The 69,704-nt window shown below is 55.7% G+C and overlaps 2 protein-coding genes across 2 annotated transcripts; one reads left to right on the forward strand and one right to left on the reverse strand.

The window, feature by feature from the left end:
- The first annotated feature begins 20,508 nt into the window (after positions 1-20,508).
- Positions 20,509-30,991, forward strand: ADAMTS4 (ADAM metallopeptidase with thrombospondin type 1 motif 4). The gene is made up of 9 exons (XM_084613264.1): positions 20,509-21,862; positions 25,521-25,844; positions 26,225-26,357; positions 26,715-26,885; positions 27,457-27,743; positions 28,046-28,232; positions 28,726-28,901; positions 29,019-29,194; positions 29,661-30,991. Exons 1-9 carry the CDS (start codon positions 21,242-21,244, stop codon positions 30,088-30,090), a joined length of 2,505 nt encoding a protein of 834 aa, XP_084469390.1. The 5' UTR covers positions 20,509-21,241; the 3' UTR covers positions 30,091-30,991.
- A 3,188-nt stretch (positions 30,992-34,179) lies between these two features.
- On the reverse strand, positions 34,180-45,902 carry LOC311512768 (palmitoyltransferase ZDHHC3-like). Its single transcript, XM_084614128.1, has 9 exons — positions 45,624-45,902; positions 43,955-44,043; positions 41,738-41,811; positions 40,236-40,348; positions 39,312-39,373; positions 38,253-38,373; positions 37,698-37,770; positions 37,193-37,322; positions 34,180-36,852 (listed from the first exon to the last, which is right to left on the reverse strand). The coding sequence occupies exons 1-9, from the start codon at positions 45,890-45,892 to the stop codon at positions 36,761-36,763; spliced, it is 1,023 nt and encodes a 340-aa protein (XP_084470254.1). The 5' UTR covers positions 45,893-45,902; the 3' UTR covers positions 34,180-36,760.
- Positions 45,903-69,704: the final 23,802 nt, after the last annotated feature.

Consider the following 69,704-nt stretch of genomic DNA (forward strand, 5'->3'; position numbering starts at 1 on the left):
TACAAACTGTGAGAGGCTAATTAGTTAAGATAAGCTATTATCAGCCGGAGAAAAAAACGTTTGTAGTGATAATCAAGATGGCCCACTTAGACAGTTGACAAGAAGGTGTGAGGATACTTAACATGGGGAAATAGATTAAATATGTGGAATGACCCAGCCACTCCCAGGCTCTATTCAAACCCAAGTTAACAGTATCTAGTTTGCATATTAATTCAAGATCAGCAGTTTCTCATTGGATTCTGTTTTTGAAGCTTTTCTGTTGCAAAATTACCACCCTTAGATCTTTTATGGAGTGGCCAGAAAGGTTGAAGTGTTCTCCTACCGGTTTTTGAATGTTATGATTCCTGATGTCAGATTTGTGTCCATTTATTCTTTTACATAGAGACAGTCCGGTTTGGCCAATGTACATGTTAGAGGGGCATTGCTGGCACATGATGGCATATATCACATTGGTAGACGGAGTGGATGGCTGTGATGGAGTAGCTGATGTGATTAGGTCCTATGATGGTGTCACTTGAATAAATATGTGGACAGAGTTGGCATCGGGCTTTGTTGAAAGGATAGGTTCCTGGGTTAGTGTTTTTGTTGTGTGGTGTGTGGTTGCTGGAGAGTATTTGCTTCAGGTTGGGGGCCTGTCTGTAAGCGAGGACTGGTCTGTCTCCCAAGATCTGTGAGAGTGAGGGATCGTCCTTCAGGATAGGTTGTAAATCTTTGATGATGCGCTGGAGAGGTTTTAGTTGGGGGCTGAAGATGACTGCTAGTGGCATTCTGTTATTTTCTTTGTTGGGCCTGTCCTGTAGTAGGTGACTTCTGGGTACTCTTCTGGCTCTGTCAATCTGTTTCTTCACTTCAGCAGGTGGGTATTGTAGTTTTAAGAATGCTTGATAGAGATCTTGTAGGTGTTTGTCTCTGTCTGAGGGATTGGAGCAAATGCGGTTGTGCTTGGCTGTAGACAATGGATCGTGTGGTGTGGTCTGGATGAAAGCTGGAGGCATGTAGGTAAGTATAGCGGTCAGTAGGTTTCTGGTATAGGGTGGTGTTTATGTGACCATCGCTTATTAGCACAGTAGTGTCCAAGAAATGGACCGCTTGTGTGGATTGGTCTAGGCTGACGTTGATGGTGGGATGGAAATTGTTGAAATCATGGTGGAATTCCTCAAGGGCTTCTTTTCCATGGGTCCAGATGATGAAGATGTCATCAATGTAGCGCAAGAAGAGTAGGGGCATTAGGGGACGAGAGCTGAGGAAGAGTTGTTCTAAGTCAGCCATAAAAATGTTGGCATACTGTGGGGCCATGCGGGTACCCATAGCAGTGCCGCTGACTTGACATTGTCCCCAAATGTGAACTAGTTGTGGGTGAGGACAAACAGAGGCAGGGTGATTAAGCTAACAAAAGGCTTTTAAGTTAAATTAAATTAAGGATCATTAGATGATCCTGAAAGCATTGCCAGGCACTCTAGTGAAAAGAGAGGAAACAAAGCGTAGGAATAAATGGCCCATTTTCAGCATGGAGAGAAGTAAATAGAGGTGTCCCCTAGGGTCTGTGCTGGTCTGGGATCAGGGCTGTTCAACATATTCATAAATGATCTGCAAAAAGGGGTAAACAGGGAGGTGGCAGATGATACAAAATTACTCAAGATAGTTAAGTCCAAAACAGACTGGGAAGCGTTACAAAGGGATCTCACAAAACTGGGTGACTAGGCAACAAAATGGCAGATGAAATTCAATGTTAAATGCAAAGAAATGCACATGGCAAAATATAATCCATTCCCAACTACACATACAAAATGATGGTGCCTAAATTAGCTGTTACCCATCAAGAAAGAGATCTTGGATGCATTTTCAGTACTCTGGAATAAATTTGTTAGTCTCTAAGGTGCCACAAGTACTCCTTTTCTTTTTGGAATCACTATGTTTCCAAAGTACTGCAAATGTGTAAGAATCCTTCTTACTGTGCTTGTATCATCCTGAACTCATTCTCCAGCTTAAGACTTAAAAACTATCTCCAGTCATCAACGGGACAGATGCAACTGAATAATGTACCTGTCCTTAACGTGCATCAAGACCGTATCAGAGAACTACACTTTCAGTAACGAGAATATTCAGTAACAAGAATATGAAAGTAGTGTGAAAATATGCTGAAATAGCTTCCCTGCAAAGAAACTGGCAGAGCACCCCCCTAAACACACACACCTCTTCAAAAGCACCCACCAGCAAAAACAAAAGTCAGTGCCTATGGTCTGCCTCCCCGCACACACACCCACACAAAACAAGCCTCAGCCAAAGCCCTCTCCACCCACCCAGTCCAAACCTCCAGGGTGGTTTACACCCTCCTTTTGGGATTAGGGGGTTTGGGGATTAACTCCTCTTTACAGTGATCCAAGTGACAGGTGAATTCACACCCACGAGGCTCAATGAGGAGTTAATCTCACCCCAAAACCAGGTTTCACCCAGCTTCATAACGGAGCCACTGGGAAAGCTGGAGAGTGGGACAGAGGGAAAGAAAACAAGCTGAGCCAGTCTGGGATGGGAGCCGCCCCCTGGCCAGATTGGTAGGGGCCACATTGAGTCGGACCCAGTTGAGAGCCCCCCGGCAGGGCTGGTAGGGGCTGAGCTGGTCTCAGCTGAGAGCCCCCCAGCAGGGCTAGTGGAGGTCACGCTGAGCCGGTCCCAGTTGAGAGCCCCCCAGCAGGGCTGGTAGGGGCTGAGCCGGTCCCAGCTGAGAGCTCCCTGGCAGGGCTGGTAGGGGCTGAGCCGGTCCCAGCTGAGAGCCCCCAGGCAGGGCTGGTAGGGGTTTGGTGAGCTATGCTGGGGGTTGCTCTCTGATGATCTCACATTGATGTAAAGACACTCAGAAGTAGAGAGAAAGCCAAAGAACCATGACATCAACCTATCAGACAGTGACGGGGACCTTTGAGAAACCCCAGAGCGACACCTTGCTGGGCAGCAGCCAGGGGGAAGGGCAGGGCTCACCTTCCACAGGTACTTCCTGGAGAAAAATGGGTCTTTATGGAGTGACAACATCACACAATGACTCACTCAGCAGGGCATGACACCATTCAGTGCCCCCACCAAGCCATGCAATGACATCACTCAGTGCTGCAGTGCCCCCAAGCCATGTAATGACATCACTCAGTGCTGCTGTGACCTCACCAAGCCATGAAATGACATCACTCAGTGCTGTTATGACCTCACCAAGCCATGCAATGACATCACTCAGTGCTGCTGTGACCTCACCAAGCCATGAAATGACATCACTCAGTGCTGTTATGACCTCACCAAGCCATGCAATGACATCACTCAGTGCTGCTGTGACCTCACCAAGCCATGAAATGACATCACTCAGTGCTGTTATGACCTCACCAAGCCATGCAATGACATCACTCAGTGCTGCAGTGCCCCCACCAAGCCTTGCAATGACATCACTCAGTGCTGCAATGCCCCCACCAAGCCATGCAATGACATCACTCAGTGCTGCAGTGCCCCCATCAAGCCATGCAATGACATCACTCAGTGCTGCAATGCCCCCACCAAGCCATGCAATGACATCACTCCGTGCTGCAATGCCCCCACCAAGCCATGTAATGACATCGGTCAGTGCTGCAGTGCCCCCACCAAGCCATGCAATGACATCACTCAGTGCTGCTGTGACCTCACCAAGCCATGTAATGAGATCACTCAGCAGCACAACGACATCACTCAAAGCTGCAGCGACATCACCCAGCCATGCTGTTGCACTGGCCACCCCCTTGGCTGACCCAGCAGGGTCTGAACCGGCCACCTTGAGAGCTAAAAGCAGACGTCTTTTCAGCTTGAGCTAAAGAGTCACCTGTGAATTGTACCAGTCATTCCTGTGCGATGTGGGCTCCGCAGGGGACACACGGCACATGCTGGCATCACCCTGCGGTGCAGTGACATCACCTGGTGAGGCAATGTGGTCACACAGCAGCACAGTGGCATGTGGCAATGCCGGACGCTGTGCAGAGGCATGGCCCTGCAATGGGATGTTACTCAAGGACACAGGCACATCCTGGACAGCCCGGACCAGGCGTGGGACACAGCATCTGCTAAATGAGGAACAAGCGCTGCTCAAGCAGGAAGCTGAGACCACTGTAGCAAATGGGGCTCAGGCCTCGGCTCCGCGATTTGGCCTTTCCAATGCAAACAACTCTCAGTCATTAAAGGGGGTGAAGGTGAGATCGGTGGGAACCGCAGGGAGCTTTGGGTTGAAAACAAGAGATGCCCCCAAACTGAGGGACACGTGCGACAAGGGGTGATGCAATGTCATGTACCAATGGCCCAGCAGGAGGCAGCTGTGCAGTGCCATCACGTGCATCCTAGCCCAGCCATCAGAGCTGGGCAAGATGCTGGAATCCCTGGGGCCAGGTCTCCAGCCTGGGTGGTGCAGCAGGTCAGCCGGCAGGGGCAGAATGGAAATCTGGGACTCTGACTACTAACTTATGTCTGTCCCACAGGCCAAACAGCCAGCAAGCAGGTGCATTGTGGGCTGCACTGGAAGGACCAACTACCCCAGTGCAGCTATGAAGCATGTGGGTCCCGCCCTCTCTCGTGCTGTGGTGGTTTGGACAGAACTGTGGGACAAGGGGCTGGGCTATTCGCTCGGAGCTGGGGCCATCGGAACAGTGCTGGGAATTCTTGTGGCTACTGGCAGCTCTTTGAGGCTGGATTCACCAGCACTCGCTAGTGCAGACAGGGCTTGACCCTACCAAGCCTTGGGAGACTTTCCCCAGGCACCTGGCTGGTGCTGGCCTGTGGCCATGCAAGCAAATCACAGCGTCCCTTTGTGCTCATGCTGAATGAGGAGCTGTATGGGAGAAGCAGAACAATGCGGTGTCCTTTAGGCCAAGTGTTAGCCAGTCTCCAGGCCCTTGCCAAGCCTTTTCTGGTAGACATTGATGCGACGAGTCAGGTATTGCTTGGGTGCAAAGTCCTGTTTATTTACAAAGAATGTACAAAGTCCTGCTTCCCTGAACACAGCAGGAACCAACTGCGGCAGGCAGTTTCCTGGCTCACTAGTTCAGACATGCCAACTCTGGCGAATTCATTAAGCAAAATGAAGTAAAATGAAGCCTGGCTCGGGAGCTCAGGGCACTGTTTACACCGGCACTTTACAGTGCTGCAACTCAGGGGGGTGTTTTTTCACACCCCCAAGCAAGAAAGTTGCAGCATTGTTAATTGCCAGTGTAGACAAGCCCTTAGAAATGGCTGTCAGTCATGGCAGGTGAGGGTCCAGATGTCAGCCCACCCCGGGCAGTAGGGTCTCCCCTGACAGGTAAGCTTCTCTACCCCTTCCCACCTCACCCCACTGCCCTGGCTCAGCCCTCCATCCCCCACCTCTTCCTGCCACCCTGGGGTGCACCTTGTTTTGGGAAGCCACTTCAATACACCCCCTTCTGCCGTGGCTCTACATTGCCTCCCTCGGCAGCTGCTTGGAGCTGTGCTGGCCAGGTCACTCAGCTTCCACCAGCACCTCCTTCTCATTTCCCCAGGGTTTTCCTTCCTGCGCTGCTGCTTCCAACCAGGAGCAAAGCAGAGTTCAGATCCCATCATCTCCCTTTGCATCCCCCAGCCCTGAGAGAGGGCTTTCTGCAGGAGAGCAGCAGGATATGAGGCAATACTAGGGCCACAAAAGGTATGGAGCATTCATTGACTTTTGGGGGGAAGTAAAGTTTTGTGCAATTCCATGTGTGATGTTCCCCATCAGTGAAGTATCAGAGGGGTAGACGTGTTAGTCTGTATCCACAAAAACAAAGAGGAGTACAGTGGCACCTTAAAGACTAACAGATTTATTTGGGTATAAGCTTTCGTGGGTAAAAAACCCACTTCTTCAGATGCATCAGTGAGTGAGTCTTTAATGTTCCTCGTGCGGTTGTTTCCCCACATCCCCCATTGGGATGGGACCATTTATGATGATGAAAACCACCCTAGAATACTCAAGGAGCTGACTGAGGAGATATCGGAGCCATTATCTTCGAAAAGTCATGGAAGACGGGAGAGATTCCAGAGGACTGGAAAAGGGCAAATATAGTGCCAATCTATAAAAAGGGGAATGAAGACAACCTGGGGAATTACAGACCAGTCAGCTTAACTTCTGTACCCGGCAAGATAATGGAGCAAATAATTAAGCAATTAATCTGCAAATACCTAGAAGATAATAAGGTGATAAGTAACAGCATGGATTTGTCAAGAACAAATTGTGTCAAACCAACCTAATAGCTTTCTTTGACAGGGTAACAAGCCTTGTGGATAGGGGGGAAGCGGTAGAGGTGGTATATCTTGATTTTAGTGAGGCTTTTGATTCTGTCTCACGTGACCTGCTCATAAACAAACTAGGGAAATACAACCTCGATAGAGCTACTCTAAGGTGGGCAATGGAGCAATAGGCCAGGTGCCCAGGAAGGTTGCCCTGGAGCTGCTGTTCCAGAAGAGCAACGCAGCTGCTGAGCGAGGACTGGCCGAGAAGGGAGAGGCCAGGCCTGGGAAGCTGCCCGAAGCAGGATGACCAGAGACCCCTGGCAGGGAGGCTGTGAATCCCTAGGACAAAGCAGGGGCTGAGGGACTGGGCTTTGTTTGGTGATTTGCTGATGTTTGGACAATAACCCTGCTGACAGGAGGCTGGGTGGGGGGCGTCACGCCAGGAGAACCTGCCACACCACGGGGCATTAGTGGGACTTTGCTGAGCCCTGTGAGGTGCTGAGCGCTCCCTGCAGTCCCTGGTCACCCAGTGCCCTAGCAACAACAGGGACCAGGGACCCTCTGACTCCACTCCCATGGGTGGTAAGACACAGAGCCCCCCGGCGAGAGGCCTGGATTCCGTGGGGCTGGGCCCCAGGAGCTGTCAGGATGGGGCGCTAGGCAGTGAGGTGAAGGGGTAGTGGCACTGGGCACAGACTCATAAGGCCTGTCCCCTGGTAGCTCCTCCCAGCCCTGGCAGCCAGAGACCAGCCTGACCAGGTGCCAGCCCCTGGCTCCTGAGCTGAGCGTCAGGAGTAGGGGGCCGGGTTGGGGTCCCAGGGCGAGAGTCCTGCAGCCCCCTGATAAGGAGAGGCCCAAACAGCCACACAGCTGCTGGCCCTGGGCAGAGGAGAAGCCTGAGACACAGGCTCAGGCAGGACCCTGAGGGGAGAGACAGCTGGGACACAATGAGGGCCCACCAGGGTCTGGTCTGGTGCAGCAGGGGGATATGGGGTGGGGGGCTCTGCTCTGGGGCAGCGGGGGGATATGGGTGGGCATATTGCTCTGGTTTGGTGCAGCAGGGAGATATGGGGTGGGGGGCACTGCTCTGGGACAGCGAGGAGATATGGGGTGAGGGGCCTTGCTCTGGTCTGTTGCAGCTGCGGGGGCACAGTGGTAGTCAGAGTCCCAGCGTCTTTGGCAAGCCAGCTGGCAGCGGGCTGGTATGTCCTGGCCCTGCCCAGGGGGTGGCACCATTGGCTCAGTGACCCCACGGTGTCAGGGGCACTGAGGCCCTTTGTTGTGGGTGCTCGTCACCCTCCTTTGTTCTCATTCTGTGACACGGGTTTGTTTGTCCTTTCCTGGCCCTGGGTGCAGAGACATCTCCTCCCGACACGGCCTCATTCCCCCTCCCCCCGCGCGCTGCTGAGAGCCTGCTCCTTGGGACTGCCAACCTGTGAGAGCCCCCAACCACTGCCCCCCTACGGTGCAACCAGGCCCACGGGCCAGACACAGCCAAGCCCTCTGCTGCCTCTCCTTGCTGCCGGGGTGGCCACGGCCCTGGTACTGCCTGGGCCTGTAGGGGCCCCCCTCCCCCAGCAATACTATCAATGCCATCTGAGCCCCCCACGCTGCGCGGGGGAGGGGGACAGCCAGAGGGACCCGTGCCCAGCATGGCTCTGACCCTGGAGAGTCTGGAGGGGAGGGCTGGGCTGTCCTGGAGACCCTGGGCGTGGGGTAATCACAGTTTGGGGTGCTGGACCTGGAGTCCTCAGCCATGCTCTGCACTGACAGCGGGGGGTGAGATGGAGGGGGTGAAGGAGCAAGAGGGCAAGAGAGCAGGAGGGGTGGGGCAGTGGGTGGAGGAGGTGGGGCAGCCAGGAGGGGTGGGGGGCAGAAGGGTGTGAAGTAGGAGAGCTGAGGAGTAGGGGCAGGGAGGGGTGGAGGAGAGTGAGGAGCAGGAGGGCTAGTGGTGGGGAGCAGGAGAGAGGGAGAGCAGGGAGCGGGGGGCAGGGAAGGGGTGGGGAGCAGAGTGGTGGGGAGTAGGAGGGGTGGGGGCAGGAAGGGTGGGAAGCAGGGAGCGGGGAGCAGGAGAGCTGGGGGAGGGAGGCAAGGAGGGGATGGGGGTGTTATCCATCAGTTTCCACCGGGCTTCCGCCCTGCTGACAACTCCCCGGGGTCAGAGGCGGCTCAGGCCCGGTTACGGGAGAGGATGAGGAAACCAACTCACCAGCAGGAAATTCCCAGCTTCCAGCACCACTCTGGGGCTTCCTCCCTCCAGTGCTCAGCTTGTCACTGGTCCGGTGGGGTGGGGCCGGGGCCAGGAAGGGGAGCTGCTCATGGCCCCTGGGGCAGGGCTGGGAGAGGATGCCCCCCAGCCTGGGACTGGCAGTGATTCGCCTGGGCTGTGACACAGTGAGTGATGGGAAGGGAGCAGGAGGAACGGAACCTGCTCATGCATCCTGAGGAGGGAGCACAGGACTGGGTGTCCCCTGCGGACCAGCCTTCAAGCCCAGCTCTGCTCACCGGTGCAATGAGTTGGGAGTGACTCTGCAAAGTCCCGCCTGGCCACTCGGTGACCTGGAGCCCAGCGCCCAGCCCGGTCCCAATTGCCCAATGCTGCTCTGCTCCAGAGAGACCTCCGCTATGTGCTAGGACCAGAGCTGTGCATGGCCCCTGTCTGGACCAGCAGGGTGGGGGGCTGCGAGTGGGCATTGAGGGACATCAGCTGTGCTGCATGGGGTCCCCAGCCTGGCTTGTAGGTCACATTTTAGGGCAATAATAATAATCCAGTTGCCTTGTAACAATTCCCTAGATCTGGTGTCCAGTGTCCTGCCCAGTCCAGCTGCGTAGCTAGTGACTAGGAGAGTGGGAGTCAGGCCAGCCAGGTTCTAGCCCTGGCTTCAGCAAGGTGTGTGGGCCAAAGGTTAGAGCCGGGCTGGTTCTAGTCCCAGTGTAGCCAGCGAGTTCCGCTGTGAGATTGCTTCACAAGTGGTATAATGGTATAGTGGTATAATGTGGTTGCCCATTTCGGTACAACCCTGGGAGACTGTCAGTGGCTGGTGCTGCCATGTACCCGCAGTGTGGATAATAGGGTCCCCAGCTATGATATGGCCCTTGTCATCGGTAATGCTTGAAGTGTTTCACAGTCGTTGGTGTCATTTCTCCTTACAGCACCCGTGAAACAGGGCAGGGCTCTGAGCTCCACAGCTTGGGTTTATGGGAGATAGGTCTCTTCAAATAAAAGGGAGAGCTTTGTTTGCTGGGATGACAAGTTTGGGTGACAGGTAACTGGGCTGGCAGAAAGTCACCAAGCTCTGTAAGGTGTTTGACACAGTTCCATGTAACATTATCATTAAAAAGTTAACACTGTACAAAATCAGCTTAGCCCCTGTTAAATGCACTGAAAACTGGCTAAGTGCTAGATCTTCTCAAACGGTAACTGTGAACGGGGGATCCTGGCCCTGTGGAGGGCGGTTTCCAGTTGGGTTCCACAGGGCTTCGTTCCAGCCCAATGCTACTCAGTAGCCTGAGCGCTGATCTGGAAGGAATTAAAAGCGTTGCTGGTAGCTTGTGCAGATGACCCAGATTGGTGGAGTGGTGAAGAACGCCGGGCACTAGACCTGGGGATCTGGAGCGCTTGGCAAGCTGGGTGAACACCAGAACAACGTGCTTATTAACTCAGCCAAAGGCAAGGTCATGCATCTGGGACTCAAGCACATGAGTCACGTTTACAAGATGGGGGACTGTACTCAGCTCAGGGCCCCATTGCTGTGCAGACCCCAACCGAGATCAGAGCCCCACCGTGCCGGGCACTGCGCAGGTGCCGACCCAGCTCTGGGGTGCCGGGTGATATCCAGACACAGAGTGAGAGACGTCCCTGCCCCAAAGAGCTCTCAGACTAATAGACCCAGGGCCGGAGGGGAAATGGAGGCAGAGAGGGGAAGGGACCTGCCCTCGGTCACTCAGCATCTCAGGGCAGAGCCAGGAATAGAGCCCAGATCTCCTGGCAAGGCAAGCGCTGAACTGAAATAGTCATCAATCAGCTGCAGACTAGAACATTAGTAGCAACAATGTTGCACCTGTTGGCTCTTCCCAGGCCCTTCTAGTCAGGACAGACGCACTGGGATGTGGTGTTAAACCCAGCCCCTGTTCTAACCCGTCAGCGCTGATCGTTAGTCCTGGCACTACGATTCTGGGCGGAGCACACAGCGTCAGGGTGGGGGCCTCGGTGGCTCCTCCACTTGCATTTAAACACCTCAGTAAACGGCTGGTTTCCAGGGGTGCTGGAACCTCAGTTTCCAGGGACCCAAGGGGAGCTGTGGGCACTCAGAGCCCTGGGAACCAGCTGGCTCTTCAGGGGCCCAAATCTGGGTCTGGGAGATGAACTTCCCTTTGTCCCAGGCGGGTCCCAGCCAGGACTCTGGAACAAGGAGCATTCCCCAGCAGTAGAAAGATAAGTCCCCTCCCCCGCAGCCTGCAGTGGTCTGTGTTTCCCTTGGGCGCCGTCCCATGCCAACAGCACCCAGGACCCCCAGCAGCATCAGTCTTCATTCTGCACTGTCCCCTCCCCTGGACGGAAGAAGGATTTACGGCCCCCGTGCCGGGATTTCCGTGGCCCGGTGCATGCTTGGCTGCCCTGGCTAATATATCACGGGCTGCAGCGCCGCTGAGGCCGGCTCTATTGTTCTTGGCCGGCACGAGGCATTGCTGGCGGTAATTAAATAAGCATGTGGTAGCTGGATGGAGCGAGGCCTGTGGACACGCAGCCGCCCTGTACCCAGCACCTCCCACAGCAAGGAGCCCTTCCCTCCAGCTGCCCCTGCAGGGAGGTGCCGCCCTGCAGGCCAGGCCAGGCCAGAAGCAGGCAGGCAGAGGAGCCAGCTGGCAAACTGAGATGGAGGTTGAAATGCCTGAAGCTGAATTCCGGTCCCAGCTAGATCGGGAGGGAGCCAGTTTGGGTTCACCTTCGGGGGGCCGATCACACACCCTGGAAGCAGATCGAATTAGTGCTGACCAGGGTGACATCAGCCCCACCTTCATCTCCTGACCATCTCCCCCTCACCTGTGCTGCCCTCGATCTTCCCTGGTAGCCATTTGGGAACCTGCCCAATGTGATGCCTCGTGCACTGAGCCCTGGGAGAGGGGAGAGCCCAACCGGTGCATAGAACCATAGAATACCAGGGTTGGAAGGGACCACAGGAGGTCATCTAGTCCAACCCCCTGCTCAAAGCAGGACCAATCCCAAACTATATCATCCCAGCCAGGGCTTTGTCAAGCCTGACCTTAAAAACCTCTAAGGATGGAGATTCCACCACCTCCCTAGGTAACACATTCCAGTGCTTCACCACCCTCCTCATCAAATTGTGTTTCCTAATATCCAACCTAGACCTCCCCCACTGCAACTTGAGACCATTACTCCTTGTTCTGTCATCTGCCACCACTGAGAACAGTCTAGAGCCATCCTCTTTGGAACCCCCTTTCAGGTAGTTGAAAGCAGCTACCAAATCCCCCCTCATTCTTCTCTTCCGCAGACTAAACAATCCCAGTTCCCTCAGCCTCTCCTCATAAATCATGTGCTCCAGGCCCCTAATAATTTTTGTTGCCCTCCGCTGGACGCTTTCCAATTTTTCCACATCCTTCTTGTAGTGTGGGGCCCAAAACTGGACACAGTACTCCAGATGAGACCTCACCAATGTCGAATAGAGGGGAACGATCACATCCCTCGATCTGCTGGCAATGCCCCTACTTATACACCCCAAAATGCCATTGGCCTTCTTGGCAACAAGGGCACACTGTTGACTCATATCCAGCTTCTCGTCCACTGTAATCCCTCGGTCCTTTTCTGCAGAACTGCTGCCGAGCCATTCGGTCCCTAGTCTGTAGCGGTGCATGGGATTCTTCTGTTCTAAGTGCAGGACTCTGCACTTGTCCTTGTTGAAGCTCATCAGATTTCTTTTGGCCCAATCCTCTAATTTGTCTAGAGTTAGGGTTAGGCTTGATCCCCAGCCAGGGGCCTGGTCACTGAAAGCACCTGACACCAGTGCCCCGGCCCAGCAGGCTCTGGGCGCCATCACAGCAGCATCCTCATGGCCCATGGTCTGTGGAGGGGTCTCTGCACCAGCCAGGCCCAATGCACCATGGGCTGAATGACCAGCAGCTGGGCCTGGAGCTGGCCTGCCCTGGACCCATGCAGCCTGCTCTGCTCTGCCTCGCTGGGACTCCAGCATGCCGACAGGGCCTGGAACTGGCCACACACGTTTCCCTCCCACCGTTCAGCCTATCGATGGCACCTCACCAGCCTGTCCTGAGGTCAGAGCAAGGACTCTGTTCAACCTGCCCTAGAGAGACAGGGGCCATCAGCAAAATGCAGTTCCCAGGGCAGGCCCAGGTTGCAAAGCCTCCAGATCCACTGCGGTAGGTGCCGGGCGGGGCAGGGGTGTCATGCCTGACTCTACAGTAAAGGGGGTGTGGTGCCAGGGATGCATGGCTAGATACGGGTTATGGGGATAGATAGATAGATAGATAGATAGATAGGCCCATCGGCAGGCCCAGCTCCTGCAAGGCAGCAGTGGGCTTAGGGCTGTGTCTAGTCTCTAGCGTGGCAGTGCTGGGCGGTCAGCACCGATGACACAGCCTGGCCCACAGGCAGCTCTTATGCTGAGTTCTCTGGAACTACTGGAAGGAAAAACGCTTCCTTCTACACATGGAGGGACGAGGTCAGCGGGTCTGTCCAGCTCACACCTCCTGCTGCCAAGAGAGGGGAAGCTGGACAGCTGTTAGTGCTTGGAGGCAGGATCCAGGGTCCTATTCTGGGCTCTGGGAGGGTAGTGTGATCTAATGGTTAGAGCAGGGGGGGCTGGGTGTCAGTACTCCTGGGTTCTAGTCCCATGGCCTTGCAGTGTGGTGAATAGGGGAACTGGCTGGAGTATTTGATGCGCTTGGTGTGTGACTGGACCGTCCCTCTGCACCACTACCAGTGTGGGAAGGACTGACCTGCTCCCTGGGACATGGGCGATCTAGCCAAGGATTTGATGACAGCTGGGTGGGGTATTTTTCCCATGAGTAAATGGAGCTGCTGGTCCTGACCCCCTCCCACAGGGCTGGACTCATTGGTGTGGGTCGGGGCTCAGGTGCTGGACTCGTCCGCTCCCACGACTGAGTCACGCTTTCCCGTCCTCCCTTCCATGGAGCAAGAGGCAACAATGTGGGGAGGGACGGAAGCGATGCCTGGCAGCAGGCCATCAGCAATCAGCCAGCCTAGCTGGGAGCGGAACCGGGCCTTCCTGCCACACCACCTGACTCCGGCCTCTAGGGTCCGTCTGCCCCGCTGTCAGACACCCACGCCAGCCCGTGCCAGCTGACTCGGGCTACAGGGCTGTTTAATTACAAGTGCAGACGTTTGGGACCCGCCCCCCCCTCGTGGGGTCCTAGAACCCAGCCCAAATGGCTACACCAGAATTAAACAGCCCCTGAGCCCGAGTCAGCTGGCATGGGCCGATGCAGGTGTCTGATTGCCATGTAGACATACTCAAAGGGGTCCCCCCGGCACCAGAGCAGAGCTATGATCCGTGCTGCCAGCCCTGCCATGGGGCCAGGGGACAGGCAGCTATTGTCACAAAACACCCCCCAACCCCTGGGACTAGAACCCCGAACTTCAGGGACCAACCTTCGGCCACTTGCAGAGAGGAGACCTGCTCAGGGCGAGAACTAGGAGAAGGGCCAGGATCCTCTCTGTGAGGAACCCCAAGGGGCATCACACACCCCCGACACACAAACCCTTCCCCACACACACACACACACACAAACCCTTCCCCGCACACACCTCCTACCCCCTGTGCACACACAAAAAATCCTTCCCTGCACACACACACACAACCCCCATGACTCCTACCCACCCATGCGCACACACACTTCCCTCCGCACACAGTCACCACACACAATTCCAACCCCCACACAGACACCCAAACCCTTCCTCACACACAACTCCTACGCCCCACGCACACACAAAAACCTTCCCTGCAAGCGCACACACACAAAACCCCCCCATGACTCATACCCCGCCCACACATACACTTCCCTCCACACACAAGCACCACTCACAGCTCCAGCTGTCACAGACACACAAACCCTTCCCCCCACACACACAACTCCATACAAACAGCGACACCACACACAGTTCACTCCCTGGGCAGCTGTGACGGCTTTGGAGCTGCCTGTAATGCTCTGCCATCGCTGGTTCCCTGGGCTCCTTGCTGCATGTTCCGTGAGTACCTGGGCGGGGGCTGACACATCTCCTGGCCAACACGTGGGGAAACTGGAGAGAAAGACGTTCATTTGATTCCCCACTCGCCCCTCCTGGATCTGCCAGACACATTTCCTCGGGGCTGGGGAGTCAGACACTTCAGAGGGGTCTGAAGACACAGACGCTCTCTCGACCAGTTGGACAGTTACCGGGGACACTGAGGCAGAGGTGCTGGGGAGCGGCTCAGCTGGTGGTAAGCCTGAGCCTTTAGGTGAGGTATATGCAGACGGACCGTTGTTTCAATCCTGTCTCTCATACTAGGACAGGTTCCCATGGTTCAGATCCTGCACTACTTTGAGGCAACAAGTCTGGGTGGGGTTACTCTGGGCAGAGTTCCTGACAGGGGCCGGACCCCATCAGGCCTGCTGGGTAACCATGGGGGAATGGAACACAGGGCCACGGCTGAGAGTAGGTGAATCAAGGATCCCACCCCTGCGAAGAGAAGGTGTGAGCTGATCCAGAGGGGGAGCTCTCAAGGTATGTCTGCGCTGCAGTTAGACACCTGCAACTGGCCCGTGCCAGGGGCTGTTTAATTGCAGTGTAGATGTTCTGGCTCAGTGTGAAGCGCAGGCTCTGGGACACTACAAATATCTGCAATGAAATAATCCCTTAGCCCAAGCCCCCTGAGCCCAAGTCAGCTGGCACCGGCCAGCCTTGGGTTTTCCATTGCACTGTAGACAAACCCACAGAGCACCATGCTTCGGACACCTGTAAGCCAGTGGCCTGAATGAGCTCTCTCATGCCATCTATTGATGAACTGGAGGAAAAGCTAATGTACTCAATGCTTTTTTTGCCTCTGTCTTCACGAACAAGGTCAGCTCCCAGGCTGCTGCACTGGGCAGCACAGCATGGGGAGGAGGTGACCAGCCCTCTGTGGAGAAAGAAGTGGTTCGGGACTATTTAGAAAAGCTGGACGTGCACAAGTCCATGGGGCCGGATGCGCTGCATCCGAGAGTGCCAAAGGAGTTGGCGGACGTGATTGCAGAGCCGTTGGCCATTATCTTTGAAACCTCATGGCGATCAGGGGAAGTCCCGGACGACTGGAAAAAGGCTAATGTAGTGCCCATCTTTCAAAAAGGGAAGATGGGGGATCCTGGGAACTACAGGCCAGTCAGCCTCACCTCAGTCCCTGGAAGAATCATGGAGCAGGTCCTCAAGGAATCAATTCTGAAGCACTTAGAGGAGAGGAAAGTGATCAGGAACAGTCAGCATGGATTCACCAAGGGCAAGTCATGCCAGACTAATCTAATTGCCTTCTATGACGAGATAACTGGCTCTGTGGATGAAGGGAAAGCAGTGGACGTGTTGTTCCTTGACTTTAGCAAAGCTTTTGACACTGTCTCCCACAGTATTCTTGCCAGCAAGTTAAAGAAGTATGGGCTGGATGAATGGACTATAAGGTGGATGGAAAGCTGGCTAGATTGTCAGGCTCAACGGGTAGTGATCAATGGCTCCATGTCTAGTTGGCAGCCAGTATCAAGTGGAGTGCCCCAAGGGTCGGTCCTGGGGTAGGTTTTGTTCAATATCTTCATAAATGATCTGGAGGATGGTGTGGATTGCACCCTCTGCAAGTTTGCAGATGACACTAAACTGGGAGGAGTGGTAGATACGCTGGAGGGGAGGGATAGGATACAGAGGGACCTAGACATATTAGAGGATTGGGCCAAAAGAAATCTGATGAGGTTCAACAAGGACAAGTGCAGAGTCCTGCACTTAGGACGGAAGAATCCAATGCACCGCTACAGACTAGGGACCGAATGGCTCGGCAGCAGTTCTGCAGAAAAGGACCTAAGGGTTACAGTGGACGAGAAGCTGGATATGAGTCAACAGTGTGCCCTTGTTGCCAAGAAGGCCAATGGCATTTTGGGGTGTATAAGTAGGGGCATTGCCAGCAGATCAAGGGACGTGATCGTTCCCCTCTATTCGACACTGGTGAGGCCCCATCTGGAGTACTGAGTCCAGTTTTGGGCCCCACACTACAAGAAGGATGTGGAAAAATTGGAAAGAGTCCAGTGGAGGGCAACAAAAATTATTAGGGGACTGGAACACATGAGTTATGAGGAGAGGCTGAGGGAACTGGGGATGTTTTAGTCTACAGAAGAGAAGAATGGGGGGGGATTTGATAGCTGCTTTCAACTACCTGAAAGGGGGGTTCCAAAGAGGATGGCTCTAGACTGTTCTCAGTGGTAGCAGATGACAGAACAAGGAGTAATGGTCTCAAGTTGCAGTGGGGGAGATTTAGGTTGGATATTAGGAAAAACTTTTTCACTAGGAGGGTGGTGAAACACTGGAATGTGTTACCTAGGGAGGTGGTGGAATCTCCTTCCTTCGAAGTTTTTAAGGTCAGGCTTGACAAAGTCCTGGCTGAGATGATTTAATTGGGGATCGGTCCTGCTTTGAGCAGGGGGTTGGACTAGATGACCTCCTGAGGTCCCTTCCAACCCTGATATCCTATGAAAAGGCTTCATGAACTGACCTTATTTGCATAGACACATCTCCTTTTTCATGGCAGGTGCTCAGTGATGGCTGTTTTGGGTTCAAATTCACTTAAGCGGTGGATACGGGGTAATGAAATGTTGTTTTCCCTATCATACAACTAAAGGGTAGCAGAATGGTTCTTACTATGCCCTGACTGAGGGGTCACCATGACCGTGCCTTCCTGCTAAGTGTGGGCTAGTGAGCCAAGTGAGAGGGAGACAGGCTGGCTTGTTTCTAAGAACTGGATGTGGGGTTGGGTGGGGGGGGTTATGTGTTTAAAAGCAAAGCTGAGTAGTCTGTGACCCCTAAAAACAAAATCACCGAGGTCTGGTCTATGCTAGAAATTTACGTCAGTATATCTAGGGGTGTGAAAAATCCACACTCCCGAGAGATATAACTGTACTGACCTAGGCCCCCGTGTAGACAGCATAGGTACACGGAAGAATTCTTCCATCAACCTAGCTACTGTCTCTCAGAAAGGTGGGTTACCCACACCTCTGGGAGAGCCCTTCCCATTGGCATAGGTAGCATCTACACTGCAGCACTGTAGTGTTTTAGGTGTAGACATGCTCTGATAAACTGGTCTGGGGGGCTGAGTCGCAGGGCATGTCTACACTTGGGAGGGGTTCTGAGAGGCAGTAGCTTGGTCAAGGGAAGCTAGGTCGATGGTGTGGCCCCCTCCACTCTCCTGCTGGTAATAGCTCACCTTACCTGATTGCTCTCGTTACAGTGTGTATGGTAACACCCATTGTTTCATGTTCTCTGTGTATATAAATCTCTCCACTGTATTTTCCACTGTATGCATCCGATGAAATGAGCTGTAGCTCACGAAAGCTTATGCTCTAATAAATTGGTTAGTCTCTAAGGTGCCACAAGTCCTCCTGTTCTTTTTGCGGATACAGACTAACACGGCTGCTACTCTGAAACCAGTGGTTTCAGTGTAGACGGAGCCTGGGTATGGGGAAGCTGTGTGCAGACAGAGAAGACGAAGCAGAGAAGACACCGGCCAGCAGTGAGGTTCCCCGGCACGACCCAGAGCAATCGCTAAGCACCGGGCAGGCAGTGGAGCCTCAGGACAGGGCAGCCTGGCCCAGGGCAGCGCGAGGGGCGGCATCCACCCAGCCAACCCGAGAGCTGTGGCTGCTGATAGCTGGCTGAGGTGGCGGTGGCCATGAGACTGGGAGACCCAGACGAGAGACGTGGCAGTGGGGGAGGGAGTGGGGAAAAGCAGCGGTGGTTGCAAAGCAGTCATTGGAGGTGTTCAACCCACCTGAATGCACCCCTGGACGCTGGGGTGCCTCTGAGCTTAGACAACAAACTGGGGGGTGCAGTGGAAGGGAGAGGTGAGTTAAAGGGACATTTGTCCACTGGAATTTCAATCTGCAGTGGGAAACTGAGGCACCTCACGAAGGGCAGGGAGGGGCAGGCATGGTGGGGCAGAGGATCCCAGAGGGCATGACCCGCCTTTCCTAGAAATGCAAGGGTAGGGCATGCGGCTAATGCACTAGCCAGAGCAGCTGGGAGGGACACGGGCTGGAGCCGTGTCTGCCTTTCGTCTTCTGGGCTGAGTGCGCCGCCGGGCTGGGGGAGGAGAGGGCTGCAGGAGGCGAGCTTCAGACTGTGTCGCGCCGCGGTGCAGGGAAAGCAGATGTGAGGGGGAGGGGAAGGGGGGCAAGGGAACGAAGGGAGAACGAAGGCCCTCGATGGTGGGGCTGCAGGGGAAGATCAAAGGGGAAATTGAAAGCCAAGAGCAGGAGGGAGGAAGGAGGGAGAAGTTGTGGGGCGGGGCGGGGAGGGGGTGTCAATGGGAAAGCAAAGGCTGCGAAAGGCCAAGCAAGACACCGCATGGCTCGGCCTGCGTTTGCAGCTCGGTGCCAGCAGCCCCCGCCCTTGGCCACAGCCGCACGGTCCCAGAGCCTCGGCGCGGGACGGGGATAAAGGGGGCGAGAGAGGGGGCAGGGAAGGGAGGCCAGCAGGGAGAGGCTGCTGGGCTGTAATTGCAGGATCCAGCTGCCAAGGCCTGCACCAGCCCAAATCTCTGTCACTGAGGGGATTCGCCCCCAGCCCAGGCTGAGCTCGCCTGGCCCAGACTCCCCTGGGCACAGTGCCCCAGGGGACGGCCCCTCTTTGACCTGCCAGGCTTTGGCAGAGGGGTGTCCGGCCACACTGCAGCCCCCTAGGACAGAGGAGGTGACAGACATGCCAGCTTCAGCCCCAAGGACCCAAGCACATGTGGAGTGTCTGGAACAGGCCTGGGGGGATGGAACAGGGGGAGCCCCTGCTCTTGGGGGAGCCCAGGCTGCCAGGCCATCTCCCTCAGGGTCCTGGCAGGGTGCTGTGGAGCTGGCCCCCTTGCCATCCCTATTCTCACTGCCCTCGGAGGGCCTGTCCTCACCCAGCCCGATTCCATGGGGCTTTGCCCCAAATGCCCTCTATTCATGTAGGCAGCGATGGCAAAAAGCAGGTGGCAAGGGGGCCTACAGCACAGCTCCAGGCACCGGGTCTGCCCCTGCCCAAGCCAGCTCTGCTGGCCCCTTCCTGTATTCCTAGCACAGCCAGACTCCCACTTACTCTGCACACGCTGCTGAACTCAGCCCCCAGCTGCTGGGATGGAGGCTCAGCCTGGGAGCCAGGACTCCTGGGTTATATTCCAAACCCTGGCACTGAGTTCATCTGTGCTCTTGTGTAGGTCACAGCCCCTCTCCAGGCCTCAGTTTCCCCACCACTCCAATGAGGGTAGTGACACTGCCCCACCTTCAGGAAGAGCTTTGAGGTCTCTGGATGAAAAGCCCTGCTCCGTGCCAGGTGCTGGCCTGTACAGAGGAAGAAGCTGTGGCAGAACGGGGCAGGGACTGCCCCTGGTCAGACAGGGAGTTTGGCTCTCCCAGAGGCTCCTCCCTGTCCTGAAGCAGTGGAGTCAACAGGAGTGCTGGGAGTGCAGGAAATCAGGGCCGCCAACCTCAACACTAGCAATACTTGGTGTTTTTCTTAAAGCCCCAGCTCCAGGAGTCACGTGGTTTGGGATTAACGTAAGAGTCACTTTCCAGCCCTTCTGACTGCAGAGAGGCCCAAGGGCATGAAGCAGGAGGCAGAAGAAAGGACCCAACGGTTAGGATATTATTTTTTGCGGTGTCATGACTTTCTGCAGCCTGACTCATGATTTCTGAACGTCTGGAGCTGGCGGGACCACCTGGATTTGTCTCTAGGAGGATCTGAACCCTCAGAATCTGGAGCCAACTGGCTGCGTGTCCTGGGCAGGGCACCCATCACCGCAGTATCCAGCCACTCTTCTCATGGAGGGGGCGAGAGAGAGGAGAAATACTCCTCAAATGAAGCTACAAATTGTAGAAAAAACTCGGCAAACGGGGCAAAGTGCCAACTTCATGCCGGAAGGCCGGGCCCGCCGCCAGCCGTTTCTGTTCCCACCTCCAACCCCCCTCCCAATAGCCTTTAGTTTTAATTTAAAAAAAAAACAACAACAACAACAATACAAGGACTAGCTCTGACAGGGGCAATTGCGTCAAGCAACAGAAGAGATTGCAAAAACGTGTCCTCAGCCAATGGGGGCTGAGCCACTCTGGGGAGACAGCTGTTAAAAGGGGCTAGCGCGGGGATGAGCAACCAGAGAAACTCAGCAGAGAGCGAGAGAAAGAGAGAGAGAAAGAGAGAGAAAGAAAGAAAAGTCTCATCTCAAGCTTGCAGGGCTTTGCAAACAGGGCTGCGAACTGGGAGACAGCTTCTAGAGGGAATAACTTGACATCTCCCGGTGGGCACTTTTCCTTCTGTTTCTTGCAAAAAGGAGAAGAAAAACCAAGGTTTGAAAACTAGAGCCAGCCCCATCCTGCCGGCACTCTGCAAAGCCAACCAGGATCCGACCCGCCCTGCAGTTTGCCGAAGGAATAGTCCGTGGAAGGGCTGGGACTTGAAACAAAAGAGCTGAGAAGACGCTTTATAAACGATTGAAGCGCCAGCCAGCCTGCGCCTCCTCTGGCTCTGGGTCAGCATCTGCCGCCAACCTCGCCGAGCGCAGAGCCCGCTCCCAATGACGGGCTCGCCTTGGAGCTGCTGTTAGGAGCCGCCCTGTGCCAGGTGCTGCTGAGAGCAGTTGACCGAGTGGCTCTGCAGAGCACGAGCCCTGGGTCCTGGTCGTTAATTACAGCTGCTCTTGCTAGTTAAGGGGAAAGCCCAGGGCCTCCCCAGGGCAGTGTAACATCACAGGGCTTTGGTGATCGTATTTGGTCCCCCGTCTACCCTTGTGCCCCCATGGGAAGCCCGCTCCGTGCGACGCTGCCCCTTCTCGTCGCTGCCTGCTGCCACCTCGTGCTGGCCTCGGGGGAGCAAGCCGCTGCTGGTGACTACAGGGAGGAAATCGTGTTTCCGGAGCGCCTGGCGGGCGAAGCCAAGGCGGGCGTGTCTGGGGAGGGGCCGGGCGGCGGTCCCAGCCGGCGGCTTCTCTACCGCATCCGCACCTTGGAGGAAGACCTGGTCCTGGACCTGGAGAGGGACCCCAGCTTCCTGGCGGAGGGGCTGACCGTGCAGTACCTGGGCAGGAGCGGGCAGCCAGCCGCAGTCGACGGGTCGACCGAGCCGGGGAGCTACTACACCGGCACGGTGAACTCGGACCCGGACTCGGTCGCGGCAGTGAACTACGACGGGGCGTCGCTGCTGGGGGTGCTGCAGAGCCACGGCACGGAGTACCACGTGCAGCCCCTGCATGCGGGGGGGCCCAACGCCGTGGCTGGAGCCAGTGCCCACGTGCTCAGGAAGAAGATACCCGAGAAAGCCAATGGCACCATGTGTAGCGTGGGCGCCCAGGCTCCGGGCGCAGCTGCCGCCGGCGGAGGGGAGCCCCGCGCCGCCGCAGCGTCCTCCAGGAGAGCAAAGGTAGGGGCGGCTGCGGGCACCATCCGCAAGGGGCGGGGCGGGGCGGGGTCCTCACCGGCGGGCAGCGCCGGCCGCCGCCCCGGGCGGGGGTTCCCCCCGTGCCTGGTCCTTTTGGCCTGGTGACCTAGTCCCGCTCCTGCTGCTGGGGGAATCCTGGAATGTGGCAATCCCGGCGAGCTTCTCGTCCTGGCCCGGGGGGCGGGGGGATCCCGGCGAGCTTCTCGTCCTGGCCCGGGGGGCGGGGGGATCCCGGCGAGCTTCTCGTCCTGGCCCGGGGGGCGGGGGGATCCCGGCCAGCTTCTCGTCCTGGCCCGGGGGGCGGGGGGATCCCGGCCAGCTTCTCGTCCTGGCCCGGGGGGCGGGGGGATCCCGGCCAGCTTCTCGTCCTTGTCTGGGGGGGGGGGAAGATCCCGGCCAGCTTCTCGTCCTTGTCTGGCGGGGGGGGGAGGGATCCCGGCGAGCTTCTCGTCCTGGCCTGGGGGGGGAGGGATCCCGGCCAGCTTCTCGTCCTTGTCTGGGGGGGGGGAAGATCCCGGCCAGCTTCTCGTCCTGGCCTGGGGGGGGGGAGATGCCGGCCAGCTTCTCGTCCTGGCCTGGGGGGGGGGAGATGCCGGCCAGCTTCTCGTCCTGGCCTGGGGGGGGGGAGATGCCGGCCAGCTTCTCGTCCTTGCCTGGGGGGGGGGAGATGCCGGCCAGCTTCTCGTCCTTGCCTGGCGGGGGGGGGGAGATGCCGGCCAGCTTCTCGTCCTTGCCTGGCGGGGGGGGGGAAGATCCCGGCCAGCTTCTCGTCCTTGCCTGGCGGGGGGGGGGGAAGATCCCGGCCAGCTTCTCGTCCTGGCCTGGGGGGGGAAGATCCCGGCCAGCTTCTCGTCCTGGCCCGGGGGGCGGGGGGAAGATCCCGGCCAGCTTCTCGTCCTGGCCCGGGGGGCGGGGGGAAGATCCCGGCCAGCTTCTCGTCCTGGCCCGGGGGGCGGGGGGAAGATCCCGGCCAGCTTCTCGTCCTGGCCCGGGGGGCGGGGGGAAGATCCCGGCCAGCTTCTCGTCCTGGCCCGGGGGGCGGGGGGAAGATCCCGGCCAGCTTCTCGTCCTGGCCCGGGGGGCGGGGGGAAGATCCCGGCCAGCTTCTCGTCCTGGCCCGGGGGGCGGGGGGATCCCGGCCAGCTTCTCGTCCTGGCCCGGGGGGCGGGGGGATCCCGGCCAGCTTCTCGTCCTGGCCCGGGGGGCGGGGGGATCCCGGCCAGCTTCTCGTCCTGGCCCGGGGGGCGGGGGGATCCCGGCCAGCTTCTCGTCCTGGCCCGGGGGGCGGGGGGATCCCGGCCAGCTTCTCGTCCTTGTCTGGGGGGCGGGGGGATCCCGGCCAGCTTCTCGTCCTTGTCTGGGGGGCGGGGGGATCCCGGCGAGCTTCTCGTCCTTGTCTGGGGGGCGGGGGGATCCCGGCCAGCTTCTCGTCCTTGTCTGGGGGGCGGGGGGATCCCGGCCAGCTTCTCGTCCTTGTCTGGGGGGCGGGAAGATCCCGGCCAGCTTCTCGTCCTTGTCTGGGGGGCGGGAAGATCCCGGCGAGCTTCTCGTCCTGGCCTGGGGGGGGGATCCCGGCGAGCTTCTCGTCCTGGCCTGGGGGGGATCCCGGCGAGCTTCTCGTCCTGGCCTGGGGGGGATCCCGGCGAGCTTCTCGTCCTTGCCTGGGGGGGGGAGATGCCGGCCAGCTTCTCGTCCTTGCCTGGGGGGGGGAGATGCCGGCCAGCTTCTCGTCCTTGCCTGGGGGGGGAGATGCCGGCCAGCTTCTCGTCCTGGCCTGGGGTGGGGGGGAAGATCCCGGCCAGCTTCTCGTCCTGGCCTGGGGGGGGGGAAGATCCCGGCCAGCTTCTCGTCCTGGCCTCGGGGGGGAGGGATCCCGGCCAGCTTCTCGTCCTGGCCTGGGCGGGGGGGGAAGATCCCGGCCAGCTTCTCGTCCTGGCCTGGGGGAGGGGGGAAGATCCCGGCCAGCTTCTCGTCCTGGCCTGGGGGAGGGGGGAAGATCCCGGCCAGCTTCTCGTCCTGGCCTGGGGGAGGGGGGAAGATCCCGGCCAGCTTCTCGTCCTGGCCTGGGGGAGGGGGGAAGATCCCGGCCAGCTTCTCGTCCTGGCCTGGGGGGGGGAGGGATCCCGGCCAGCTTCTCGTCCTGGCCTGGGGGGGGGAGGGATCCCGGCGAGCTTCTCGTCCTGGCCTGCGGGGGGGAGGGATCCCGGCGAGCTTCTCGTCCTGGCGTGGGGGGGGAGGGATCCCGGCGAGCTTCTCGTCCTGGCCTGGGGGGGGGAAGATCCCGGCGAGTTTCTCGTCCTGGCCTGGGGGGGATCCCGGCCAGCTTCTCGTCCTTGTCTGGGGGGCGGGGGGGAGATCCCGGCCAGCTTCTCGTCCTGGCCTGCGTGGGGGAGGGATCCCTGCCAGCTTCTCGTCCTTGTCTGGGGGGGGAAGATCCCGGCGAGCTTCTCGTCCTTGCCTGGGGGGGGGGAGGGATCCTGGCGAGCTTCTCGTCCTTGTCTGGGGGGGGGAGGGATCCCGGCGAGCTTCTCGTCCTGGCCTGGGGGGGGGGGAGATCCCGGCCAGCTTCTCGTCCTTGTCTGGGGGCGGGGGAGATCCCGGCCAGCTTCTCGTCCTTGCCTGGGGTGGGATCCTGGCTAGGGTTGACAGCTTTGGTTGGACATATTCCTGGAGCTTTCATCACATGGCACAATCTCTAATTAATGATTAATCTTTAATTCCTGGAGACTCCAGGACAATTCTGGAGGGTTGGCAATGATAAGATTCCTGGCTAGTTTCCTGTCTCCGCAGGGTGTGGGGTGATCCTGGTTAGTTTCCTGTCCTGAGGTGGTGGGGGGATTCTGGCTATTTGCCATCCCTGTAGCAGGGCCAGGCTGTTGTGGGAAGCCCTGTCCCCTCCCTAAGCCAGCTACCTCCCCTCCAATGCTCTTTGGGTCACTTGTTTATTTCTACCTTGGCCATTTGCCTCGGAACCCAGCTGGGGGGTGGCTCACTGCCATGGAAACAGCTGCTCCCCTCCTCCCCCCACCCACCACTGGAGCTGCCCCGCGGGCAGGAAGGTTGGCACAGGCTCCCAGCTGCCCCTGGCCCATCACTTGGTGCTAGAAGAGCTGAAAACTCCAGCTTTTCCTGTCCCTGAAGAGGCCCCCTGGGCCAGAGCTCAGAGTTCACCTTTAGTCTCTGGTAGAGGAGCCTGGGTAGAGCAGGGGCTGGAGTCAGGATGCCTGGGCTCTGTTCCCAGCTCTGGGAGAGAAGTGGGGTCTAGTAGTCAGAGCAGGGGGAAGGTGGGGGGATTGGGTGCTATTCCCAGCTCTGCACAGACATTATGACCCCAGGCAAGTCCCTTTTCTGTTCTGTGCCTCAGTTTCCCCCTTTATAAAATGGGGCTGAGCACACTCACACCTCAGAGTCTGTCTGAGCCCACCCTGCCCCCTAGGCTGAGACAGTGACTGGTCCTAGCCCCCCAAACCCCACCTCTGACTGCAGCTGCCATCGAATGAACCAGGTCCAGCCCTCGGGCACAGCCTGGATCCTGGGAACAGCCCTTGGGCAAAGGCCGGGCCCGGCATATGAAAAACCCGCCACGAGGCAGGCTGCCTAGGTGCCCCCACCCCATCTCTGACCATCTCCCTCCCCACAGCGGTTCGCCTCGGTGCCGCGCTACGTGGAGACGCTGGTGGTGGCGGACGAGCGCATGGCCCAGTTCCATGGCAGCGGGCTCAAGCGTTACCTGCTGACCGTCATGGCCGCCGCCGCCAAGTTCTTCCGCCACCCGAGCCTGCGGAACCCGGTGACGCTGGTGGTGACGCGGCTGGTGGTGCTGGGGGCCGGCGAGGACGGGCTGCAGGTCACGGCCAACGCCGCCCAGATGCTGCGCAACTTCTGCCAGTGGCAGAAAGGGCTCAACAAGCCGGATGACACGGATTCGGAGCATTTCGACACGGCCATCTTCTTTACCCGGCAGGTACGCTGCCCCTCGGTACAACCCCCCCCCAGTGCAGCCTCCCAGCGCAGCCCCCCCGGGACGCCTCTCCCCAGGGCAGCCCCCCCCCCCCCCGCCCCCCAGTGCAGCACCTCTCCGAGACTCTCCTCGCCACATCAGCAATGGCCAGTGGCCATCAGGGGGTGAGAAGCTCAGATGGGGGACAGGCCTCTGTTGGGGCAGGGGACCCATGGAGGGGCTGCCTGGCCAATCCAGCACTAGCCCTGGGTGCCCTGAATTAGCTCACAGCTGGGGGAGATGGGGCTGGCCCCACAGCGTGCCTCAGGCCCAGGGGCTGGGACGGCATGGCAGGCCCCCCGTCCCAGCGCCCCGCATGCCCCAGCGTCTTCTCTCTCCCGCAGAACCTGTGTGGCCTCTCCACGTGCGACACACTGGGCATGGCGGACGTGGGCACCGTCTGCGACCCCACCCGCAGCTGCTCCATCGTGGAGGATGACGGGCTGCAGTCGGCCTTCACCGCAGCCCATGAACTTGGTAAGTGCTGCCAGCCACGGGGGCAGGGCATCACGAGGCAGTGAGAGCCCAGAGCCCTGCCAGGCACAGAATCAGAGTCCAGCATGGCCAGGCTCAGCTGCTTCATCTCCATCCCCACCCCCACACCTCTCCCCACTGCACACCGACCTCCCTGCTCCATCTCCCTCTCCCCTACACGGCACGGGGGGTCAGAGTCCCAGTATCACCATGCTCAGCTGCTTGATTCCCCCTGCAGAGCCCCCGCTGCCCAGTGCCCCCCCCAGCCCAGGGCCCCCCTCTCATGCCCTCCCCGTGGCAGCCCCCACAGGCCAGGTCCCTGCGCCACACACGGACCCTGTCTCGTCTCCCCCCTCCCAGGCCACGTGTTCAGCATGCTCCATGACAACGCCAAGGCCTGTGAGGACCTGAACTCCCGCGCCAGCAGCGCCCGCCACATGATGGCTCCGGTGATGTCCTACGTGGACCCCGACCAGCTGTGGTCACCCTGCAGCGCCCGCTTCATCACAGATTTCCTGGACAACGGCCATGGTGAGGACCCCTCCTGGGAGCCGGGAGCCATGACACGGCTGGCCAGAGCTAGGCACAGCGTGGGCAGGGACTGGGCGAGCTTCTCCAAAGCAGCTCTGCCAGTGCCCCTGGATTCTGACCTGCAGCCCCCTGCTGTCCCAGCCCTGCACTCCCGCTATGGGTCTACAGTTCAGCCCCCCTCGCCCATCAGACCCTTGGCCGGCCTGTGCCAGCAGGGATCGTGGCTTGTGGGGCAAACAGCTGTGCATTAGGAACAGGGCTGAGACCCGCCCCCATCACCCTGGGTCCAGCAGCCCTCGGCCAGGCCCTGCCAGTCAGGCTGGAGCTGAGCCAGCCCCCCGGGCTACCAGGGTCCCTGCCCTGGCCGAAGGAGGGGACATCTCTGCCTAGGCAGATTCTGCTGCCCATGCTGGTCTGGGGATGATTCCCCGCCCCACACGGTATTCCTGTCCCAGCTGTCCCCTCGCCAAGTGGGTGGGGGGACCCAACACAACACACCCTGAGCCAGCTCTGCCCCAGCCTGTCTGTGATGCCCAGGCCCCTCATGTGCCAACCCGTTCCCTCCCCACAGGTCACTGTCTCCTGGACAAGCCTCGTGAGCCCCTGCGCCTGCCGGCCCCCTTTCCGGGCAGCAACTATGATGCGGACCGGCAGTGCCAGCTGACCTTTGGGCCAGACTCCCGCCACTGCCCCAACCTGCACCCGCCCTGCTCCTCCTTGTGGTGCACGGGCAGGATCAACGGGCACTTCATGTGCCAGACCAAGCACTTCCCCTGGGCAGATGGCACCGCCTGCGGACAGGGCAAGGCCTGCATGAATGGGCGCTGCATCAGCAAAGTGGAGATGAAGGCCTTCAACGTGAGTGTCCTGCTACCCGTGGGCTCTGGGCACCTGCAAGGCGGGGCTGGGGGCAAAGCACTTGCCTTCCTCTGCGGGAGGCAGAACGGCGCATGGGAGAGCCAGGAGAGGGGTGAGGGCGGGGCTCAGGGACTGGCAGAGTGTGGAGGGAGTAGGGCAGGTGTGGGGTGGTTGGGGACTGGGAGGGATGCTTCCCAGCTGCAGAACGGCCCCGGGTGCCTGGGCCCAGGGCGTCCCCTGGCGGCCATGTGGCTCTGATTCCCCCGTCCCCGTTTCTAACCCTGCTCTGTCTCTCCCTGCAGACTCCCACCCCTGGCGGCTGGGGCTCCTGGGGCCCGTGGGGCAAGTGCTCGCGGAGCTGCGGCGGGGGCGTGCAGTTCTCCACCCGCGAGTGCAACAAGCCCGTCCCACGCAACGGTGGCAAATACTGCGAGGGCAAGCGCACCCAGTACCGCTCCTGCAACACCCAGGAGTGCCCGGATGGCACAGGTGAGTGAGGGCAGCACGTCACCGGGGAGGCAGCATTTCCCCTTCCCCCACAAGGACCCAGAAGCCGCTGGCTGGCTAGCACAGCATCCTTCCTGCTCCAAACACAGACCCTCCTTAAGGGCGGGCTGGGTCCAGCTGGCACCACCCCGGGAGCTCAGAGAGAGGCCCCTGCACGCTTGGCTGTGCACTGGCATTAATACCCCAGGAGCCAACTCCTCTCCCCGAACCAGGGTGCTGCTGCTGCAGGGGTGACAAAGGGGGAACCCCTTGGGAAGGGCCGGTGGGCTGAGCTAGCCCCAGCTGAACATGGGGGTGGGGTTTGGGGGGCCTGGGACAGGGAAAAGGTCCATGCAAGGCCCTAAGAGCGTCTCCCAGAAGCCAACACAGGGACGGGGGGAGGCTGTGGTGATGGGTGGGGGGTCACTGCCCAGGAGCCAGGGCCCAGCACAGCACCACACTGACCCAGCACCCGCCCCCCCGTGTCTCGTTCCAGCCCTCACCTTCCGGGAGCAGCAATGTGCTGTCTACAACCACCGCTCAGACCTGTTCAAGGGTTTCCCCGCGCCCATGGACTGGGTGCCCCGCTACAGCGGAGTGGCCGAGAAGGACCAGTGCAAGCTGACGTGCCAGTCGAGGGCCCTGGGCTACTACTATGTGCTGGAGCCGAGGGTGAGTGAGGGCTCCCCAGATCTCTGTGGGGGGGGAGGGGGACACACGGCCTTGTGGAGCCAAGCCGTGGTGGGAGAGGACTGGCCCAGGCCTCCCTGACTCTGTGCCCATCTCTAGGTGGCGGATGGGACGCCCTGCTCCCCCGACAGCACCTCGGTCTGCGTGCAGGGGCGCTGCGTCCACGCTGGCTGCGACCGCGTCATCGGCTCCAAGAAGAAGTTTGACAAGTGCATGGTGTGTGGCGGAGATGGGTCCCGCTGCTCCAAGACCTACGGCTCCTTCGCCAAGCCCCGGTGAGTCCCCACCCCACCTTGCGGGCTGGCCCGGGGGCAGGGCCTGGGCAAGGGGCAGTGCACGCAGAGCAGGCAGAGGGCAAGTGTCACAGCAGCGGCTCCAGGGCCTGGAATGCCAGGGCCTCACGCCCAGCTCATTACCAGCTTACGGTAACAAGGCGCTAATAGCAAGAACTGCCAAGCCCTAGCAGGAACAGGAAGGATCCCCACCCCCAGCTCTGCGCTCCTCAATCCCAGCCTGCAGCCCCTGGCTCTCCTAGTCCTCTCCCCTCCTGAAGCAGAGGCGGTGCACAGGGCTGGACCATGCTGAGCGCTTTGAGACGCAGGCATGAGGGGGAGCTATGCCAAACTCTCTGGAGCGGGTGCCAGAGCCCACATCCCCCGGGCTCTGCTCGGGGCCAGCCCCCAGGTCCCTCCCTCTGTTTCCCCTCCAGCGTCCTGATGCCTGTATCCCTCTGCCTTTCAGCTATGGTTACAATGACGTGGTCACCATCCCGGCTGGGGCCACGCACATCCTGATCCGCCAGAGCAGCAGCTCCGCCACGGCCAGCGATGGCATCTACCTGGCGCTGCGGAGGCAGGACGGCACCTACGCCCTGAACGGGAACTATGTCCTGGTGCCCTCGGAGCTGGACGTCAGCCTGGCGGGCAGCGTGACGCTGCGCTACAGTGGGGCCACCAAGGCCACAGAGATCATCACGGGCCGCGGGCCACTCCGCGAGCCACTCACTCTGCAGGCGCTGGTGGTGAGCGATCACAAAGCCCCCCGGCTCAAATACACCTTCTTCAAGCCCAGGCAGGAAAAGCGGCCGACAGAGCAGTGGCTGAAGCAGAAGGCCCAGATTCTGGAGATCCTGAGGAACCGGCGCGGGCGCAAGGAACCCCCCCGGCATTAGCTGTTTAGCTCATGGTTGGAGTGGCAGCACCCGGTGCAGCTTCCCCTGGTACCAGGGACCAATGGGCTGGAGCCCGTCCCAAAGACAGAATCAGATGCTGGAGCCCCCAGCTCAGGGTACCCCTGGGGGCTCCCCCTGCCAGGCCAGGGCTCCATGGGACAGAGCTCTGTGTCCGGCCATTTGAAGGGGAATCTGTGCTGGGAGCCGCTGTGGCGTTCCCAAAGGGACCTGTTTGGTGGGGACACTTGCAACTGCTGGGTCTCTATTTATTCGGGTATTTATTCGTGGCTGGGGCCATGGGCACTGTCCATGGTACATCATTCAGCACCTTCCTTCAGCCTGGCTGAGACTCGGCAAACTCGCTCCATGTCCCACCAGGCGCGAGCCACGAAGCACATTTTGAATCAGCTTCTACCTCAGTCCCCCCGCAACCTCTCTGTCCCCACTAAAGCTGGGTCTCACAGGGTTCATTGGCACGCTGGGCAGCAGAGGACTGACAGGCCGTGGCCTGGTCCCGGGGGTTGGGAGGGGCAGGCAGGATGCGGCCCCCTTCACTGCAGAGAGGAATATGAGGGTTGAGTTAGGGCCCCCTGGTTCTGCGGGCCAGGCCTTGCTGCATGTGACCCCAGCACTGTCTGGTCTTGGTGCTGCGCTGGCATCGTGGCAGCCTGGCAGTGCCCAGGAGCAGAGAGCCAGCCTCCCCCAGCCCCTTTGCTCAGTGGCTGCAGACGCAGCAAAGGAGGGACTGCGAGTAATAATTTAAGGTCTATTTAAAGCAAAGGGCCGCTGCCCGGGCAAGTCCCTGCTGGCATGGCTGCTGCCGGTTTGCACCAGTTGCATTTTTCTATTAATTATTGTCATTATTTTTTGTAATAAAAACCTGCCAAAGTTATTTATGGACCACACTCGACTGGCGCCTGGTTATTGGGCACGCGGGAGCCACACTCCACCCGGCCAGGCTGCGCTCGCGCCCCGCATGCTGGAGCAGGAGCGGAGCTGGGCCCGCCCACAGCCGTGCCCCGGCCCCACCTCTACAGCGCCCCCTGCTGGGAGTGGCCGGGGCTGTGGAGCGGGGCGTGCCCCCATCCTCTCCGCTGTCCCGTGTCAGGCCAGCCCCTTTGCTGCAGGCGCCTGTCCCCAGAGCCCGGGAGGGTGATGTGGCTGGAGAAGGCCCAGCATGGGGCAGGGAGGGGGGCAGTGATGCCCGCTGGCCTGGCCTGGCTTTGGCTTCTGCCAGCGGCCCAGCACCGGAGGGGCAAGCACGTCGGCCCGGGAAGCGGGGAGTCCTGATCCCTGCTGCGCCCCCTGGGAGGTCGGCGCTCCCGCCCAAGGACAGGCGGTGGTGGGGCAGTGAAGTGCCCGGGGCACGCCAGCGCGGGTGGGAGGAGGACGGATCCCCCGTCTCCTGTCCCAGCGAGGCGCCCGGCTGTGGCCGTGGGCTGCCCACCCTGGGCCTGGGTGTCGGCCGCTGGATCCTCCTCCGCTTCCTGCTGCCGATCAAGCTGACAGAGCCTCCTCCCACCCCAGCCAGCAGGGCTCCAGTGTCGGGGGCGGAGCGGGGCTCGGCAGGTCGTTCCCCCCAGGGCTCCAGCACGCAGCTGAGCAGCTACTGCCCCGGCGAGCTCCGCTCACAGGGCCAGCTCAGCAAACGCCCTGCGCAGGGGGTCTGGGCCCTGCTGGGGCTGACCAACCGGCCCCTCCAGCTGTGTCCTCACTCAGCCACCCTCCCTGGGAGCTGCACTACGGGCTTGAGCCCCTCACCCCATCACTGCTCCAGGAGCGGGGCCCAGGCCCCATAATGCACAGGGCCGGCTGCATGTTGCTGCCCTGGCAGTGCCTGCTTGTGCCCCTGGTGCTATAGCTGGTGGCTCCTGCCCTGCCCAGTGGGTCGATCCTCCTGCTCCCGCCCAGCTCCGGGACCGGTGCAGCCCCTCACTCTTCCCAGCGCCTCCCTCCCACGGCTGTTCCCGGGGCTGGACTGACCGCGCCGAGGGGTCCCTGCTTCGGCCCAGCCCTGCCGCGCTGCAGCTGGGGGAAGGGAGGGCGTGAGATGGGGACAGGGGCTCTAGCTGCTGCCGGGAGTCCGGCCCAGGGGGGCTGCGTGGCGATGCGGGGCGGAAGCTGGTGGAGCTTCCCTGCCACGGCTCTCCCGGCCAGACACGCTTGCACGCCAGTGGGAATCCGCTCGCTGACAGTGGGAGCGACGCCAGCCCCTCCTCCGCACCCGAGGGGTTGCTCTGCGCCAGCTCCCAGGCCCACACGGCTCCCGTTACTGCTCCCCACCCCCATCCCTCACAGGCCCGAGGGCAGCTGCAAATTGAATCCCCCTTCTCCGCAGCACAGCTGTCCTGGCTCCCCTGGGCACGACCCAGGCTGAACTGGCCTTGCCCAGGTGGCCAGCTCCTTGGGCACTCACGTCCTGCCCCACCAAGCAGCAGCCACCCTGAGCGGCCTGGTCCCAGGCTCCCCCTGCACCAGGCCCTGGCAGGGCTGATGTTCCATTGTGCAGCCAGGGGGCAGCCAGGCTGTGCCCCTACAAACACCCACACCAGTACCATGCAGCCCGAACCCAAAGCTGCTGTGCCAGGGCCTCATGGTTAAGGGAGCCAGCACACTGCTAGGACCTGCCGTGCCAGGCCTCTGCAAAGAGCAGCTCGTGTGTGTACGGCCCGGCCCAGGCCTGCAGGCCAAGCAAGAGCCCTGGGGACAGGCGAGACCTACTAGCCCGGGACTGGGTTCCTGGCTCCCAGGACCGATCCTGGGCCAGAGGGCTAAGTCCCACCAGGACCTCTCCACAGCTGCTCTGTGCCCCCCTCCTCCTCCTTATGCTCAGCCTGTGCGTGCTCAGGGGAAAGCTGCAGGAGAGGAGGGCTTGTCTAGTGCCCCCTGCCCAGTGCCAAGGGGCACACACTGAAGCTCAGGGGGCTGGCCCAGCAGGATTGGGCCCACAGGGCAGTTCTCACATGGCCAGCACCAGGCACTGGAGGGAGCCTGGGGGCAGCAGACGGAACAGGAGTGGTCCTCCTGCTGAGGCTTGGCACTGCCCTCCCCAGGGAGGGGGAAGCAGTCGTGGGCAGTTTCCTGCATTGCTGGGCACACGTGGCACTGGCTCCTGCTATTTGCACCTCCCACTGCACCGAGCTGGGGCTGACACGGGAACTGCTGGGCATGCAGGGAGCTCACCCAGCACCGCACCCCTCTGCCCTCCTCTTTACCAGCACTAAAGGCAGCTCAGCTGCAGTGGGGGGCAGGGTGTATCTCCTCTGCGCCCCACTGGATTTAGAGGGAGCCCACCACCACCACACATGCAGGGCGGGGGGAGTCACAGTTCCCTGTGGGGGTCAGCAGAGGGGGGCAATGCTGCAATAGGGGCACGGGCCCATTTGGGACACACTCACATGGACAGCAGCAAACAGCCTGCTCTCCCCCTGGCAGGACACAGCTCTGGGATCCCAGCTGGGGCACAGCTCACCTGCCCCCAGGTAACCCCAGGCCTCTGCTGCCCGCTCAGCCACCTGCACTAGGTGTCCCTGGGGAGGTCCCTGCACCCCTTGGAGATGTGCTGGGTGAGGGGGCAGTTCCCAGCCCAGCCCTGGCCCGACAATACAGGCAGAGGCCAGGTCCCCAGCTGGATCCTTTGCCAGGTGTGAGCAGGAAGGCTGGGGACCTGGAGGCATGGATTACAGCCCGTCCCCCCCAAAGCTGGGCACACACAGGGCCAGGGTGCTCAAAGCACCGCCCCGGGGAGCACAGGCTGCTGGGGCAGAATCCCAGGCACACAGGGAGATGCACTGCCATCCTCCCACCCCGTACATGGCATCACACACAGCCAGCGCCTGGCACGGGGTTCTCTGGTTGGGGCCTGAGGGCTCCCAAGGGCTGAGCACTGCAGCTGGCATATCGGAATGATCAATGCACCTAGCAGAGGGAATGAAGGGGCCAGGTTCAGGGACGTACAGCACTGAGCACAAGGACAGCCCAGGCAGGGCGAGGTACGGGGGGTGGGGCCGAGTTCAGGAATGTACAGCACGCAGCACACAGGCAACCCGTCCCCAGTCGCTACACAAGGCAGACAGAGTCTCAGCCATCTTGAGCAGTTCCCAGGCAGTGTTTATTCACAGCTTGCAGGAGTCAGGCCAAAGGGCTGTCAGAACCCGGCAGTGTCCCGCTAACATGCTGAGGGAGCTGGTGGGTCAGCCAGGAGAGAGGCTACGCCACCAACCACCCCCACTGTAGGGCCCTGGCTCCCCACTCCAGCCCTGTGGGGAGTACGGGCTGGGCCGGTTATGCCAGCGCAGGTCGCCGCACGCTAAGCACCCGGCAACGGTGCCCAAGTGCACCCAGCCCGCAGCTCCCGGCGCTCAGGGCCTGAGGAGAGTCACCAGCGCCCCACCAGGAGGTGGGCTCTGGGGAAAGCCAGGCCAGCCTGGGAGTATAGCTGGGAGCATAGCTGGGAGCTGGGCAAAGCTTCACCACAGGCCCTGCCCTCACCTGAGTGCCAGGCTGGCCTGCCCACATCTTGCCAGGGACCTTCCTTCCCCCAGCAGGGCCCAAACTCCCTGCCCTGAGCCCAGCCTGTGCCACTGGGGAGTCTGGAGTGGAGACCGAGGCAGCAGGGCAGATGGGCACCCCCTGGAAAAGCCTCATCGCCCACAGGACCATGGGCAGAGCCGCCACTGAGGGGTGGCAGCAACAGCCCCCAGCAATTGCCAGGGCAGCAGGGCCTCTGCTCCCTGGCACCCTGTATGCCACACAACAGTGTCAAAGAGACCCCCCAGGAAGAGGGGAGGCCAGGCCAGGCCCTTGGGATACAGTAGCCATGCTGGGGCCTTGCATACAGGACACCGGGCCAGACACACAGGGCAGCATGCAGCCAGCTCCTGGGCTCAGACATCAGCACCGGCCAGCAGAGACTCCGACACCCCTGGCACTAGGTACAGTCAGCCAGAAACCACTCTGTTGGCCAGGGAAGGGGGAGGCGGCTCAGGGCCGTGCTGCACAGCATAGCTCCTCTGGGCATGTGGCTGGCTCCCCACTTGGTCCATGGCATCCCGCAGCCAAGAACCTTTCTCTCGCTTGCCCTTGGCAGCCTCAGGGGAGGAGACCAGGCCCAGCCACTGCAGCACAAACATCCTGTGGGGAACGGCAATGCCAGCTCCCTCGAGAGGAGTCACGTCACTGCACTGGACACCCTTTCCTGGCACCCCCTTCTCCAGCACTGCAGACAGAAACGGCTCTTCTTCCCTTCCCAGCCTGTCCCCACCCACCTGGCATCTCCCATACGCTATGGAGATGTGGAGTCACTCCCGCCTCTCAGCCCGTGCTGCCAGCTCCAGAGCCCACCTGCTCCATTTTCAAGCAAGCCCCTTGGTGCAGCTCCCTATACACATCTGCACCGCGCCCTCTTCATCCTCCTTCATACCCCCTTTGGGGTGATGCCTGCAGAAAACACTTGGGTTATGCTGCTCGCATGCAGAGAGCATTGCCCGTCCCGCTGCCCTGCCTCAGTCCTTATCACACCACCTTGCTCTTGTCTAGCAATTCTCATCAGCAGATCTCCACATGCTTTACAATGGGAGGTGCTATAATTATGCCCATTTTACAGATGAGGAAACTGAGGCACCAAAGGGAAGTGACCTACTGCAGATCCCCCAGTCCAGTGCTCTAGCTGCTGCCTCCCCCATCTCCTGTTTCAGACTGTGAGCTCCTTGGGGCAGAGACCATCTTTCTGTTCTGTGTTTGTACAGCCCCTGGCACCAGGGGTCCTGTCCAGGATTGGGGCTCCCAGGCACTACCGTAATACACCTAATAAATAGTAACACTGCCTGCTGGGATGGAGGGGACCACCAGAGAGGGGTGCCAGAGCATATCCCCCACCCCCACGATATGGAGCGGTCCATCCCCCTGGGGACAGCGTGGAGGGGCTCTGAATCAGCAGAGGCTGCTGCCAGGGCCAAGAACAGGAGCTCCGATTTCTCTGGGCATGAGCGAGTTCAGCTACCGCAAACTGACAGAGACAGAGACACACACACACACACACACACACACACACACCCAGGTGCCCAGAGCCGAGCGCGCTGGTAATGCCACATATGGCTATGTACAAGGGCTGCCATCCCTCCCTGGCCAGGAGCACAGAACAACCGGCTCCATCCCCGGGCAGTGAGTTGCTGGCAGCCAGGGGCAGGGTGCCCAGCTCCAGGGAGGCGGTCACAGGGAGGGGGCTAGGATCCAGATGTAGTTGTGGCGATGAGGGGGTGTCAGACTGCAACCTTGGGGGGCAGCTCCCCGGCGCTAACACTGATCCAGGAGAAGGGTCATGCATGGGGCCCACCTTGCCTAAGCGACCGCTCTCCCTGCCCCAGGCGCTGGGACTCGCTGGGCAGCCAGGCGCTTCAGGGAGTATGGCGCAGAGGGCTGGAGAGTGCCCCTCCACTGCTCACAATCTCAGCTTCGCAGGGGCACCATGTCCCAGGAGGAGTCGTAGTGCTGGACACGGCAGACCCAGCAGAGCCGGGCACTGCAGCCGCACCCTGGCCCCAGGCTGCCACTGGGGAGCAGCAGGACAGGCCTAAATGAGCCGTTTGGTGGCAAGTTCTGCAAAGCCACCAGCAGTATAAGTCCCCTCCCCGAGGCAGGAGAGGAAGCATCTGCAGAGGTGCTATGGAGGTCACACGTCGTAGTTGGGCAGGTAGCTGTAGGCAGGGGCCCCGCCTGATGGGGGGCTGCAGTTACACGGGAAAAACCAGCAGATCACAAAGCCTGGAAGAGGAGAGTAGGGGAGAGGAGAGGAGATCAGTGTGGGCAGGGAGCCCAGAGGCATCACAGCACGGCCTGGCCCAGACAGGCTCAGCCCCAGGACCTGCCCTAGCCCACACAGGCTGTTCAGGTATAGTTACCCTGGTGTCACCCTTGGGGGGCACTTGTTTGGGTACAAATGTCCTGGTAGGGGATCAGCCTGGGATCTAGGTTATGGTCACACCTTGGCTCACACCAGTCTAAATTCCCCAGGAAGTACAAGCCCTCAGGGCAGCCTCAGTAACTGACACCCCCCCTCCCCCGAGGAACCCCAGCCCACCCTCCACCTGGCCCGGTCACGTACCCCGTCCAAACACCTCCCGCAGCAGCGCGATCTTCGGCTTCCGGGTGTGAGCCACCTCCCGGCGTGCCTCCTTCAGCAGCCGGTTCCGCAGCTGCTCGATCGGAGTCTCATCCGTGATGATAGAGACCACCTGAGAAACAAGAGGGGAGCCTGACGCACTGTCCAGCCCTCCCAGGGAGAGAAGTGCGTGGATTTACAGCTACACTCCTCTTTCAACAGGGGGTGCTGTGGGGAATAGGGCGGGACGCTGGTTGTGGAGGGAGCTCCTGGCTACTCCAGCCCTGGCCTCTCCCAGCAGAGGACGCTGTATAGGGGCGCTGGCTGTGAGGAGCTCCCAGCTACTCCAGGCCTAGAATCTCCCAGCAGGGGGCGCTGTAGGGTATAGGGTATGGGCACTGACTGTGGGGGGAGCTCCCAGCTACCCCAGTGCTAGACTCTCCCAGCAGGGGGTGCTGCGGGGGATGAGGTATGAAGCCACCTGGTGTGGTGCTCCTTGAAGACTAACCTGGTCATAGAAGATGACGGTAACGAAGACCCCGAAGAGGATGGACTCCACCAGCAGGACAATGCAGTGAGCCCTAGGGGGGAAGGGAGCAGTCAGGGCCCAGCTTGCTCAGGCATCCCCAAGGGCAGGCTCAGGTCTTGCTACTGAGGATTCTGGCCCAGAACCACCCACCCACATGTCATAGGCCCTGTACTGATGACAGCCGCTGGAGAGTTGACCGCCGCATCGGGGAAGAGGCTCTGGGGGCAGAAGACAGAGAAGCCCTGTGGCTGCAGAGTCCCAGAGGGCCCTGGCACACAGCAGTGACAGCCTGAACCTCCAGCTGGCTATGGGCTTGGTACAACACCCGGCTCCTCTAGCACCTCATGAGGGGACTCAGGGCCACTCCCTCCCCCACAGCTCTATGGGGCAGGAACTCAGTGTCACCCACAGGGAGCAGGGCTGAAATGGAACCCAGGTGTCCTGCCTCTAGGACCTCTCCTCCCCTTGCTGGGATCTGCCTGCACCCAACAGCCAGGGACGGGGGGAATCAGGCTGTGACCCCTGCACACTTACATCTGGATGTGGTTGTTAGAGAAGCCTCCAGCCACACCTTCCATCTTCCCAGGGAAGCTCCTGTCTACCGGCCACAGCCACATGGTTAACACCAGCCCCATGGCATAGAGACTAGCCAGCCCTGAGACAGAGCCACAGGTCAGCGCAGGCCAGAGACAAGCACCCTGGCCCTGGGCTTGGGCCAGGCTCAGAATCCCCCACCCAGGCTAAGGCCAGAGAACCTGGCCAGGAGGCAGCCTCGGGGAAAGGGCAGGTGCCGGCTGCGGCAGAGCCGAGTTCCGGAGTCACAGCCCCAGTTAATGCCCTTTGATCTCACCCCACCTGCCCTGCGAGGGCTGCCCAGGGCCCAGCCGCTCACCATTAACTGCTTCACTCCTGACCACTCCACCCCAACGCTCACCCCGGGTGGGACAGCCAAGCCCCCCGTCCCCAGGGTCCTTTCAGCTTCTACACATGGAGACATCAAGGGGGAGCAGGGAGTGGAGCCGAGGGAGGGCAGGCGGTGGCTAAGGGGCTGGTGTGGGGTCACACAGGGAGCGGAGCAGAGCGTGGCAGGGGCTGGGGGGTCATACAGGGAGCAGAGCAGAGAGGGGGCAGGCGGTGGCTATAGGGTGTCTCACAGAGAGCAGAGCAGAAGGGGGTAGGGGTCAGGGGTCACGCAGGGATCAAAGCAGAGGGGGGCAGGGGCTGGCAGGCAGGGGATGGAACAGGGGCTACGCAGGAAGCTGGGGCATGTAGCACTGCCAGAGCGTCCCCCCACACCCAGCTACAAGCTGGGCTTCCTGGGTCCTCCCGCCCAGCCTGCCCTTGGCCGTTGCTGCAGAAGGGCTGTAGGAGGCGCCAGGGAGACGCTCACTCCAGCTGGCCAGTTTCCTACGGTGCAGGGCTGTGGGACCAGAGCTCTGTCTAGTGAGGGACAGAAGAACAGCAGGGGGCTGGCAGGATGGCAGCAGCCAGGGACCCACGGCGGGGGAGGGCACAGCTCTATGCTGGTGCTGCATCCCCAGGCCCGCATCGGAGCTCCCTACAGCCGGCTCCCCCGCCTGGGCAGCCACATACCAGTGTAGAAGAGGAACTGGATGAAGTATTTCTGGTTTAACTCGCCAACGCAGTTGTTGATCCTACAGAGAGAGCACATGTCTGGTCAGGGTCAGCAGAGTGGCATCGCCTGCAATGGCTGGCGTCAGGCACCAGGTGCCCCGTCCCTGACCCTCCCCGGCACCTGCACCCAAGGACAGCAAAGCAAAGCCCCTGTGGAGGGTCGGTTCCAGCTGCCAGGGACAAGCAGCCCTTTCTTGGGGGAGGGCAGCTCACAGCAACAGGGCAGGCAATGGAGAATCCCACACCCCCCGGGAAGTTCAGGGACACCCACTGAGCTGAAGCAGGCCCGGGACCCTGGGGTTAACACCTTTCTCCCAAAGGGCACCCAAGGATTTGGAACAAGCCCGAGCACTCCTCCAGCAGTAACACAGCTCCCCCTAGTGCTACCCTGAGGCATTGCCTCCCCCATCACGTCCCCAGTGCCACTGCCAGCAGCCTCAAGGTGGCGCCCAGCCCTGCCCAGCTCAGCTGATGTGGCCAGAGAGGACTCTGGCAGGTGCCACTGCCCTGGGGACAGAACTGGGATTCGCAGGCCCCTCCAGAACAGCATATCCCTGGAGAGATCCCAGAGCTCTGCTTCCCCCTGCGAGGGCCTATGCACGCCCCCACCTCGGAGCATCGCCCCCAGCACAGGGGACACCTCACCTGGGGGGCAGGGAAGCAGAAGGTGAAGCTGCAGGTGGTGGGAGAAGAAGGGAGTGAAGGGGGCTGCACTGCACAGACCGCGGCCACAGCAGGTTTGCTCTGCAGCAACAAGCCCAACAGCCATGGCAGGGCCCACAGGGGGAGCCAGGGTCTCTGCACGTGCCCCCCTCTCCTCCCTGCAGCTCGCATGGGTCAGAGCTGTTACCAGGCCCCCAGGGCGAGCTGCAGGCACCTTACCAGGGGCAGTGGTGATCCATGCGGCGGACGCAGCGGTGGCAGATGCGGCAGTGGTGCGCCCGTGGCGGGCGGTACGTCTCACAGCGGTTACACACCGTCCAGTCCTCATTGCTCTGGGGAGCAGAGAAGAGAACTCTTAGCTGCAGCCCTCCCTGGGATCCTGGAGACCCGCCGGAGCAGGCACTGGCAGAGGTAATGCCAGGGGCCGGGAAGACAGGCGGGCCAGCAGCGATGGGCATCACAGCAGTCTGGGGAGTCCAGCACTGGAGCAGCAGAAGCCATGGGGCAGGCAGTGACAGGTGGAGCTGGGGAGGGGAGGGAGCCTAGACAGCCCCAGCACTTCGATAAGCCCTTGGATTTTGCATATAAAAGCAGAAGACGGGAGTCTGGCTCCCTCCCCATGCAGGTCCATACAGACTGGAAATACTCTGGGTTTTTGCCACTAGGAGGCACCTTTGAGCAAAGTAAAAGGGCTGTGCAGGCTGGAGAGGAACACGGGAGAAGCCCCTAAGATGCTCAGAGCTGGACAAACTAAAGCCCTGGGGCAGGGACTTAGGGACCAGTCCCAGCTTGGCAGGGAACTGACCATCAGGCCTGTCACCAGCATCCCGGAGCCCTCCCCGGGCAAGTGTCTCCACTGGGGAGTTTTGGGCCCATGCACAGCAAGTGCTGTTGGCAGAGTCACTGGGATCGCTGCATGCCCAGCCCTGGCATTTGCTCGCCTGTGAGCTCCCCTGCCATCTCCCCTGACAAGACACAAAGCTCCACTTCCCAGAACAGCTGCATCAACCCTGGGGGGTTCTCCACAGCCAGCCAGAGCCGGCACCACTGCAAAGGGAACACGGGGTCTGCTGGAAGGTTTGAGACTGACTCCTGCGCTGGCTGACCCAGCAGGGAGCAACCCTTGTGGCTCAGCCATTGCATGGGGTGGGGGGCTTGGCTGCCAGCCCAGCACACGGGGATGGGGGGGCTGTGCAGTCATGCCAGGATTCTGCCATTCCTAGGCTGTAACCTGGCCATGTGCACTCCTGCCAGCTCAGCATCTTCGCCTTGCGTGGGGGGCATGACCAGCTGCCGAGGTGCTTAGGGGCAGCTGATCACGTAGGGCGAGTCTCCTGCTACCCGAGGCTCAGACTGTCTCCAGCCACAGGGAGAGACGGGGTCATCGGAGAGCAGAACTGCTGCTGCAGCACATGCCAACGGGCCGTCTCCCCTCGCACCCATCTCCAGAGCAACCCTCCGCTCATAACTCCCTAACCGACCCAGCCGCGCAGCCTGTCCCAGAAGGCGTCTCTCCTGGAGCCCCTCGCACCAGCTGGACAGTGAGTTACTCCCAGCTGTGTGAGGCCCAGCAGCCGTCACACTTTAATCCCATCCCAATGCTACTATGCTGATCCATGCACCTAATCCTGAGGCTCCCTAAGCTCTGGGTTCACTATCCCTGGCGGTGGTTAGCCCTGCCCCCTCCTGCACTAGTGCACTGAGCTCCGTGCACCACTCACCCGCTCGTTCTTGTGAGGCGTGTTGCCACGCAGGTCAGAGAAGTCAATAGCGGTATCGGGCAGCGGGACCATGCCTGGGAAGGAACCAGAACAGGAGACAGTGAGGGGGCTCCAGCGGCAAGCAGGGCACAGATGGGCCACGGCACCGCGCAACACCCTGCATGCATGGCTCTCAGGTCCCCAGGTCGCCCTGGAGCCAGCTCAGCGATTGCCTGGGCTGGGGAGGCTGTGGGGAAGCTGGAGAGATGGGAACAAGGGGGAGCAGCCTTGTCATAAGCATTGAGTTGTACGTAGGGATCTGAGAGGGAAAGTGCCCAGTGGCCGCAGCTCTTCCCTTACTGCACGTGCCCAGAGCTGGCTGATGCCAGGCGAGGCGCGTAGAGTCTCTAAGACGCTCTGTTCACTCCTCATTTCCAGAGCCTCTGAAGGGACCAGGACGCCAAGCAGCAGGTGGGTGAATTCCAGTTCCCCCTCCCAGGGATGGCTACACGTCACCTCGCCACGGGAGATAGTCCCACGTCCGACCCCATGTCAGACCTATGGCTCTAGGGTTCCCTGTCACAGAGGGGGCTAAGTCAGGGAGTCTTAGCTCCAGAATCACGTGCCAGGGACACACCACCATGCTACCCCTGACCACCCCAAAGCCGTGCAAGATGCCACTCGCTACCACATGGCACTGACAAGTTCACATGATTCTACCTGTGACAAAATAGCCTGGGGTCACTGCAAAAGCAGCAAATCTCCAGCATCCAGCCCACACAGAGGGCAGAAACCTGGAGTCTACCAGGCTCCCACTCCAAAAACTAAAGCAGAGGTGCAAAACAGGGGAATGTTTGTAGTATGTTTATGAACAAGCAGCATGACTCAGTTTCCCCACTCATTTTGTATTGCTCCCCACTGGGGCTGAAGGGGTTAATTTCTCCCCCAGGACAGAGGAATAAGAGAGGCTGGCTGGATGTCACACAGGCAAGGGACCAGTCTGGGCTAGTGTGGATGTGCCCACATGCACGGGGAAGGCCTTGGAGAGAAAACAGGTGCCTCAGGGACCGGACAGTAACAGTTACCACCCGGGATCTGAGGCAGTGGAACCTGTGAGCACAGCGGGGCTGCGATGGGGACAGACACAGCAGGTGCCAGGAGACTAGGCTCATGCACAGGGACAGACACACAAGGCCAGAGTGCGACCGAGACACAGAGATGGAAACCCGGAGGCTCCAGGAAAAGGGAAGATGACTGCTAAGATGAACTTCAACTGAAGCTTGGCTTTCCCACTCAAACCTGCACACTTCAATCCTGTACTCCAGGTGATGAACACCTGCCACTTGCTATGCCAACGCTGCCCTGCGTCACTGAAGGCACCTGCTGGTTGCATCACCCGTGAAGGGCTAAAGGAGTCTGAACAGGAGTCTGAACTCATCTGGACTCACTGGGAAGCCACTGTAAGAAACAGGGGGGCTGTAGCCCAGAGGCCTAGGCTTGGAGTCAAGGGCCACATGACTCATCCTTGAATAAAGCTAAACCCAGGGCCTAGCAAATAACAGGAACACTCCCAAGAGAGGCAATGTAAAGACTAGGGCATCGAACCCCCTGTACATCCATGACACCCTACTCCCCTCCTATGGCCAGGGACAGAACCCAGGACTCCTGGCCCCTAGTCCCCTCCTCTGGACCTAGGGTTCTTTCCACCTGCTGCTTACCATCTGGATCCTACAAGGGGCTCAGAAAGAGAGTGAATCAAGCAGCCCTCTGACATCCCCAGAGTGACTCTTGGGGTCCACACAGGTAAGTGAACATAATCCCAACTGCAACATCCCCTACCCACTACTGACACAGGCATGCAGGTGTGGGGCGGGAGCCGCCTGTCATCATCATGCCTCTCTGCCGCTGCTAAGCCAGCCCAGCCAGGCTAGACTCAAAGGACACCTGCGGGTCTAGTGAGAGAAGACAGAGACGGCCCTGCAGGAAGGAGCAGTACCTTCTCATCGAGTGTTTCAGCCAGAGAGCCCAGACCCCTCTACAAACAGGGGCAGGATCATTTCCATTTCCATTCCCACCCTCGCAAGAGAGAGGCGCAGCGTGGGGCAGGGACCGTGCAGCAGGGCAGCGACAGAACCAGGGAAGGACCTCAGTTCTCACTTCCAAGCTCTCTGCCTGAGCCACTAGGCCACCGATGCCTCCCCAGTGTGGGCAGAGGAACAGCCGATGATGGGTGCTTACCTGGATCAGCAAAGACAGCTCGTGTGTGACAGGCCAGCAACAGAAGGACAATGAGGTTAAACATCACAGCATGGAACGGACACCAGAGGCTGGCGTAAAGGGAACAAGGAGAACCAAACCTGTCAGACACCGAGCCCAGGAACAGGCTCCCCAGGGCTATTTTAGACTCCGTTACGAACATCGGCGTCTGCCAACACAACGCCAGTGTGCGAGGCCTTTATTCTGGCTGCCGTGGCAGTAAGTTAAAAATGCTAAATATACATGGAAACGAATCGAGATTATCCAGAAAGTGCTCCTAACCCTGCGCACGAGGGCAGGGCTGAAGAGCTACGTGCAGAGCAGTCAGGGGAACGGCAGTGAAGGGGGTAGAAGTATGAGAAGAGTCCAGGGAAGGGTGTAAACCCCAGGGGCGAGGGGGGACTGGCAGACATGGAGGAACCGAAATGGCAGATTTATCAGCCTGTGCAATCACCGAGGGTGGGGGCTGGCACAGGCAAAGCCTCCTCACAGCTCCCTGAGGACTGGAGACAGCTCAGCAGAAACGGGTCAGCTGGCACCTCCCAGACCTGTCCATTCCACCAGCTAGGGAACTCTTCCAGCTGGGTCACACTGGATACTCCGACAGCAGCTGGGGATCACATTACGTGTGCACTAAGCCCAGTCCTAGAGCTGTAATCGGCACCACATGCCCCAGGCCAAGTTACCAGGCAGAGGGAACAGACACTAGAAAGGGAACCATGTTCTGAGCAGCTAGAGATTCCTCCCCTGTTGTTTGGTGAATCCCTCACTGCTCATTTAGCCCACATGGCCTGGGTGGGAGACACCCCCGGTCTGCACTAGAGCTCAGACCCCAGGCCCTGCTGCTGGAAAGTCAAAGGTGGCTGCAAGCTCTTCTGCGACATGTCTAAACCCTGCTCAGCCTGACTGCTGGTCCCTGGACGGCCAGTGACACCTGAGATGCAGCTGAGTCAGGGGTGGGGAAGCTTCTGCACCCTCCAGTGGCACAGAAGTGACAGCTGCATGTTGCCGACCTAGTTTGAGGGGAGCCGGGGTCAGCCCCAGGGGTCTGAAGAGGGAAGGAAGGGAGCTGGCAGTTCCAGGCTGTGGCTCCTGGCCTGTAGTGGTTCTGGCCCCTGCAGGGGCAACGGAGGGAGAACACACATGGCAGGGGCAGCACTAGCCAGACAAACCAAACTCAGAATGATGCTGATCCAGGGACAGGGGCTGGGGCAGGTGCTCAGGGGAGCTGGGTTCAATCCCCGGCTCTGCCAGACGTCCCATGTGACCTTCGGGGAGTCGCTTCCATCTCTCTGAGCCTCAGTCCCCGTCTGTGACCCAGGAACGCACCTCGTCCATTAGACACCAGCTCGCGGAACTGGGAGTGGCTCTGGCAGCGCCTCTGTCCCTCGCCCTGCCTGGGAGCAGTGCAGCCAGGTGTCGGGGGCCTAGTGACCCCTGGCAGGGGGGCATCCCAGGGACCCAGCACCCCAGAGCAGAGCTGCAGGGGACTGACTCACCCTCAGAGCCATAGGAAGGAGGGTACATCCCAGAGGGGCACCGCAAAGCCATCCTGCCCCGCCCCCTCTGACCCCGCCCCCAACTACCTGGCCCCGCCCCTCTCCAGACTCCGCCCCCGCACCGGACTCCGCCCCGGCCCGGGCCCCGCTACCTGCCCCGGAAGCCCGGCTGCAGCAGGATGTGGGTCAGGATGACGTAGTCGGCGTAGGCCACGCTCAAGTAGGTGAGCAGCAGGCAGAGCGCTCCGCACGGGTCCCGCCCGCAGCGTCCCGGCCCCGCTACCCCCATGGCCGCCGCCGGGGCCCGGACACAGCACCCGGGCAGCAGCAGCCGCGGCTCCGCCGGCTGGGGGCGGGGCACGGCCAGGCGCCGCCCCCCCTCCTCTCGCCCAATCGCAGCCAACGCCTTCACTGATGTCATGGCGGAGGGCAGGGACGCGGAAGGGGGGGGCTGCCTGTGTACCGTTTCCATGGAGACGTGGGAATTGGATCCCCGCCGGGGGCGGGGGGCCCCGCCCGAGAGTACGGGGGGGGGCTCCGAGAGGGGCTGAGGGCACGGGGGTCAGACCGGGGGGGGGCGATGCGCTGCGACGGTGGCAAGGCGACTGGGGGGGGGGCAGATGGGGTGACAGTTACCCCAGGCGGGGGGAGCCGCCTGCAGTGGGTGCAAAAAGAGGGGGAGGGGCAGGACGGTGCGGCGCGGCCCCCCCCGGGCGTCGCAGTGCCCAGACCTGGCGGCTCCTCCCTCTGGCTGGGGCCCTGGGGCCCGGCGCTGAGCTGCCCCCGCAGACTGGATGCAGGGGACCGCTTTACGCAACCCCCGAAATGAGCGTGGCCCGCACTTCAAATGGCCCCTGGGTGCCGGTGCCTGCAGCCGGTCACTGCTCGGCCTTCGGTGGCGCCAGGCCTGGGCCGCAGTGATGCGCTGCGGATGGAGAGTCACTCCTTGAAATTATTTACTGCAGAGAGTGTTTTTATGGCTCTGAGCAGGGCATTGACCTTCCTTACCAGGCTGCCGCTGGATGTCACTGGGCTGTTTAATTGATATCTTGAATAGCAAATTGTCATTACAAATATTAATAGTTGCTAGTAGAGCGATTTTTCTGGTTTGGTGTCAAAACTTCAGTGTCCTTCGATCCGGCAATGAGGATTGCCTTTGTCAACGGGCCAACACCCTAGTTCTTTTTCATATGTCTCCACCCCGTGTAGAACTTGGTTTCCAAGTATTCACCGCAGGCCTGATTTTTAAACTTTGAAAGCACTTAGATGCTTTTTAAAAATCTGGCCTTCAGGGCACTGTACTATCTTGTATGAAATCCTTCTCAAAGGCGACATTCTACTGTAGTTTTTACTAAATGCAAGTATATGACCCCAAGATGGATTGACACCCACAACAATTCAAAAATCATGAGTTAGACACCCAAAAGTCATGAAATTAAAATAAATAAATTTGGGATTTTTAAAATTTTCCTTTTTGGTTCTGAGCTTTGTACTTTTGCTGTTACCTCACCCAAAGAATCCACATACCTAAAACAACTGTACATTCCTATAACATTCCTTTATGCTTTATTACTTGTTGCACACATAAATGTTGATTTTTCTACTGAGTTGTTTATATTTCTAACGGCGTATTTTAATTTCATAGCCTTTTATGTATGCTACATATTTTGTTATGATACCTTTCAGTGATAGTCTTCATTCTTACAAGTTTACTGTTCTGTGCTGCCAAAATCAAGGATTTTTTCAGATAAATTAGCCCGTTACTCCTTTGCATTGTTTGGGGGGGGGGATGTCACTCTGTCTGGAGTGGCTCATGTACATGGGCCTACCTTGGGGCAGACTGTCAAAAGCAGGGCAGACACCCCAAACTAGTGGGTGTATGTTCTATAAATAGATTTCACCAAGCCAGTAACACAGTGATCCAGGAGTTCATATCTAACAGGCTTAATATGGAGTCACAGACAGTCACCTTAGACTCTCCTGTCCCATCTATCTGGCCAAGACAAACTGAACTTTGATAAATGGTCACTTATACCAAAAATCACAAATATTCCAGGTTGTGGGCCCAATCCCAAGAGACCAGTCACTTTATTTCTAGGAGTATGGCAGTGATCACTGAAAATGCAGTGGTTGGGAGCAGGGAGATTCCTTACAGAGCTAGTTCTGATCATTCCTCTGTCTCTGCATATTTACCTTTCCATACGATATTTAGGTTCTATACATGGTTCTGTGGATGAAGGGAAAGCAGTGGATGTATTGTTTCTTGACTTTAGCAAAGCTTTTGGCACTGTCTCCCACAGTATTCTTGACAGCAAGTTAAAGAAGTATGGGCTGGATGAATGCACTATAAGGTGGGTAGAAAGTTGGCTAGATTGTCGGGCTCAATGGATAGTGATTAATGGCTCCATGTCTAGTTGGCAGCCGGTGTCAAGTGGAGTGCCCCAGGAGTCGGTCCTGGGGCCGGTTTTGTTCAATAACTTCATAAATGATCTGGAGGATGGTGTGGATTGCACTCTCAGCAAATTTGTGGATGATACTAAACTGGGAGGAGTGGTAGATACGCTGGAGGGCAGGGATAGGATACAGAGGGACCTGGACAAATTGGAGGATTGGGTCAAAAGAAATCTGATGAGGTTCAATAAGGATAAGTGCAGGGTCCTGCACTTAGGACGGAAGAACCCAATGCACAGCTACAGACTAGGGACCGAATGGCTCGGCAGCAGTTCTGCGGAAAAGGACCTAGGGGTGACAGTGGACGAGAAGCTGGATATGAGTCAGCAGTGTGCCCTTGTTGCCAAGAAGGCCAATGGCATTTTGGGATGTATAAATAGGGGCATAGCGAGCAGATCGAGGGACGTGATCGTCCCCCTCTATTCGACATTGGTGAGGCCTCATCTGGAGTACTGTGTCCAGTTTTGGGCCCCACACCACAAGAAGGATGTGGATAAATTGGAGAGAGTCCAGCGAAGGGCAACAAAAATGATTAGGGGTCTGGAACACACGACTTATGAGGAGAGGCTGAGGGAACTGGGATTGTTTAGTCTGCAGAAGAGAAGAATGAGGAGGGATTTGATAGCTGCTTTCAACTACCTGAGAGGTGGTTCCAGAGAGGATGGTTCTAGACTATTCTCAGTGGTAGAAGAGGACAGGACAAGGAGTAATGGTCTCAAGTTGCAGTGGGGGAGGTTTAGGTTGGATATTAGGAAAAACTTTTTCACTAGGAGGGTGGTGAAACACTGGAATGCGCTACCTAGGGAGGTGGTAGAATCTCCTTCCTTAGAAGTTTTTAAGGTCAGGCTTGACAAAGCCCTGGCTGGGATGATTTAATTGGGGATTGCTCCTGCTTTGAGCAGGGGGTTGGACTAGATGACCTCCTGAGGTCCCTTCCAACCCTAATATTCTATGATTCTATGATTCTAGGTCAAATTGCATTCTAGATCTTACATCAAAGACAATGCTCATAGCCAATGCTATAGTAAACTATCAAAAGGTTTATTATCTAAGAAAAAAAATGAGCGTTATTGAGAGGTTAAAACAGGTAAAATATATGTACAGGTGCATCACTGTCTATAATTGCAAATGGTAGCAGATATATAGTAATTTGCCAGTTTCCCAAAAGTCTCTCAGGGCTACCCAGAATAACTCTGGGGATCTCCATCTTCTTGTTCAGTTATTTTGCCATTTAAGAGTGCAAACAGTCCAGAAATGCAGGATCTTTCCCTGAATTCACACTTATAGCTTCTTCTCACAGAAAACAAGCTGACAGGGTCACCACCCATGTGAGCTCTTTCTTTCTTTGGTGGAGAGAGAGGAGAGTTTGATCTCTGATTATCACACACAATGACCACTTACCTTCAAATGAGCACAAGTTAGCACTTGCCTGCTAAAGTTCTTCATTTGCATTCCACAAGGCTTCTTTCTTGGTTGATGGGTTATTTAGTTACAGGGGTATACACAATGTAAATGTTTGCTGCTACATTATAACAGGATACCAGTAAGTGAAAACACTACATGTAACATCCCGTTAGTTTTCATGTCATTTAAATACCAAATACACTCTTAAACATAGAACAATCATTTTGATCTATGCTAATACATAAGTGAATTGGCCTGCGATTTTGGCATAAGTTGGCACCCACTGTGCTAATGTCACTGGGGACATAGTGCTGACCTCACTTAGTTTGCCTTTTGGTGAAACGAAAGTGCCTTGTCTTCACTAGAGAGAGAAGGTGGGTAAGGCAGTGAGTAGCTTTTATTGGATCAACTTCTATTGGTGAGAGAGAAACGCGTTGTCTTTGCTCTGTTTTTGCAGTTACCCCATGGTAAAACATGGTAAAAACACACATTTTCTTAGCACTGAGGACACAGACTTTACTGCTGACTCAGATGTTAAATTAACCATTATTATACATAGCTTGACAACTCTCACACGCTGACTGTTTGGTAACACTGCTCCTTTGCCAGCAGATAAATTTGCATCTGAATGTCTGCAGCCCCCAGTTTGTGTGGGTGTCCTGGAAAACCAGTTAAACATTTTCAACAAAAGGAATCGACAGAGACTTTTCCCTCCTCAATTTCACTTGTTCCCTTCCCTTATGAAAGGCTTGCCTAGACAGTGTGGAACTAAAGATATGAAGTGAATGCACATAAGCTACAATGCCTTAAACCCTTGTGTGGATGCTTTTGTTCTAAGAAACGTGGCCTTAGTTTTGACAGTGGCAGTCAAGGAAGCCATAGAAGAGTGTGGGAGTCCTTCCTCCCGAACACAATTAATCTTCAGGCCTTTGACCTGTGTTGAACACTTTTAAAGCCTTGTAGAATCCAGGTGTGTCCCCCATTTGATGTTTTAAGTCCAAAGAGAAAGAGCAAAGCAGTGGGGCACTCCTCTGAACTTCCCTGAATGTTCCCCTAGGTAGAAAAGCCTTAGTAATATTGCACAGGTATCCATTCTGGCCTGACACAATTTCAATAAATTACAATTAAAGATGATCTCATGCCTTCTCTCTGCCCTGTGCTGGTCAGGACACCTTTCCTGAGCAGAATGAAGGCCTGATAGTGTCATGGTAGATTCTGCTGTGCACAGGGAGGGTTTTGGCCTAGTGGCACATTGATCTCCTCTAAAAACAATGCGTATAAAGTGGTGGCACTCTTCTCCCATTAAATTAACCAATTGATCCATGCTTTTGGTGCTTTAAAGATTCCTCTTTGATCTCAGCCTCTCCCTGCTCACTAGCCACACAGGATATAAACCTTGCTCTTTTACCAACTATGAGCTCCCAGGAAAATGTAACTTACAAACACAGCATTGTCTGTTATACCTTTCTTCCATTCTGATGGTAATATTAATGAGTCCATGACTGTGATATCCACAAAGGTGTGAGGACACAGTCTGATAGGTGCAACAAAAATATTTGGGGTTCACTTAAAACATTGTGATATTGTGTTTCAGCACACATGCAGAGTGCAGCACTGATCACCTGGCCCAGAAACAGGGTATAGCAGTTACTAGACAGGCTCTGTGTTTGTTTTTGACGCTGCGTAGGATGGTTGGTTTCATTGTAGACAAAGCAGGTCACTCCCCATTTACTCACCTTCTCACTGAGCCAATCAGAACTCCAGGGAGGAAAGGTTATAAATATATCTGCTGAAGAGAGCCCTGTGACATCAGAGGTTGGTCAATGCAAGAGCATGCCCATGAGTGCTGTGAGGGATGGTTTTGCTGACAACTCTGAGAAATGTTTTGAAAAGAAGGAGTATGCTGACATTCTTATGAAGCTCTGAAGAAGCCAGGCATGGACACTACATGGCATGGACCTGTTCTAGAGTCATAGAAATGCAGGGCTGGAAGAGACCTTGAGAAGTCATCTCATCCAGCCCCCAGCACTGAGGCAGGACCAAGTAAACCTAGACCACCCCAACAGGTGTTTCTCCAACCTGTTCTTGAAAACCTCCAGTGTTCTTGAAAACCACAGCCTCCTTTGGAAGCTGTCACGGAGTCTCCAGGCCAGTGCTCTGGAACTACTCCATACAAAGCCAGTCAGGGTTCTGGTTTGGCATGCCTCCTCTCTCTGAGCATACTGTTGCCAGGGCAAGAAGCTCACACAGCTTTGACCTTCCGGGGTCTGACCTCGGAGCATTCAGCATCCCCTTCCACACCGTGTGCTTCCCACAGCAAGTCCCGCCAGGCAGGGTCCTGGGGAAGCCAGGGGAGGAAGAGGAAGCACCCCGACTCCTCAGTCAGCAGTGACTCTCAGCCAGCATGTAGAACAGAAGGGTTTATTAGTGGACAGGAACAGAGTGTAGAACAGAGCTTGCTATCACAGAAATCAGGGACTCCATCTTGGGGAGTCCTGGGCCAGGTGGCCTGGACTCCCCCTCTTCCAGTCACCCAAGCAGCTTGCCAGCTTCCATCAACGCAACCTCAGACACCCCCATTGTTCCTCCTCCTTGACTTTGTCTCGCTTCCCGGGGAAAGAGTCACCTGGTTGCAACCCCCTCCTGGGTCTCAGGTTAGGAAGGGCACCAGCCATAGCAGAGGTGCAGACTGCTGGAGCAGCCTCACCTGCCCCTGAGGTCTCAGCCAAAGTCACACACCCCTATTCCCACCACCGAGATATTGATGCAGCACACAGGGAAACTGAAGCACACACAGTATTCATGCAAAACAGTAAAACTCACATAGGCTCAACAGTAAGACCCACATACACCATAACAAGGGAAAATCCCCACTTCGTCACAGAAACCTGTTCCAGAACTTAAGTACCTTTATAGGTGGAAAGTTTTTTTTCTAATATTTAACTTAAATTTTCCTTGCAGCAGACTAAGCCCTTTACTTCTTGTCCTGTCTTCTTCAGTGGACATGGAGAACAATTGCCCACCATCCTCTCTATTGATAACAGCCCTTACCATATTTGAAGACTGTGATCATGTTCCCACTGAGACGTCTTATGTCAAAACTATCCATGCTTATGGCTTGTCTACACATACGACGCTGTAGTGCTTTAGTGAAGACGCTACTACGCTAATGGGAGAGCTTCTCCCAATGGCATAGTCAATCCACCTCCACAAGAGGCGATGCTGTCTACACAGCGGGTTAGGTCAGTATAACTATATCACTCAGGGTGGATTTTTCACACCCCTGAGCAATGTAGTTATACTGATGAAAGTTTGTGGCATAGACCTGGCCCCAGTCTTTTTAAAGCTTTCTTCATAGGTCAGATTTTCTAAACCTTTTACCAATTTTGTTGCTCTCCTTGGGACGCTCTCCAGTTTGTCCAGCTCTTTCCTAATGCATGGAACCCAGAACTGGACACACTACTCCAGCTGAGGCCTCACTAGTGCCGAGTAGAGAGGGGACAATACATCCCATGTCCTACATATGACACTCCAGTTAATACATCCTAGAATGAATTAGTCTTTTTTGCAGCTGCATTACATTGTTGTCTCCTATTTCATTTGTGATTCACTATGACACCCAGACCCCTTTCCAGCAGTACCACCACCTAGCCTGTTATTCCCCATTTTGTAGTTGTGCATTTGATTTTTGCTTATTCAGGGCATGGCTACACTTGCAAATGTAGAGCGCTTTGAGTTAAACCAGCCTTTGGAGAGCGCAGTAGGGAAAGCACTGCAATCTGTCCACACTGACAGCTGCAGGTGCACTGGCGTGACCACATTTGCAGCACTTGCAGCGGCATTGGGAGCGGTGCATTATGGGCAGCTATCCCACAGAGCACCTCTTCCCATTCTGGCTCTGTGGCTTGTGGGAAGGGGGTGGGGGGTGCGGGGCATTCTGGGTCGTGTCCCAATGCCCCACGATGCATCACTTCGCATCCCAGCAATCCCTGTGCTTCCGTGCACAATTGGCGCCATCTTTCAACATTTTTTGTGCTGCACGCTCTGTCTTCCCTTTCGGTCTGTGGGAATGGAGCTCGAACTGCTGAGGAATATGCTGACGAGTCTCACCAGCATGTCACGTTTGGCAGTTGAGTTACTGCTTAAGATCCAAACTGACAGTGCGGACTCCGACGATGATATCGACTCAAATAACGCAAACAACACGAGTTTGATTGTGGCATTCACGGACATGCTCACCACCATGGAACGCTGTTTTTGGGCTCGGGAAACAAGAACTGAGTGGTGGGATCACATCATCATGCAAGTCTGGGATGACAAGCAGTGGCTGCAGAACTTTCGGATGAGAAAAGCCACTTTCATGGGACTGTGTGAGGAGCTCGCCCCCACCCTGCGGCGCAAGGACACGAGATTGAGAGCTGCCCTGCCAGTGGAGAAGCGGCTGACTATCTGGAAGCTGGCAACTCCAGACAGCTATCGACTGGTCGCTAACCAGTTTGGAGTGGGAAAGTTGACCGTTGGAATCGTGTTGATGCACGTTTTTCAGGGCCATTAATTGCATCCTGCTTAGAAGAACCGTGACTCTGGGTAACATGCGTGACATTGTGGCTGGCTTTGCACAAATGGGTTTCCCTAACTAAAGAGGGGCGATAGATGGGACGCATATTCCAATTCTGGCACCAGCCCCACCTAGCCTCCGTGTACATAAATTGGAAGGGGTATTTCTCTATGGTTCTCCAGGCGCTTGTGGATCACCGTGGGCGTTTCATTGACATTAACACTGGCTGGCCCAGAAAGATGCATGACGCACGCATCTTTCGGAACACTGGCCTGTTTAGAAAGCTGCAAGCCTGGACTTTTTTCCCAGACCAGAAGATCACCGTAGGGGAAATCAAAATGCCCATTATGATCCTTGGAGACTCCGCTTACCCTTTAATGCCATGACTCATGAAACCCTACACAGGGAGCCTTGACAGCAGCAAGGAGCGGTTCAACAACAGACCATGCCAGTGCAGAATGACTGTGGAGTGTGCTTTTTGCTGTTTAAAGGGCTGCTGGTGCTCTCTGTATGGAAAGCTGGACCTGGCTGATGACAACATCCCCGCGGTTATATCCGCATGCTGTATCCTCCATAACATTTGTGAAGGGAAGGGTGAAAGCTTCACTCAGGCATGGACCTCGGAGGTTCAACACCTGGAGGCTGAATTTGAACAGCCAGAGAGCAGGGCTATTAGAGTCGCCCAGTGCAGGGCTGCAAGGATTAGGGATGCCTTGAGGGAGCAATTTGAGGCTGAAAGCCACCAGTAATGTCTGGTGCCCTGCACGGGGAGTGAAGTGCAGTGGTTCCAATGTTAGGAATCTGTGTTTGCTACGCTGACTTGCAGTGCCTGTTTCTTTCCTGGGCTAAGTATCTTTTACTGTATGCAATAATAAGGAATGTTTTCAAAGCCAAAAAATTCATTTATTGAAAAAAATATTCATTTATTGAAAAGAAACACAACTGCTTGGGAAACAGAAAGAGCAAGGGGGTGGGGTGGGGAATGGTGCAATCACAGATTTGTGTAGGTCCTGTTATCATACTCAGCCTTCCTGGCTGGAGTGCTGTGCAATGAGTGCTGCACTTCAGGATGGCTATACTGCATGGTGATGGGGGTTGAGTGCAGCAGGTAAGAGTCGTAGTTTTCAGGGCTGGGTGGTGAAACTACAGGCCGCTGGTGGCGATAAGAACCTGGATGTTGGGGAAAGGGGTTTGGAGGTGACATGGGGGCACAAGGGAAAGAGTTTAGGGACAAGGGCTGCAGGGAGGGGGCGGGCATGGTAGTGTTCTGCCTGCATGGCTACGAGCGCCTGGATCGAGTCCGCTTGGTGCTCCATGATGCTTAGCAGCCGCTCCGTGCTTTGCTGCTGGAGCTCCGCGCTTTTGTGCCAGCGATCCGCATTCTGCTGGCAGATCCTCCTTTCACTCTCCCTCCACTCCTGCACTTTTAGATTCTCGTTAAGTGACTGCTGCATTACTTCATTCAGCATGTCTTCTTTGCTTCTACGTGGCCTCTTCCTGAGCCTTTGCAGCCTCTCGGCCGGTGATAACACAGATGGCTGAGATCTCAAGGTTACATCTGTAAAAGCAAAATGCAACACTTAACAGAGGCAGCATTGTTCACACCAGACAGAGCAATGATTCCCCCGTACTTAAGGAGGGCAAGCACAGTCTAGAAACTAGCATAATTTGCCCATCCCAAAGCAAGTGCACATAACCCATGGGAGCCCCAAAATGGTGTTGCATCCGATGAAGTGAGCTGTAGCTCACGAAAGCTCATGCTCAAATAAATTGGTTAGTCTCTAAGGTGCCACAAGTACTCCTTTTCTTTTTGCGAATACAGACTAACACGGCTGTTACTCTGAAACCAAAATGGTGAGTAAGCACAGGGTCAAGCGTGATTGATTGTTTCATGGCTGTACTGTCCTCTGGGTTTCTGTGCCTTGGGGAGAGCTAACAGTGGCAGGGGCCCCCTATACTGAACATTGTCCCCACATTTTCCACAGGAGTTCATCCTGGAAGATATCTCACTGCTGAGGGTGACCTGGGAAGCAAGGGAGGGTCTTCTACTGCAATGCAGCTTCCGCCCTGGCCCGTATGCAGCTTGCCTCTGTGCAGCAATGGTCCCCACGCCCCTCACAGCACAGTGGCGCAGACAAGTTAGCCTGACTGGGACGAGGACCACAGTGGTTCTCCAGAGAAACCTGCTTGAGCACATTGCCCTAGTTCTGGATGAGACCTTTGAAGAGATCACTGAGGCCGATTGCTGCAATGTGAGAGAGCACATCAATGCTCTATTCCACATCTAGGCATGCATTCAGCCCTAACCCTCCTCGCACCAAGATCCCACACCAAATAACTTCCTTCCCAAAATAAAAGCCGCTTACCGGGAACCTCCTCTGGTGTTTGTCCTTCCCAAAGCATCGCCCGCCACGACTGGCTACCTTCTTCCTGGCTTGAGAAAGAGCTCCTGGCTGCATGCGTCTAGGGATTCCGGGGTGTCTTCCTCCACCTCAGCACCCTCACTCACGCTTTGCTCTTCCTCCTCCTCCTCCTCCTGCCTTGTTGAACTGGGCTCTGAAGTGTCCGTGGTGGTACTCGGCATGGAGGTGGGGTCGCCACCAAGTATCGCATCCAGTTCTTTGTAGAAACAGCAGGTTGTGGGGGCAGCACCAGAGCAGCAGTTTGCCTTGCGGCTTTGTGGTAGGCGTTCCGCAGCTCCTTCACTTTAACCCTGCACTGCAGTGCGTCCCAGTCACGGCCCCTTTCCATCATGTCCCTTGATATCTGCCCGAAGGTATTGTAATTTCTCCGGCTAGAGTGCAGCTGGGCCTGGACAGCTTCCTCCCCTCAAACACTGATGAGGTCCAGCACCTTGCCATTGCTCCATACTGGGGCTCGCCTGGCACGTGGAGGCATGGTCACCTGGAAAGATTTGCTGAGAGCACTCCATGCCTGGCTGAGCAAACAGGAAGGAGATTTTGAAAAATTCCCAGAGAATTTAGCGGTCGGGTCTGACAGTTGGTCACCTGAGGGCAGGGCAGTAGGGTTCAAACTGATGACCAGAGTGGCTAGAACAGGCATTGTGGGACACTTCTACAGGCCGATCAGAGCGCATTGACAGACCAGGGCATCCATACTGGTGCCGCTGCGCTCCAGCGGGAGCACATCAAACGTTAGTCCACTCGCCGAGGTGGAGTACCAGGAGCGCTCTACGTGCCTTGTCAGTGTGGACGGGTCGTGAATTAGATTGCACTGGGCTGCTTTAATGCGCTGTAACTCGCAAGTGTAGCCATGCCCTCAGTGAAGTACTTGGCACTTGTCTTTTTTGAATTTCATCTTGTTGAATTCTGCCCAGTTCTCTAATTTGTCCAGGGTGTTTTGAGTTTTAATCCAGTCCTCCAAAGTGCTTGCAAGCCCTTCCACATTGGTGTCATCTGCCAATTTTATAAGCATACTCTCCACTCCATTATCCAGGAAGTCATTAATGAAAATATTAAATAGTACTGGACCCAAGACTGACCTCCGTGGGACCCCATTAGATATGTCCTCCCAGTTTGACAGTGAACCATTCATAACTACTCTTTAAGTATGGTCTTTCAACCAGTTGTGCACCCAGTTTATAGTAGTTTCATCTGGACCACCTTTTTCCAGTTTGTTTATGAGACTGTCATGTGGGATTGTGTCGAAAGCCTTCCTAAAATTAAGATCTATCACATCTGCTGCTTCTCCCCATTCACTAGGCCAGGAACCCTGTCAAAGAAGGAAATTAGGTTGGTTTAGTATGATTGTTTTTGACAAATGCATGCTGGCTATTTCTTATAACTCTATTAGCCTCTAGATAGCAGTTCTCAAACTGTGGGTCGGGACCCCAAAGTGGGTTACGACCTCATATTAATGAGGTCACCAGGGCCAGCATTAGACTTGCTGGAACCCAGGGCTGACGCTGAAGTCTGAGCTCCACCACCGCATGGGGCGGCAGGACTCGGGATATGGCTGCCTCTCCCCCAACTCGGGGCAGCAGGGCTTGGGCTACACACACACACACCGCGGTCACAATAAGGCTGCCCTCCCCAGAAACCTTTTGCAAAGGCTTTAGGACTACATCTAGGAGAACCGCAAATGCCAGGGCAAAGTAATCCTTTCACATGCTTGCTTTTAAACCATGTATAGTATTTTAAAAGGTACACTCACCAGAGGTCCCTTCTCCGCCTGCTGGGTCCAGGAGGCAGCCTTGGGTGGGTTCGGGGGGTACTGGCTCCAGGTCTAGGGTGAGAAACAGTTCCTGGCTGTCGGGAAAACCGGTTTCTCCGCTTGCTTGCTGTGAGCTATCTACAACCTCCTCCTCATCATCATCTTCTTCGTCCCCAAAACCTTCTTCCGTATTGCCTCCATCTCCATTGAAGGAGTCAAACAACACGGCTGGGGTAGTGGTGGCTGAACCCCCTAAAATGGCATGCAGCTCATCATAGAAGCGGCATGTTTGGGGCTCTGACCCAGAGCGGCCATTCGCCTCTCTGGTTTTCTGGTAGGCTTGCCTCAGCTCCTTTAGTTTCACGCGGCACTGCTTCGGGTCCCTGTTATGGCCTCTGTCCTTCATGCCCTGGGAGATTTTGACAAAGGTTTTGGCATTTCGAAAACTGGAACGTAGTTCTGATAGCACGGATTCCTCTCCCCATACAGCGATCAGATCCCGTACCTCCCGTTCGGTCCATGCTGGAGCTCTTTTGCGATTCTGGGACTCCATCATGGTCACCTGTGCTGATGAGCTCTGCATGGTCACCTGCAGCTTGCCACGCTGGCCAAACAGGAAATGAGATTCAAAAGTTCGCGGTTCTTTTCCTGTCTACCTGGCCAGTGCATCTGAGTTGAGAGTGCTGTCCAGAGCGGTCAGAATGGAGCACTCTGGGATAGCTCCCGGAGGCCAATACCATCAAATTGTGTCCACAGTACCCCAAATTCGAGCCGGCAACGTCGATTTAAGCGCTAATCCACTTGTCAGGGGTGGAGTAAGGAAATCGATTTTAAGAGCCCTTTAAGTCGAAATAAAGGGCTTCATTGTGTGGACGGGTGCAGGTTTACATCGATTTAAGGCTGCTAAATTCGACCTAAAGTCCTAGTGTAGACCAGGGCATAGTAACTTTGCAAGGACCAGGTCTACCTGTGACTCCAATCTCTTTGAACAATGAAACCACTGAATCAGTTTCCAGCTTTTGCTATCTGGGTTCTATATTTACCAGCTCCTCCAATTCTCACATGGAGGTTCTCCATCGAATTGGCATCGCAGCATCTGCCATGGGCTGTTTACAACTAATATGGAATCAACATAATCTTAGTGTGACAACCAAGTTCAGGCTTTATTCGAGCTGTATCCTTCCCACACTGTTATATGGCTGCAAAACATGGATGCTCCGCAGCGTAGACTGGGCAAAGCTGGAGGCTTTCCACACAAAACGTCAAAGTAGTATATTGGGCATAAAGTGGAATGACTTCATATGTAATGCAGATGTTTATGGTCGCTCGGGTCTACAGATTACTGGGGCCAGTGTCCGCAGGTGGCATCTTACGCTTTTCGGACATGTCGCAAGGATGCCACAAGACGTTCCAGTGAACGCCGTTCTCCGGGTGGCTTGTAACATCTGTGATAAAATTCCACCAACCGAGGGGTAGAGGCAGACCCCCTATTACATGGGTTCATCATGTCTGTTCTGATGTTGGACTCTCAGGCCGTCAAGCCATTGTGGTTGCGCAGGAAAGGACCAAATGGCAAAGATAGCTACGGCCGACTGTCTGGCTAAGCACTGAAGAAGGGAAGACACGTGCACTGTTCCCCTCTGGTTCGTCACTCCCAAAGGTGTGAAGCCAGCCCCGCAGTTAGGAGCTAATTTTGGCAAACGAACTCCACACAGTTTGCACCCCAGAGACCTTCTTGGGGTAAAAATAAACAAAAGGTTCATTGTATAGAAAAATCCCAGATTCCAAGATAAAAGAGCAGGGGAAAGCGACATGTACAAGTTACCCAGAAAGTGAACAAAAAAGACACAACCTCACTTTCCAATTAGATTTTACCTATTGCCCTAGGGAGGACCCAGCGTTCACAGACAGCTCCCACCTTCCACACTGTCCCTCAAGTGCTGGATGCTTTGCTTCAAACCCTTTCCATTTTAAAGGGGATTCGGTCACTACAGATATTGAAAGTGGGGCAGTCTCCAGTTGTCTTAATGTCTTTCCATTAACTTTAATGGTCCAGGGCCATTGCTGCCTTTTCCTGGTTGTATAATGGATCCTTACTTGTATCTGGTGTTGTGTAAACACCTGTCTTGGGAGGCACCCCCTCCTTGCTGTCAGGTATATTTGAAATTGTCGTACAGATTTCTACGTATGAGAATACATAGATTCATAATCAGTCTGTATACATATCTTATAATGACCATCAAGGTCGAATATTACAAGCTTTCATCACATGAATGTATATGTATAGGGCAAATGAACTGAATATTGACACTATTTTCCACATGCAGTGGTGATCTCAGCTGATATCTCACTCCTGAGGGTAACATGCTGTAAGGGAACAGCTCCTGCATGCATCCGGTTGCAGACCATGTCCGTATGCTGTTAGCTTGCGTGCTGCAATGGTACCTGCTGAAGTAATTGCTGAGTGGTGTAGAAAAGTATCCTACCGCGATGGAACAAACAAGGCAACCCTCCCCAGAAATCTTTGACAGAGGATTGCAGAGTACTTCCATGAAAGTTTGCCCAAGATCTCTATGGAGGATTCACGGGGCATCCCAGTGCACACAAACAAACTGTTCTCCAGGGTCCTCTCTGCCAGAATGAGAAGGGGAATGAGAAGCAGATGGTGACTCTACCTCCATTGGTTATTTCACTATCTCTTCTAGCATGATTACAAAACAGTAAATGAACAGATGTGTCCCTGCAATATCAAAGCAAATGGCATACTTACCTGAGGTTTCTCCCCTGCATCAGGCTCACCCGTGCTGGACTGTAGGGACTGGCTCAACTGCTCTGGACTCAATAACAGGTCCTGGCTCACTGTGCCCCTGGATCCCCCTGTCACCTGTCCCCCATACTCCTCATGTTCCTCACCCAACACCTCCTCCTCACTGTTCACTCCGGGGACCTGTTCTCTCCAGATCTTCAAAGTATCCACAGGGCTCTTGGTAGTGGTGGTGTCTCTGCCGAGAATGGCGTGCAGCTCTTTGTAAAAGCAGCACATCTGCGGCTCCGCACCAGAACTATTCACCTTCCTTGCCTTCTGGTACACCTGCCGCAGCTCCTTGCTTAGGCACCGACTCCATGGGTGCTCCGGGGCTAGAGCACCCAGGGGAAAAAATTAGTGGGTGCTCTGCACCCACCAGCAGCCAAGCTCCCTTCCCTGCCCCACCTCACCTCCTCCTCCTCCCCGAGTGCACCGCGTCCCTGCTCCTCCACCTACCTCCCAGCGCTTGCCACCGCCAAACAGATGTTTGGCAGCATAGCAAGCTCCAGGAGGGATTGGGTTGAAGCGGGAACATGGCGTGCTCAGGGGAGGAGGTGGGGAAGAGGCAGGGCTGGGGTGGGGATTTGGGGAAAGAGTTGGAATGGGGGCGGAGCAAGGGCGGGAGGGAGCAGGGCAGGGGTGGAGTCAGGGCAGGGCCAGGGGGTGTCGAGCAGAAGTCAGCGCCTATCGCTTCTTGGCCTTCATGCGGCACTGCTGCAGGTCCTTCTCGTAGCCCTTCTCCGCAATGCCCCGAGCAATCTGCTTGTGGATATCCATGTTTCTACGGCTGGATCGGAGCTGTCCCTGCATAGCCGCTTCTCCCCACAGATCCAGGAGATCCACCACCTCCTGTGTACGCCAGGCAGGAGCGCACCTGCAGCGTGGAGCCAGCATAGTCAGCTTGGCAATTGCTGGGTGAGCTCTCCACACTGAGTGAACAGGAAATGGAATTTCAAAAATTCATGGGGGTTTAAAAGGAAAGGGGCGTGTCCCCACATACCTGGCCAACGGGCAGCAGAATTCAAAATGGTGAGCAGAGCAGTCAGCGTGGGGCATTGCTGGATACCTCTTAAAGGCCACAAAGTTGACATAAGTACCACAGTGTCAACACTAAAAGAAAAGGAGTACTTGTGGCACCTTAGAGACTAACCAATTTATTTGAGCATGAGCTTTCGTGAGCTACAGCTCACTTCATCGGATGCATACCGTGGAAACTGCAGCAGACTTTATATATACACAGAGAATATGAAACAATACCTCCTCCCACCCCACTGTCCTGCTGGTAATAGCTTATCTAAAGTGATCATCAGGTGGGCCATTTCCAGCACAAATCCAGGTTTTCTCACCCTCCGCCCCCCCACACAAATTCACTCTCCTGCTGGTGATAGCCCATCCAAAGTGACAACTCTTTACACAATGTGCATGATAATCAAGTTGGGCTATTTCCTGCACAAAACCAGGTTTTCTCACATCCCCCTCACCCCCATACACACACAAACTCACTCTCCTGCTGGTAATAGCTCATCCAAACTGACCACTCTCCAAGTTTAAATCCAAGTTTAACCAGAACATCTGGGGGCGGGGGGAGGAAAAAACAAGAGGAAACAGGCTACCTTGCATAATGACTTAGCCACTCCCAGTCTCTATTTAAGCCTAAATTAATAGTATCCAATTTGCAAATGAATTCCAATTCAGCAGTTTCTCGCTGGAGTCTGGATTTGAAGTTTTTTTTGTTTTAAGATAGCGACCTTCATGTCTGTGATTGCGTGACCAGAGAGATTGAAGTGTTCTCCGACTGGTTTATGAATGTTATAATTCTTGACATCTGATTTGTGTCCATTTATTCTTTTACGTAGAGACTGTCCAGTTTGACCAATGTACATGGCAGAGGGGCATTGCTGGCACATGATGGCATATATCACATTGGTGGATGTGCAGGTGAACGAGCCTCTGATAGTGTGGCTGATGTTATTAGGCCCTGTGATGGTGTCCCCTGAATAGATATGTGGGCACAATTGGCAACGGGCTTTGTTGCAAGGATAAGTTCCTGGGTTAGTGGTTCTGTTGTGTGGTATGTGGTTGTTGGTGAGTATTTGCTTCAGGTTGCGGGGCTGTCTGTAGGCAAGGACTGGCCTGTCTCCCAAGATTTGTGAGAGTGTTGGGTCATCCTTTAGGATAGGTTGTAGATCCTTAATAATGCGTTGGAGGGGTTTTAGTTGGGGGCTGAAGGTGACGGCTAGTGGCGTTCTGTTATTTTCTTTGTTAGGCCTGTCCTGTAGTAGGGAACTTCTGGGAACTCTTCTGGCTCTATCAATCTGTTTCTTTACTTCTGCAGGTGGGTATTGTAGTTGTAAGAAAGCTTGACAGAGATCTTGTAGGTGTTTGTCTCTGTCTGAGGGGTTGGAGCAAATGCGGTTGTATCGCAGAGCTTGGCTGTAGACGATGGATCGTGTGGTGTGGTCAGGGTGAAAGCTGGAGGCATGCAGGTAGGAATAGCGGTCAGTAGGTTTCCGGTATAGGGTGGTGTTTATGTGACCATTGTTTATTAGCACTGTAGTGTCCAGGAAGTGGATCTCTTGTGTGGACTGGACGAGGCTGAGGTTGGTGGTGGGATGGAAATTGTTGAAATCATGGTGGAATTCCTCAAGGGCTTCTTTTCCATGGGTCCAGATGATGAAGATGTCATCAATATAGCGCAAGTAGAGTAGGGGCTTTAGGGGACGAGAGCTGAGGAAGCGTTGTTCTAAATCAGCCATAAAAATGTTGGCATACTACGTCAACAGAGTTAATAAGGCAGCATAGAGGGCAAGTTACATCAGTGGGAGTGACATTTTAGTGTAGACACTGACAGGTTGACGTAAGCTGCCTTGCATCAACCTAACTCTGTAGCGTAGACCAGGCCTTATTCTTTGAAAAATAAACCCAGACAAAGTTCCTCTCTCCTGCTGGGGTGCAGATGCCAGGCTGTCTGCCTCATCCTCTGGTCAATTTGCTTTTTTGATTGGCTTAACCACTTTGTTTACCTTACATAGAATCATATCATAGAAGCATAGGACTGGAAGGGACCTCAAGAGGTCATCTAGTTCTGTCCCCTGCACTCATGGCAGGACTAAGTATTATCTAGACCATCCCTGACAGGTGTTTGTCTAACCTGCTCTTAAAAATCTCCGATGATGGAGATTCCACAACATCCATAGGCAATGTAATCCAGTGCTTAACCACCCTGACAGGAAGTTTTTCTTAATGTTCAACTTAAACCTCCCTTGCTGCAATTTAAGACCATTGCCTCTTGTCCTATCCTCAGAGGTTAAGAAAAACAATTCTTCTCCCTCCTCCTTGTAACAACCTTTTATGTACTTGAAAACTGTTATCATGTCCCCTCTCAGCCTTCTCTTCTCCAGACTAAACAAACCCAGTTTTTTCAATCTTCCCTCATAGGTCATGTTTCCTAGACCTTTAATCATTTTTGTTCCTCATCTCCGGACTTCCTCCAATTTGTCCACATCTTTCCTGAAATGTGGTACCCAGAGCTGGACACAATACTCCAGCTGAGGCCTAATCAGCGCGGAGTAGAGCAGAAGAATTACTTCTTGTGTCTTGCTTACAACACTCCTGCTAATACATCCCAGAATGATGTTTGCTTTTTTTTTTTTTTTTTTTTTATGGCAACAGTGTTACACTATGACCCCCAGATCCCTTTCCACACTGCTCCTTCCTAGGCAGTCATTTCCCATTTTGTATGTGTGCAACTGATTGTTCCTTCCTAAATGGAGTACTTTGAATTTATACTTATTGAATTTCATCCTATTTACTTCAGGTTTCAGAGTAACAGCCGTGTTAGTCTGTATTCGCAAAAAGAAAAGGAGGACTTGTGGCACCTTAGAGACTAACCAATTTATTTGAGCATAAGCTTTCGTGAGCTCCAGCTCACTTCATCGGATGCATACTGTGGAAAGTACAGAAGATCTGTATGTATAAGTACAGTATGCATCCGATGAAGTGAGCTGTAGCTCACGAAAGCTTATGCTCAAATAAATTGGTTAGTCTCTAAGGTGCCACAAGTACCCCTTTTGTATTTACTTCAGACTATTTCTCCAGTTTGTCCAGATCATTTTGAATTATAATTCAAAGTACTTGCAACCCCTCCCAGCTTTGAATCATCACAAACTTTATAAGTGTACTCTCTATGCCTTTAACTAAATCATTGATGAAGATATTGAACAGAACCAAACCTAGAACTGATCCCTGCTAGACCCCACTCTTTATGCCTTTCCAACATGACTGTGAACCACTGATAATTCTCTGGGAACGGTTTTCCAACCAATTATGCACCCACCTTATAGTAGCTCCATCAAAGTTGCATTTCCCTAGTTTGTTTATGAGAAGGTCACGGAGACAATATCAAAAGCTTTACTAAAGTCAAGACATACCATGTCTGCCACTTCCCCCTTATCCACTAGTCTTGTTATGCTGTCAAAGAAAGCTATCGGGTTGGTTTTGTTGGGGACACTGGGCATGGCCACTAGGTAACTCGAGTGTTGATGAAGCCCCCTCACACTAAGCCCAAGTGACCTCGGCCCCCCCGCCTGGAGGCACTCGCAGCAGTTATGCTGAGGATCTGCAACAATATCTTGCAAAGTCAGACTGTCTGAAACTAAACAAGGCCAGGCAGGGCAGATATGGTAAAACAATGCTGAACAAAGCAGCTTTATATATATGGTTTAACAGATGGTACAAAGAAAAAGGGAACTAGCTGGTATCTGAATTGGCTGGCTATATGGATACTTAGGGCAGCTTGCTATTGGATAAGTATGCTGAAGAAAGAATGTATAAAAGTCTGTGTAACTTCCTGCTCTGTACAGGATTTGAGGTGAATATCTCCCTGTACCATATTGAAGCTTCAAATAAACTTTTCTGCTTCTCCACCCTGTTGTGATTATTGGGTGATGCATACCAGGCAACGAACCTTGCTGTTGCTTGCCTCGGGCGCTTTGTGCCGGCAACAGTTTGGCATGATTTGTTCTTCACAAATCCATACTGACTGTTACTTATCACCTTATTATCTTAGATGTTTGCAAATTGATTGCTTTATTATATGCTCCATTACCTTTCCAGATACAGAATTTAAACCGACTGGTCTGTCATTGCCCGGTTGTCTTTATTTCCCTTTTTATAGATTGGCACTATATTTGCCCTAGTCCAGTCTTCTGGAATCTCTCCCGTCTTCCATGACTTTTCAAAGCTAATCACTAATGGCTCAGATATCTCCTCAGTCAGCTCCTTGAGTATTCTAGGATGAGGCCCTGGTGACTTGAAGACATCTAACTTGTCTAAGTAATTTTTAACTTGTTCTTTCCCTATTTTAGCCTCTAACCCTACTTCATTTTCACTGGCATTCACTATGTTAGACATCCAAATGCCACCAAACTTCTTGATGAAAACCAAAACAAAGAAGTCACTAAGCACCTCTGCCATTTCCACATTTTCTGTTGTGTCCCCCCCGTCTACCCCCACCCCCCGCATTGAGTAACGGGCCTACCCTGTCCTTCTCCCTTCTAATGTATTTGTAAAATGTTTTCTTGTTACCCTTTATGTTTCTAGCTAGTTTGATCTCGTAGTTTTGATCTCACGTAAATGTACAGCCACTGCTCTAGCCTCTCCTTGCTCTGTTTACATTGGAGACACAGAAAAACAGCAAAAAGAAAAGGAGGACTTGTGGCACCTTACAGACGAACACATTTATTTGAGCATAAGCTTTCATGAGCTATGGCTCACTTCATCAGATGCAAGTGAGCTGTAGCCCACGAAAGCTGATGCTCAAATAAATGGGTTAGTCTCTAAGGTGCCCCACATCCTCCTTTTCTTTTTGCGGATACAGACGAACACGGCTGCTCCTCTGAAACAGAAAAACAGGTGAAACCACATTCCTTTGTCAATGACAAACTTGCTTCTCTGCTCTACTCAGATTTCGTGTGTAACGTGCTTCTGTCACTGTTCCTGTTAAACAGCAGTAATCAGGTGTGTTTGGTTTTGTACAGAGCAGCTGTCCATTGAATCCAATTAGTTCAGTATCCAGCAAGTTCAGTAGATCATCTCCAAGGGTGGGGTCAAGTCAAGTCCAAAGTATAGAGGAAAAAAGGCATCAAACTCTTCAGTGAGTTCAGCCAGACAGGAGTGGGGGTGAAGATCTCTGCCCCGAGGGCTGATGCTCACAAGCCTGCTTTTACTAATTGCAGTGAGAAGCTAACCAGGAGGTTAAGGACACAAGCCCATTCAAAGAACTGGGCACTTGCTGCGTGTTCAGCTCAGGAGAGGGTATTAATGCCAATTCAATGGTGCCTGTTTTAAATGCATAGGATCTGTGGCCTGGGTACCTTTCAGTAGTGAAGAAATCTGTACATTTTATACTATTATTGTTTTCATTGTGTAGTATTTTCTGTAATGATATGACTGTGTTGAGATTTGTGTGGGGTCTTAGTTAACTCTCAAACTGTCCTCTTACAGATTTTTTTTTTACTCTGAGCAGCTTTACTACATTCCAAACTCCGGGTATGGACATCCACAACTGTCCAGCTGTGTGTATTTATCTGATGTGTTATTATCCACAGGTGGGAGTCCCACTGTGAAACAGACTGAACTATGCACTATGGCTGCAGTAAAGTGGAATTATAGTGGGTACTCATGTAATCAAAATTAGTGGGTTACACTTGGTCTGATCATATTTTGGTACCATATTTCCAGCACACATACATAATTGTTTACACACTGACCATACATACTTCACACAATAATACTTAAGACCTGTTCTGCTAAATATTCTGACAGCAGTGTGTTGGGATGTACCCTTTGCCAGTTGGCCAATCTGGCCAAAGGCTTTCGGCGAATCCAAGTTCCTTATATTGACTGGATCACCCTTATCCACGTGCTTGTTGACACCCTCAAAGAATTCTAATAGATTGGTGAGGCATGATTTTCCTTTACAAAAGCCATGTTGACTCTTCCTCAGCAACTCGCATTGATCTGTCTGTCTGATAATTCTGCTCTTTCCTATAGTTTCTACCAATTTGCCTGGTACTGAAGTTAGGCTTTCTAACCTGTAACTACCAGGGTCGCCTCTGGAGCCCTGTTTAAAACTTGGCATTACATTAGCCTGTAAGGATAAAGCCTTTGTCTGCAGCCATATTGTAAGGCCTAAAGCCTAAGGCCTCCGTCTGCAGCCAGATTAAAAGAGCAGCCGAGCAGCAGCCATTAGCTAAGAAGCAGGAAGTTACCTCCTCACATTCCATCTAAATTACAAACACTGTAATATCAGGCTGTTATTAAAACACTGTAATATCAGGCTGTTAAGAAGGAGACCCGGTCCTAATGACACCACTTTCACCAGATAAAGAAACAGATCTTAAGATGGCTAAAGAAAACTTAACTTGACAGCATCCTGTCTGGCAAGAAATCACTTATCAAGAGTTGTGGTTGTGAAATCCTCATTTCTTTATTGTTTTGTCGTTATGGTCCCCTTTTCTCTATCATTTATCTGTATAGTCCCTGTCTGGTTCTTTAATAGTTTCTGTCTGTTACATGATTAATTTTGCGAGGTGTAAATTAATTAAGGTGGTGGAGTAGGATTGGTTAGAGAATTTTGTTACGTTATGTTAGGATTGGTTAGTAAAATTTTAGTATAATGATTGGTTAAGGTACAGCTAAAAAGGACTCAAATTTCACTATATAAACTGGGGTCCAGAAACTCCAGGACACAGCCCCAAAGGTCAGAGCTGCCAGACCTCAACACTCTGCCAATGACACCGTGCAGAAACTGGAGTCCCCCAGATGACCTGATCCTGACTGGTCATCAAGAAATGTTCATCTGTCTTATTGGGAATGGTGAGCACTGTATGTGTAGTGTGTTTGGGGGGATTGTTAATAAATAGAGGTTATGTAGTATATTACTGTGTAAGGCTCTTTCACTGGTAAAAGACCCCATAAACCCAAAAACGATTAAGCCCTGAGTCCACAGGGAAAGGATGTTTGCCTGGAGCCCACGGAGTGAAGGCCAGAGCCCACTGAGGGGTAAAGTTAGGTGCTTTTTGCCTGGAGCCCTAGGAACTGGGAAAAGATGGGGGTACCTAAATTAAAAGGGTTACGCCTTGAGCCCTAGTAACTGGATAAAGGTGGATGCCCTTGAATGTGTGAGTAACAGAGAATTTTCTGCGGGTAACAAGCCCATCTATCCATGGGCATATAAAATGGACAGTAAGTTCAGTGGTGCTATATGGAAGTAAGTGGTTTCTATTCCTTTGGGGAGGTTAAGATTTATAAGTAACTGTGATGGGTACTTCAAAGCCTTCCCCAGCTGTCTGTTGTGTCTCTAATCTGTGCCAGCCATTAAGGGCTGCCCCTAGATGCCAACCTCTGGACAGGGGACTCCCAGGTTCTCTTCAGAGTTGACTCTGCATTTCTCTTTCAGGTTTTGGGAATGCTGCCCCCACAAGGTTTCCTTGAACGCCACAGGTCTCGGGGAGCTGTTCACACACAGAGCCATCTGTCTGGAAGCTCCTGGACACTCCACTGCAACCATGTCCCCTGGGGCCTAGGCCTGCCTGTCCCTGCACCCTGGGGGCTTCCTTGGAAAGCAGCTGCCTTCAGGAACTCCTTCAGAGAGGTGTCAGTCTTCTGATTATCAGTCTGCTTCATGCCACCAGGGAGGGTGGCAATGGAGGGCTCTGGGTCTGTGTCTACACTGCAAGCAGGAGGTGTGATTGCAGCACATACCCAAGCTAGTTTCAATCTAGATCAAAGGGCAGCATGTCTATCGATACATATGCTACAAGCACAGACCCCTGGGCA

The sequence above is a fragment of the Lepidochelys olivacea genome (assembly GCF_965140295.1).
Source record: "Lepidochelys olivacea isolate rLepOli2 genome assembly, chromosome: 24".
Taxonomy (NCBI): Eukaryota; Metazoa; Chordata; order Testudines; family Cheloniidae; genus Lepidochelys; species Lepidochelys olivacea.

What these genes read in the sequence shown, in the direction of transcription:
- ADAMTS4 (XM_084613264.1), top strand. Translation starts at nt 21,242, where the DNA reads ATGGGAAGCCCGCTCCGTGCGACGCTGCCCCTTCTCGTCGCTGCCTGC. An exon ending in CCATCTTCTTTACCCGGCAG is followed by an intron (nt 25,845 to 26,224) that starts GTACGCTGCCCC and finishes TCTCTCCCGCAG; the next exon opens with AACCTGTGTGGCCTCTCCAC. An exon ending in ACTATGTGCTGGAGCCGAGG is followed by an intron (nt 28,902 to 29,018) that starts GTGAGTGAGGGC and finishes GCCCATCTCTAG; the next exon opens with GTGGCGGATGGGACGCCCTG.
- LOC311512768 (XM_084614128.1), bottom strand. Translation starts at nt 45,892, where the DNA reads ATGACATCAGTGAAGGCGTTGGCTGCGATTGGGCGAGAGGAGGGGGGG. An exon ending in CGCCTCACAAGAACGAGCGG is followed by an intron (nt 40,349 to 41,737) that starts GTGAGTGGTGCA and finishes TCTGCTCCCCAG; the next exon opens with AGCAATGAGGACTGGACGGT. An exon ending in CCGTCATCTTCTATGACCAG is followed by an intron (nt 37,323 to 37,697) that starts GTTAGTCTTCAA and finishes CTTGTTTCTCAG; the next exon opens with GTGGTCTCTATCATCACGGA.